At 31.4% G+C, this 64,488-nt stretch overlaps 4 protein-coding genes across 5 annotated transcripts; 2 read left to right on the top strand and 2 right to left on the bottom strand.

Moving 5' to 3' along the window:
* The first annotated feature begins 8,329 nt into the window (after positions 1–8,329).
* Positions 8,330–10,957, top strand: LOC112756357 (uncharacterized). Its single transcript, XM_025804918.2, has 5 exons — positions 8,330–8,545; positions 9,701–9,815; positions 10,071–10,160; positions 10,252–10,350; positions 10,494–10,957. Exons 1-5 carry the CDS (start codon positions 8,478–8,480, stop codon positions 10,593–10,595), a joined length of 474 nt encoding a protein of 157 aa, XP_025660703.1. The 5' UTR covers positions 8,330–8,477; the 3' UTR covers positions 10,596–10,957.
* A 23,216-nt stretch (positions 10,958–34,173) lies between these two features.
* LOC112758173 (autophagy-related protein 9) lies at positions 34,174–40,685 on the top strand. 2 transcript variants are annotated; one of them, XM_025806773.3, is made up of 12 exons: positions 34,204–34,647; positions 34,789–34,866; positions 35,507–35,563; positions 35,794–36,443; positions 36,535–36,855; positions 37,298–37,520; positions 38,111–38,290; positions 38,374–38,580; positions 38,696–38,773; positions 38,857–38,927; positions 39,066–39,176; positions 39,828–40,685. In XM_025806773.3, exons 4-12 carry the CDS (start codon positions 35,869–35,871, stop codon positions 40,552–40,554), a joined length of 2,493 nt encoding a protein of 830 aa, XP_025662558.1. In that variant the 5' UTR covers positions 34,204–34,647; positions 34,789–34,866; positions 35,507–35,563; positions 35,794–35,868; the 3' UTR covers positions 40,555–40,685. The 2 variants fall into 2 exon arrangements, with proteins under 2 accessions (XP_072075729.1, XP_025662558.1); XM_072219628.1 differs by lacking the exon at positions 34,789–34,866 and having other exon boundaries at positions 34,174–34,647.
* Positions 40,686–41,711: 1,026 nt separating this feature from the next.
* LOC112754125 (RING-H2 finger protein ATL16-like) lies at positions 41,712–43,126 on the bottom strand. The gene has a single exon (XM_025801713.3). The coding sequence runs from the start codon at positions 42,964–42,966 to the stop codon at positions 41,956–41,958; it is 1,011 nt and encodes a 336-aa protein (XP_025657498.1). The 5' UTR covers positions 42,967–43,126; the 3' UTR covers positions 41,712–41,955.
* A 3,402-nt stretch (positions 43,127–46,528) lies between these two features.
* Positions 46,529–46,906, bottom strand: LOC112758897 (ethylene-responsive transcription factor ERF098). Its single transcript, XM_025807684.3, has one exon. It carries the CDS (start codon positions 46,904–46,906, stop codon positions 46,529–46,531), a length of 378 nt encoding a protein of 125 aa, XP_025663469.1.
* Positions 46,907–64,488: the final 17,582 nt, after the last annotated feature.

Genomic DNA, 64,488 nt, shown 5'->3' with positions numbered 1-64,488 from the left:
TTAGCCGCTTTATATTTTTCCCAGTTATCTGCGTTGCGGCATAAAGACCACTCTTTAAAGCACTCCCTTTTTATCTTTATCTTTTCTTGTACACTGGCATTCTACCACCAGGACTCCTTGTCTCTTTGTCCTATTCCTTTAGATTCACCAAAGCTTTCTTTGGATGTTCTTCTAATAACTTCTGTCATTTCCCTCCACATCTCTTCCGCACTTCCATTTCCATCCCACTTTGCCTCTTCTCCTACCCGTCTTAGGAAGCTTCTTTGTTCCTCACCTTTCATCCGCCACCACCTCATCCTTGGGTTCTTCGTATAATATCATTTCCTCAACTTTTGCTCAACGCGGAAATCCATGACGAGCACCCTATGTTGTGTTGTCAAACTCTCTCCCGAGATAATTTTACAATTAATGCAAAATTTTCAGTCGACTCTCCTCAACGGGAAGAAGTCGATTTGAGATCTTGTCATGCCACTCTTATAGGTTATAAGATGTTCGTCTCTCTTTTTAAAACATGTATTTGCGATGAGAAGATCAAAGATTGAGGAAAAGTCCAAAATAGTTTTACCTTCGGCATTGATCACCCCGAAACCATGGCCTCTGTGAATACTCCCATATCCAGTCACTTCTCTACCAACATGGCCATTTAAATCTCCTCCTAAAAAAATCTTATCTCCCAAAGGAATATCTTGAACCAAACTCTCTAGATCCTCCCAAAACCTTATCTTGTGTTGTTCGTCCGAACCCACTTGCGGTGCATAGGCGCTAATCACATGGAAAGCACCTCCCTCCACCACAAGTTTGATAGAGATAATCCGATCTCCCACCCTCTTGACATCCACTATGTCTTTCTTCCACTACTTATCCACAATTATTCCAACCCCATTCCTATTCTTCACCTTTCCTGTATACCAAAGTTTGAAGCCAGAAGTATTCAACTCCCTAACCTTCGCACCAACCCATTTTGTTTCTTGTAGGCACATAATGTTAATCTTCCTCCTTGTCATGGTGTCCACCACTTCCATGGACTTTCCTGTTAGAGTGCCTATGTTCCATGTCCAAAATTTCAACCTTCTGTCGCTCCGACCTTTACCTTTTACTTTGTGAACTAGCTTATTTACCCTTAACCGTTCACGAAAACGCGAGAACTCTTGCTCATTTAACACTACATCCGGGCACCGATGCAGCGGCTCTTGCTCATTTGACACCGTACTCGAGCCATACAGCGCGTTACTTCCGGGCAACGACCTAGCTTTAGCGCAATAATGTCTTTGATTCATGTCATGGGGTTCGACTATATTTTTATGTTGGTTGTCGAAGACCTAACACAACCCTCCTCCTTTATCTGGGTTTGGGACCGGCTATGTACCGCAAGTGTAACATAGGCGGAGTTGAGTTATAATCTTGTTAATCAAACATAATTATTTTTTTAAGAAAAAAGTTTTCTTTCCTAAAATGAATTATTTTGCAATTCTACCCAAACATACTCTTAATTAGATTTCATAGAATTCAAATATTGAAAAGACACAAAGACCCTCTTAATCATATTTGATAGAATGCTGAATGCACAGGGCAATAGAGGGGACAACTCTCTAGATTGCAATTTCCATGTTCTTTGCTCTTCTGTTTAGTGACTTCATCATTGTTTCTTTAATATTTACAATAACTATTTTTACATGAAACTCGATGCATAGTGATCAGACTGTACATACACAAGACAATTTTGATAAGTACGGAAAGGATAATGTCTAATATAGGCTAATTATGCATTCCTTGTTAAAAGAAATTAGTATTATAATTTGAGTTTAGGGTTTAATTAAGATAGTCAATGGCTTTGGGTAGCTGGCAACAAAGAATGAAATTATAACAGTGTTAAGAGCGGTGTTGGTAGAAAAAATGAAAAAGATATGAAAAGGGAGATTATAAATATATATATAAAGGTAAACAAGTTAAGTAATTTAAAAAAAATGGCTAAAATTGATAATATTAATTGATTGGAAGTTGGTTTCTTAATTGACGAGATTGATTTAAAAAAAAAAGGAAAAGTATATAAACTAACTCCAAATCAGCCAAAAATAAAATAACTTAATTAATTATAAATATAGTAATTAGTTTTATTTATTTATGATTTAAAATATTGGTTATTAAATGTTTTACCACATTCAAATTAGGAGAAAATACATTCAATGTCATTGTAATGTAAATCATGAAAACTAATTCAATTAGCTTCCGTTTTTTCACCCTCCTTCCATCTCCAAATGTCTAAAACATGATAAATTAAAAAATAGATTTAAAACTATTCAATTTACAAAGAAAAGAAACATTCTAATGCCTTACATAAGCACCATCCATATAGAAGATTTAGATTTTGGCTGATTTTTTAACATTGTCGAAAAAATAATAATCTGTGTTTTACCAACGAAATACTAACTTCTCATGGTTTGAGTTATATTATTGTTTTCGATCTGTTGGCTCCACCAATAACTTATCATATATATACATGTCATTAGTAGTATAATTTATATTAACCCATTGAAAACAAAAAATTATAAATATTTTAAACGTGCAATGAATGTTTTAGTAACTAGGCTCCTTATTATTATGAGTCCTTATTAATTAATTACTATATGGTCCACACGAAGACGTATTTACCATACCATGATAAAGAAGCATCGAATGATGAGAGTTGATTAGAATAATAATGAATCAATAATCGCAAAACGATGAAATAAGGATCAGCCAGCAGAGAAAGTTATAATTAGCTATCTTTGTATCTAGAGAAATTAAATGACGTAAGTGAAGTGACTTAGACACTATAAATGAGTAATTAAAAATGTATTAGATTCTCATAAATACAATATAACAAAGTGTAATTCGTTCTCATCAATAGAGTTTAGTTTTTCTGTTTATAGAAATTTTGAACCATTTTCACATGATATCAAGAGTAAGATTTGATCCATGACTTCATTATTCCTTAATTATATTTCCAAAAATTTTTTTGGTACCTATTATATTCTTGACAAAATAAATAAAATTTTCTAACAAATATAAACAATGAGGTGTAATTCTTTCTCATCAATAGAATTTAATTTTCTCTCATCCACTTTCAATTCTCTCTATTCTATTTACAAAAATATCTTGAACCATCTTCACATAATATGCAAATAAATAAGAGAAATTACAAGAAAAGCATCAATATTATTGGAGTAATTCAAAGATATATAATCTAGATGACTACTACGTATACTACATATAGTTTTTCTTATTTATTTCTTTTTTTTTTTCTATTCTCTATTAATATCTCTCATTCAATAGGATTATGATGAGGAAAAATAACTGATAACATGAAGATTTTTATCCATGTACAGTAGTCATTATTTATTGTGACAAAATAAAATAGTAGCTAACTTGTATTGAATGGTGTAGTAATTATTTTTGGTTTATTTGTAAACAAAACCGCTACATGCACACACTTTTAATTTATTATTACATATGCTATGAAATTTTATTAGGAGGTATTTGATAGCATAATAAACACAAAATGAATAGAAATATAATTAGAAGAGAGAAATTATATTATATTTGTATTTATCAGGCACACTCATGTTGCACATCAATGCAACTATATATTAAGTATGAATAATGATATGATGTTGTAACCAACTTGACCAGTCAAACTTAAACCGGCACCATGGTTCAATTATATGGGGCCACTGCACGTGTAAGGATGATTGCCACTGCTGCCAGGTAAGTATATATATACTATCTAGCCTTTGAATAATCTTCCTCTTATTCTCTTATCCTACTAGCTCTATCTCGAAGAATAGCTATTAAATTCCACATATACATATGTATGAATTTTTTGTTCTTATATATATATAGTTTGATAATGATTGCGACATATACATCTGCGAAAGGGTTTTTTTTTTTTTTTTTAAGATAGTAAGTTATATTTTATTAATTATTGAAAAATAAAATATAAAGATGTTTAAAAATAATAAGACAGTATAATAAAAGGTAAGAATTTTTTAAAATAAATATTGATTATATGTAGCATATATAATTAATAAGCTTTCAGTACTATTGAAGACGATAAATAAATCAAGTGTAGTTTGAAGAGGGGGCAGTTGTTCGAAGCCGAGCCTTGATATAGGGACGATGGTTTAATCCACATTAATTAGTTCAACTAATGAGGTACATACAAGAATAATAATTAGAGAGAAAACGAAATTTCATCAAAAGATTGATTTTTAGGGAAGTCCGATATTTTTCTTTTTTGTTGATAAGAGGATTGGTAATCACAGGTGTACAAATTAAAAAAGTGTTAGGGGTGAGTAAATTTTATGATTTATAACTATTAATTAATTATTATTAATATTTTTAATAGTGTAAAATTTCATCTAATAATATAAAATTATTTATTTTTCTTTTATTAATTAAGTACTAACCAAATTTTAATAAAAATACTAGCCTTCTAAACTTTCTTTACAAATTAAAGACAACCTGGACGGCTTAAATTAAAGATATCATTAGTCCAAGGCTCAAGTTAACCTAACTTGGACAAATCGTTGACATATTATATTATTATGATTATGTATGCGATAAATGACGAGGGCTTGGTCCTACCAATTTGTCAAGTGCCTCTCTGGTACCAAAAGAGGGAAAAAAAAATTGTCACATAGTTTTGTACCAATATTATTGCACAAATAAATTTATAGTTAAATAAAAGGAATATGAATCCAACAGCTGTAATTTAATTATATTTATTTTTAAAATTTTGATCCAGTTTTACTTATTATTTATTTTTTATAAGCATTAATACAACTTCTTATGTAAAATTGATAGAAAGTATAAAAAATCAGAATTAAAGAATTCCCAAGATTCTGTTAAAACACCAGAGTTTGTTAGCAAAACAGACTAAATGCCAAATGAGGAATTCTGTTTTGACAGTTAGAATGAACACTCATTCCCCTAAAAGTCATTTGTTAATTATCTAGATTGATAGGCTAATTAATTATGCAAATGGGTAAGTCGTTATTATGTTAAGAGAAAAATTTAAAACAGTCCGTGATAATTACCTCGAAAGACAATGAAGTTTTTGATAAAAAAATTCAATCTGTTTTCTGACAATTACTTCGAAAGGATAACGAGACATCTGTGTCAAAAAAAAGTTAATATTATTTTTTTGACATAGGGGCTAATCAGTCCCAAAAAATATCAGGAGCCGGATTTGATATTTTTTTTCTTAAAGACCTCGTTGTCCTTTCGAAATAATTGTCAGAGATCGAGTAGGGTATTCACTCTTACGTTAATTGCTTTGGGAACTTGTAAATTGTAAGAGACAAACCCAAAATAGCCCCTGACAATTATCTCAAAAGACAACGACACCTTTGACAAAAAAAAAAAAAAACCTCAATTCGACCCTGACAATTACCTCGAAAGAATAACGAGTTCCCTGTGCCAAAAAAAATTAATGTTGTTTTTTTTATAGAGACTAATCAGCCCCAAAAAAATATCAGGGACCGATTTAAGTATTTTTTTTTTCGAAATCTCAGTGTCCTTTCGAGATAATTGTCAGAGATCAGATAGGATATTCACTCAAATTGTAATAATCTCTCTCAGCAGAGAGAAGACAAAATCTGTACACACGAGAAAACTCAAACTCAAGGGTCACGGGATCGCAATTATAGCTCTATTGACTATTAGTATTATGGCTACCATAACTAGCTCCATCTGTTTAGGACAAAATTGAAATATAAGCCCTTTGGATTTTGCTCACAATGCAAGTAAATAACTAAAAGTAATTATTATAATTATATCTCTCTAATTTCAACAATATTAAAACGTAAATATAACTCAAATAATTTAAAAAAGTAAATAAAAATATTTTCATTTCATCATTAATTATTAGTGTCATCATAACATAAAAGTATTATTACTAGATCTGCTCATAATATATATCAGATAGTTTATGTGTATATGGCTATGAGCAATTGTTAAAATTTCTAATGTTATTGAATTTTAAAACTCTCAATACTTTAAAGTCTACATAGAAAAAAAATATAATTTACTTCATTTTTATAATTCCAAATTTTTTAGTGAAAAAATCTTAATAATTTTATAGAGGATGAAAATTAAGAAAGTTGTATATGTACTGCATATAATCATATAATAATACTAACGGCTCTAAGATATTAATTTCACGTGAAGTCAATTTCACCTGAGTTTTTACATTCGGATAGTAAAAACTCAAGTGAAGTTGACTTGACGTAAAGTTAATACCTAAGAGCCATTAAATGATTTGACTGATTTGACTAAATTTTTATCTAACGGCTCTCAGATATCAACTTTGCCTGAGTTTTCACTTTCAGATAGTGAAAACTCAGGTGAAGTTGACTTGACGTGAAGTTGATACATGAGAACCGTTAAATAATTTGATTAATTTGATTAAATTTTTATCTAACAACTCTCAGATATTAATTTCACGTGAAGTCAAGTTCACCTGAATTTTGTTCGGATAGGCACTACACATTTTCTTTTTTGCTTCTTTATCGAAATTATGATTAGACGGAGACGGGTAATAATTGGCAAAGTAAATTACATGATGTAGATAGGCATGAGCAAAAACAAAAAGTGCACCATAATTAAAAGTAAGTAGCATGAGTATTACACGACAATTTACTTACTTTATGGTGGTTAACACATAATTCCTAATTTAAAAAAGATCTAATGACGTTAATTCTATCCCCTTTTTTTTTTGGTCAGATTATCCACTCTTAAAATGGAATTCTCTCTCCCCCACTCTATTTTTTTGAAGTGGATTGTTTTTTTTAATAAATTGAATAATTTTTAATTTTAGGTATTATATCATAAATTTATACACACTACTTACTTCTACACTCAACATTAAAATTTTTTTATTTATTATTTAATATTGTCAAAGTTCGAATCCAAATACTAACACATTAAAAAATATGTGCTATCTCAATTAGGCCTCAATTACATTGTGTGAGTTGTTTAATAACTAATACCTTAGCCTTTGGAAATTAGGATCATGATACAGGTATAAATATATGAATTAATGCACCTATACTATAAGTGTTTTTGGATCGTGTCTGATTTTTCAACCGGACCTAAGTTTTGTTTTTTTGTTTTTTGTCAGATACGGGTATAAATATAAGAATTAATGCACCTAAGTTTTGGATTTCCAGATTTTGGGCTTTATACCCTCTTCGATTCAAAAACAAAAGGGATCAAAATCCCCCAATTAAGACCCAAAAAAAAATGATGTGTTTTTCCTTTAGAAAAACGCAAACAAAAACTTCTTTCAACAGGAGGGATGATGCTCTCAGTAGGAAAGGAAACATAGAACTTTAGATCTGAACGTTTTGGATATTTTTTTTATTAGAAAATTTTAAAATAATTTTATAATAATTTTGGATGTTTGTTATTATTTTGTGTTAAATATTCTTTTAGATTTTAGATGTTTCTCATGATGATTTAAATTTATGTTCTCTACAAAAAAAATTACTAATTGACCACAGTTAGTTGCATTCCTTAGTTGGTTTAGCTGAGTAGAATTGGTAAAAATTTACACTGTATTTAGAACAAAAGAAAATTAAAGGAAAGAAAATAGAAAGAATAAAAATGAATGCAAAATTTAGTTTTTCTTTGATTGGATGTGAAAAAAAATTGGATGAAAAGAAAAAAAAATTGACGTGGGACTCATGTTTTAATTTTTCACTTCATCTATGCGAAGAAAACTGAAGAAAATTTGTAAGTAAGCATAATATTACAAATTTATGCTTTGTGTTATATTAATATATTATAATTTGTATGTAATATAAATAAGGATATTAATGTAATTTTATTTAGGTATGATTTTCTCTTTTCTTATTTTTCCTTCCATCCAAACAAAGAAAATTTTCTTTCTACTTTTTTTTCTTTCATTTTCTTTTCATCCAAACAACACAACAAAAATTAACTTTTTTTTTCTATTTTTTTTCTCTCAATTTTTTTCCACCTTTTTTTTTTCTATCTATTTTCCATTTTACATTCAAACAAAGTCTTAGAAACCAATTCCATTGAGGCATTGACACTTAAAATTTAAGGGATTATTTATAGTGTTGATTTCTTCTTGAAAAAAAATAAAAAAGTGTCAGGGCATCGAAATTTTCAGCTAGCCGTCGATTATGTGGTAAAAAACATGAATGCAGCCCACTGGGCCAGTGGGCCAGGTCTCTCGATTCATCAATGAAGCCCATCGCCGCCTAAACGCTGAATGACTGCATCACGTGACAATTTTACCCCTCTTTAGTGAGCTAAGAAGACTAAAATACCCTTCTTCACCCTTTTGTTTTCAATTCTCGCTTCTCTCTCTCTCTTTCTCGCTCTGAGCCTCTGACCGGGAAAAGAAAAAGAAATCACTGCAGTTTCTTCTTCACACTCCGAGAACCCTATATTCTCTCTCTGCATTTCAAATGGCCTTCGCCTCTTTTCTTGGCAGAGTACTCTTCGCCTCCGTCTTCATACTCTCTGCTTATCAACAGTTAGTACTTCTCTTCCTCTCTTTCTTTGATTTGCATGTTTCTCATATTTTCTTTCCCATCAGTTTTCGCTCATTTTTAGGTGATTGCTGCAATTTTTCGGATTCTGGTTATTTATTATTTCTTTTCGTACTGATTTGGCTGTTGTCATACTTGCTCTTCATGGATCTGTTGTATCCGAGGTTTGAACTACTTGTTGAGCTAAACGATTGCCAGATCTGATTTTTCTGCCGTTTTGAGGCCTCAAATAGTTCCTTTCTTTCTAAAAAAATGTGGATTTTAAATAACTTAGGATCGAGCAATTTATCGGTTTTTCGAGTTAAGGCGTTTGCTGTGTCCGGATTTGTATGGATGCATTCGTTTCCTACAATTGTAGTAGCTGGATCTTCTATCTTTGGCTGGTTAAGTAATTGCAAAATTTTAATGAATGAACTTTGAGATTTTACAGTGTTTTAAATGTGTGGCATTAAATCATTAACATGAAGGCTCCTGTCAATCTAATCCATTTTTTTAGTATTCTTACTGGATTATTGTTTGCACGTGTAGTGTATTAATTGACAAGTAAGCTTGTTAAATGTTTAGTAGTTTGTGATATTAAAGGATGTAATCAATTTGCTGCTGCTGGTGTTCTTCTGGTTATTTATGTGTTATTGTAATTTGTAAAGCTGGGGAATTCAGGTGAAAAATGATGAACTTATTTTGTTTATGGAGCTTAACTTTTAATATGAAATTCATTCCCGAATAATCACCCCCTGAATTTTCAGTGATGGCGTAAAATTTTAATATAATTCTCAGCCCTTACTTGTTTATGTAGAGTTCAATAGTATGGTTATTTTTGGGATTGATGTGTAGTAGATTGGAGGAGACAAATAAATGAATTTCCGATTTCAGTTTCTAGAGGTCTCATTGTAGCCTTCTGATTGACGTGGAAGTTGGAACCATGGGACTGAGTTTTGTACTTTTCCGAGTTCACCTTACAAAGTTTGGCAGCGTACATTAGATAGCTTTATCACATTCTAGTTTTCACTTTACACATTAAATCAGAAACTGGAAGCTAAAATTAAAGGTTTCTTTCCCTTGGGCATTTTAAATCCGGGAGCAATCATTTTTTTTTGGCATTATTTGTTTACAATTTACTCTGTACCAAACTCATACAGATTTAATGAATATGGAGTTGATGGGGGACCTGCAGCAAAAGCACTCAGACCAAAGATTGATACCTTTATATATCGGGTGCAGTCTCAAGTTGGTATTCAACTTCCAGAAATTGATGTTAGTCTCTCTCTCTCTCTCCATTTGTCTTGTGAAAATTGAAATGTTGGAGGCAGGGGCAGGTTGTGCAGAAGTTGTGAAACATTAGAGTGGAAACTAATTGAATTTTCTCTCATTATTGTGATTATTATTTATTTAGCTTATCCTTTTTCCAAAATTTACCTGCATCTGTTCAAGTGCTCCTTTCTGCACTCATCAATACATTATGTTTTGTTCTGTTAAAACGTTTATTTATATAATTGATTTCTTGGACAGGTGAAATTTGTGGTTGCTGGGGCTATTGCTCTCAAGGGCCTTGGAGGGCTTCTCTTCATATTTGGTAGCTCTTTTGGAGCTTTCCTTCTGGTCTGTAATTTGACTTTTCTCCATGAAATTTGAAACTGGCTTTTATCTTATGTTCTTAGTTTTATAATCCAGGGCTCTTTTCTTTTTGCAGCTCCTGCACCAGTTGATTGCTACTCCTATTCAGTATGATTTCTACAATTATGAAAGCGAGGACAAAGAATTCACTCAACTTTTTGTCAAATTCACTCAGGTCAGAGCACTGGATTTGTGTGCATGTGATTAAAAAAAAAAATCAATTTGTTTTCATGTTGGAATGCCGAAGTTCAAGATGTAGCTGTAATATTGCTTTATTTATTGTTGCACTTGTTGATAAAATATAATTACTCCTTGCAGAATATGGCTCTCTCCGGTGCTTTGTTGTTTTTTATTGGGATGAAAAACTCTATGCCTAGAAGGCAACCCAAGAAGAAGGTTCCCAAAACAAAAACCTATTAGTGGCCTCTATTCGAAGATTTGGTTTGCAGGAGTACTCGACTAGGGTTACTCCCTAGTTCCTCATTATACCCATTCTTCGAATTTCCCATGATTTTGCTTGATGGTTGTATGATGTAGAACAACTCTTCCCGGGTTTTAGTATTTAAGCCTGTAACTTTTTAATGTATTATTTTTTTTTTCTTTTTTCATTCGTTGAGATTAGGAACTATACTTCAATTGCTAAACTTGCCTACCAAGAGGGAAAGAGAATTGAATCAGAGAAGCATGCCATTGTCCTTCGGTATTGCAACCTTGATTTATACTCCTCAAAGTCTGGGATTTAAAGTTGCCATTGAATGAAACTAGATTTCTTCACGACGCCACATGGATTTGTATTCGCCGTTTTGACTTGTTTGATTCTGTCGAGGCAGTCTAGCGTACTAAAGAGAGTAATCAAATACGGTGATTTGTTTACTTGATTTTGATTGCAGTATATTCATGATGAGTAATTCTAAGATATCTTTTGCTATTTTAATTTTTGGTAAATGCTTAAATTGGTCTTTACATTACTTTTTGTCTTCACACACCCTTAGACCATCTCCAGTAGGGAACTCATCCCAATTCCTGTTTATGTCCCACCTGTCATAAAAAGTAATTCCACATCAGCTTTTGCGTCATAAACAGTAAATAGGAACTCAAAGCATCTCTCTCTTCTCCATTAGGAGGAACTAACTTTAGTCCTTGTTGTGGTTCCACTTAATTAATTAATTAAAATACTTAAAATTAATATAATTAATTTTTTTTAATAATGTAATTTAAATATTTAAATTTAAAAATAATTCACTATTAAAAGAAATTAATATTAAATAAATTTATATATAACAACAATAAACAAAATATAATTCGAGATTACACAAATTTGTAAAATTACTTAATACAAAAAAAAAACATAATTAAATTCTATAGTTGACGACAAGCATTGTGAAATTGCCATATGTGTTCAATCAAGTCCTCTTTCAATTGTCTATACTGCCTCCTATTTTGAAGTATTATAATTACTTATATTAATTTAATTACTTATATTAATTATGATTTAAATAATTAATATAAATTATTAATCAAATAGAGTTATAATTAATTATTATAATTATTAATAAATTAAATATAATTTAATTATTTGATATAATTTTTTAGATAACTAAATTAAATACTTAAATCACATTTAATTTATAATAATTATAATATTTAATTATATACATAAGGTTAAATAAGTTAGTATCTAATAAGATTAATACCAACCTTTTATTCACAACATATTCTATAACATTATTAGTTGTTATATTATTACGATATTATTTAATTTTTTTTTAAATTAAGTGCCACATGTTAAAATTTTATTGCTTACCATGAAAACAAAGCAAAGCCCTGCTCAGAGGGACTTACTTGCTTTAAAATACGTGCGGGGACTCGTATTTATATTACTCCAATGGCAGGGCTTCAACTTTTGTCAGAACGGGTCCTTCATTGGATTGCCGTTGGAGATGCTCTTAGACCCTTACCAATGAGATTGATAAGTTCTATCGCAAACATCGTTCTGTTGACTCCCCATTAGTTCGGGTCTAAATGGCGTAAAAAGGTAAATGAGTTGGGGACTTAATTTCAGTTAAAAAAAAATTGAGGAGATTATTTTAATTTGAATAATGCTACACATCTAAGTTTTCTTGTTAATTTAATTAAGTTCAACCAAGTTGATTTAACATAACAAATATCAGACTAATATTATTCTAAGTCTTGTTATTTAATTTAGTTAAACTTGGTTCATAAAAAGACTTAGATATGGAGCATTATTCTTTGATTCTCACATGTAAATTTCATGTCTACTATTTTCTTGTCGTGTCTATTGCATTGCTATCATATCGACTATACTTTATGGTACATCATGTTGGGCAGCTAAAAGGGAGCATGAACATAAGTTAAGTACGACAGAAATGAAAATGTTGAGATGGACGAGTGGTCATACGCGTTTGGATAGAATAAGGAATAAAGATATAAGAGAGAGAGAGTTGGAGTAACACCTATTGTAGAACAGATGGTTGAATCGCGTCTCGTGATTTGGACATGTGAAAAGAAGACCGATAGAGCATCCAGTCAGGAGGGTGGATGAGATGGAAGATGGAGAAATGGTGAAAGGCAGAGGAAGACCTAAAAAGACCATCCATGATGTGGTCAAATGAGATCTATATGTAAACGGTCTATTTGGGACATAATACATGATAGAATTCAATGACATCGTTTGATCCATATAATCGACCCCACTTAGTGGGACAAAACTTTGTTGTTGTTGTTATTTTAATTTATTTGCAAGTTATCTAGTTATTTTTTTTCTATTTATATTGGAAACTTTTATATCAAAAACAAAAATGCTATGAGTATAATAAAAATCAGTCATTCTATATTTGTATAAAAATTCATATGTTATTTAATTTATTTTCGATATATATTTATATTTCAATATCTATACATAATACAAAAATAATTTGGGGCTGATTTTTTATTTACATGTAATATAGTTTATCAAAATAATAGCGATAAAAATGACTAATGTACATGAACCTAAGACAGTCCTTAACTCACTCAACCAACATCCCTATTTGGGTTGGGTCTTTTGTGTACCACTTAGCCCAATAAAAGAGCTTTTACTCTTCTTGGTAGATAGGGATGAAAATGGATCGAGTCAAATCTTGGTTTAGGCTTAAAAAAGCCTAACCTATATTATATATATATGACCCAAGTCTAGGTCTGTTATTTCTCATAGAATTTTTTTTTAAAATTTGAGTCTAATGTATTTAAAAGTTCGACAAGCTATTTAAAAAGCTCATCATCTTTCTCCTCCACAGTCCTTACCATCATCATCTTCTTCTTCTTCTTTTATTTGATTTTTTTTCTCAGCCTTTTTCTTCTTCCACCTCTTTCATTATCAACACTATCATCATCATCTTTTTTTTTGTTCAATATTACACAATTAATTTAATAATATCAAAAGTGATACAAGAATTTTTAGTGAATGACACAAGAAATTTGTTTAAAAACTTTTATAATTATTTTTATCGAACAGATTGATTATTTAATCATTTTAAATTAAATTTTTAATATACATGTTAAATAAATAAGTCCTTAACCAATTTTATTATTGAACAATTAGGTTTCAAAAAATATCACAATATAATTTATTTTCCTTTAAAATGATTGAATGATCAATTTGTCCGACGAAAAAAAAAAATTCAAAAACTCAGAGAAAAAAAAATTATTCGATACTAAAGTATCTGATCTATAATTATTTGAGGATGAATTTGGATGTTTATTTTAGTACATAGATTATTGAATATTAATGTAAAAACAAAAATTTCCTGGTTTGAAGGGCATCTAAGAGTTTCTTAGATTTAACAACTTATTATTCAAGATGTGGCTCTTCATTCTTCCTATAATCACAAGGGAGAAAATACCACATGCATCAATTAGTGGCAACAATAATGAAAGACTGCGTGTCAAAGTCAAACATTTTACATAGCATGGTATCATGGACGACATAACTAACCAAAGTTCAGAACCCTAGAACAGTAGTAGTGTGTATATATATATATATAGAGAGAGAGAGAGTTATTTCATCAACATCTAGAAGTGAGTATTTGATCCATGAGATACAAAACAAATTCTAATAAGAGTTTAAAGTTGAAAAAAGAGTAATATTAAAATGTAAAATTTCATTGGGATATTTTTTATACGGAAAAGTACGAGGAACCAATGAAATATTTGTATAATGTAGGTTTAGGGAATATTAGAGATATAATTATTATATGAAAAAGTACGAGGAGCCAATGGAATATTTGTACAATATGTACAATAGAGGTTTAGGAAATATTAGAGATATAATCATTAGTGTTACATTTTCCCATCAGTTGAAGCTTTTGGAATGAGTGGTATCATGACATGAAATTTGGATTATCTAAAGTTTGAATTTCACTTTAGAAAGTAAAGTCTAAAGTATGATCTTCTACCTTTGAATAGTTTCTCTTTTATATTTATTATGGGTCCCACCTATGAAATCAATGGTGAGAGATCACACTTTATTCTCTAAAGTGAAATTCAAACTTTAGAGGATCCAAATCCCATGACATGGTATTAAAGCTCTAGATCCAAAAGGTCAAGAGTTCGATCATTGGTGAATCCAAAAATCAGTTTAAACTTTTGGGAAGATATTTATTATCCCTAGTACTCGGATGATTATTCTAGATAGTATGAGAACTCTTATTATATATAACCAATAGGTAATAGAGATACAAAATGAGAAAGTCTAGGGGACCAGCAATTTTTGTGTTTTGTAGTCAGCACTTAACCATAAAAAAAAGTGAGTGATCTCCTACCATTGAATGTAATCTCACACCATTAAAAACACTATTGATATTGATGGTTACAAAATACAAAAGTTGCTGACCCTCTAGCACTCCTCGTACAAAATTTATTTTATCCTAAAAATAGAAATCCAAACTATAACATAAAAGTGGTAAAAGCCGGTGTTGTTATGTCAACACAAATTACCTTTGAATAATTGAGATTTTTTGTTATTGGTTTGAACTAACACCAACCATTTGGCCACTTATTTTGGGGATCCAACCTCAACATGGGAATCCTCCACAAGCTGAATCTCCTCTTAGTATTCCAACCCAACGTAACAGTCCTCTCTTTCTTCCACTGAAACAGCAGAGGCAGCTTCTTGAATAGGAGCCTTACTCGGCCCCTCTTACACGACCTCTTGCTTGGCTCATAATCTGATGCACTTATCTGAGACGAGTAAGAGTAGGGGTAGTTGCTGCTATGGAGGTAGTGGCTTTGTTCCTCCTCCTCCTCATGGTAATAATAATCATCAGGGTAGGTGAAGATGCCATCAACAGTGCGGGTGTTGTTCAGTCTGGTGTACTTTTGTTCAAGTGATTCCTTTGGCACGTTCCTTGCTAGCAATGGAGACGCACCACCCCAATTGTTGTTTATGCCCAACGAAGAAGGGTGTTGTGGTGTTCTGAATTCTACTATCATCAATTCTTCACTCTCTATCTTCCCCATAATAATTAATTATTCACTTACTTGTTACTATATCCTTCTTATTCTTATATCTTCTCATCATCATGGGTCCTTTTCAGATTTGTGAATTCCTATATATGCCCGCCACATTCATATACATGACAAAAATGAGAATTTTTCTCTTTTTTTTTTTCCTACAATATCTGAATTCTATTTAAAGATCTTTAGCGCTAGTCGATAAGTTGTAAGGAGTGGATTCTTTCCGGTGAGAAAAAATTAGATGGTATCGAGTGTTCAATCTAATCATTTATTGTTCTTTCTTATTTATTTCTGGTCCCACTCATAAAAATTAAAGGTAAGAGATCACACTGTATTCTATCAATTGTTAAAAAAACTGGAGAAGATCCTTTATATATACAGGAAGTAAAATTTAAATTCCTAACTCTTATTCAAGCATACGATTTAAATGATTTGGACACTCGACCAATAATCCAAATTAGTTAGATGAGAATTTCTCTGCAACTCATTTGTTTCGTATGCATTCTTATTATATTGAAACAAAAGATAGTTTCATTAATTAGTGTCCATAAAAAGCTTAAAATTCAATAATTACCACTCTACAACTATGATCCACAGGCATTGATACAAACACAAACATGAGAACGTATAAATTAATTTTAAATTTTCGTTAAAATACAAAAAACACAAAGTATATATAAAAAAATTAAGGATAAGTAATTTTAATTTATATTGACTAGTACTTTTAGCTAATAATCTAATATCTTTTAGTCTAGTGACTAAGAGTAAAAATAGACCGAACCAAGTCGAGCTTAGCTTTGATTTTAATGAATTTGACCCATGCTGTAAATAGATAGCTCAAATCTAGGCATGTTACTTTTAATAAAACGAGTCGAGTCGAGCCACAAACCTCCCATCAGCTAGCCTAGTCTAGCCCATTTCCACCTCTGCAGCAACCTAACACCGTACTTTTAGTTATTAATATTTTTAAATCGACTGTTAGTCAAAAATAATAAATTATACTGATTCTATAATATTATTCTATCTAAAATTAAATATAAATTTTTTTTTAATAAAATATGATAATATATAAATATTATCTTTATATTAAAATACAAAATAACTTTTTTATGTCCTTTTAAATTAAATAGAGCATTTTAAATAAATTTTTGTATTAATAATTAGTCCAACTAAAGAAACCAATTATATTTATCATTTAGTATCAATTAATTTTTTTTAATTGTTTTTAATATCCATTAATATTCAAATGAGTATATAAAATTAAACCACATACATAACCGAAGAACATTTAATATACTGCTAAAAAGAACGTCCAAAAGAGCGAAATAATATATCCAAAAACCGGAAATGCTTTTGAAAATCATAAGAGAAATGGGTAATATGTGTTTGAAAATGAAGAGAGATCTTGATAAGTATAATGAAGAAAAAGGTAGGTAGAGAAAGTCTTTCTTTAAAACTAAAATAAAGTTAATTGAAGCTGATTATAAAAAAATGGACTTTTTGTATTTTTTTTTAATAATGTGATGCATACTGTTAAAATTAGACATGCTTATACGTAACATATTTTAATGTGTAAGCATATTTAAAGAAATATTTTTTATATTTTTATTATAACATAGTTAGATATAAAAAATAAACGTATCAGATAAGTATAGTATTCAAAATATATTCATCATATAGACATACAATTCAAGAAAATATCTGTATTTTATATAACTCTAAAAAAACTTAGCATATATTTAAAAATCTATACAAATTCAAAAAAAAAATTACATAAAAAAACATGTATGTTTTTATTTATCAATTTAATTTCTTTAGATAATTGAGTGGTTTGATGACAATATGACATTTAATTTGGTATGAAAATGATTTATACAATAATTTGATTTTGATGCATTGAGATTGTTCAAATATAAAATATTTTACATATGTATTTAATTAAATATTATATAAATAACTTATTCGAAAAAACAAATATAATTAAATAATAAAAAAGTTTTACACAATTAATATTTTAAAATCAAACTTTTTATACTTCCTAATTATTTTTCGTACCTGTTACACTAATAATTATTAAAAAATATAAATTTAATTAAATGATTGTGAAAACCATTTTATACTCAAAAGTTTAAAACCTTAAGTAAATTAAACTCATTTTTAATGTAGCTTTTCTTGTATATTAGTTTAATATTAATTGTTTAAAAGTGCAATACCTTGAGTTACACGGCTGTTACGTTCGAGGAGATACTAACGAATAATCAATACAATTCAACGATGAAGCCAACAAAAAAAATTACCAACTCAATAAATTTAAAAAATAAATTTAATTATTTATAAATTTAATGACACAATCTCTAAATTTTATTAATTGTTAACCATCTACTGTTAACCTCTAAATTTCAAATTTTAAATTTTAAATTTTCATAAATTTTAATTAATTTTATTTCATTTTATTTTTAGATTTTTTACTAAAATTTTAAAATTTTCATATAATACTTTTAGTTTTGGAGATATTTTTTAATGTTTAATTATTGATTGATATGCTGATTTAAAAATTGTCTGGTCAGTGAGACTTTTTGTAATCCGTAATGTTAAAGTATACGTCACAAGATTTGCAACTATACGTCACAAGATTTGTTCTTTCTGAAACTAAACGTTATATAACTTCTTGGTTGCACAACACCACCAACAGGTGCATAGTATCTAGCCTTGTTTGACCAATTTGGAAAGGTTCATTGGAACATTGGAATATTCAAATTATGAATTACTTGGAGAATACTTATTAATAAGGAGGGATATGATAATAATGAGAGTTAAAGCCAATTTTGAGTTTAATATGACTACTGATTTATCATTTATGTACTCAAATGCAAGATTTCACTTGTGTTCAATTATTTCTTTACATATATTGTTGTTGGTGGAAACTCAGGTGCAGTCGACTTCATGTGAAGTTGATATATGAGAGTTGTTAGATAAAAATTCAGTCAAATCAATCAAATCATCTAACAGCTCTAAGTATCAACTTCATGTGAAGTCGACTTCACTTGAGTTTTCACCATTGTTGTTAAATACTTATTTCTAGTATTTCAGTCTTAGATTTTGCTACTAATAAGTAATAACAAACATTCTTTTCACTACAAAATTATTTGAAAAATTAAATTATTGACTGCTCTAATTTTCTAAAGTATAAGAACATCTTCAATAATACTAATTCTAATTTTAATTTTATTTTGTGTCTTACAAAATGACACATAAATATTTATGAGATTATATATCATAAATAATTATTTAAAATTATAAGTAAAATTTGTCTTTCTAATATTTAATATTAATTCAATTAAATTTTATATTATTTGTAATTATTTTCTCAACATATTTATTTTTTAAAAGTATAAAAAATAATATTCTAAAAATATTTTAATGAAGAAATGCTTTTTGAACACCCAATTTATAATTATTTCTTAATACCAGATATGGATCATTTTGATAGTAAAAGAAAAAAAAAAAAACTTTGAAGCTGGTAACATATTGAATATTTAAAGATTCATAAATATTAGTTTTACACTAAAATTATTTATCAAAATCAGACATTATGTATTTGTACATAAATATATATTTGTACATTATGTCTTTTGTACATAAAGAAGTATTTTAGAAAAAAATATTTTTTTTTGTACAAGAGAAACTCATCAACCATTTTTGACGTTCCTCTTTCCTATAGTGTACTCCTAATTTTGTTCTTCTAATTATATATCTGTGGAAACATCTCTAACCATTCCAATTTTATTAAAAAAGTTTTATATATATACTACATACACTCCATTTTAATGTTTTTGAATAATATGTCTAAGAGAAATATTAGAAGACTATCAAAATTTATTATTTTTTATTATTATTTAATCATTAATATTTTAAAGTATAAAATAAAGTATGTTATTGAATTATCAAACTTACACTAAAAAATTTGAATTAATGCCAATGAGTAATAACCAAAATTTTTTTTGAAGACTTTCAAGCATTTCTCTTATGTCAAATTCATATATACTTGAGAAATTAATAAACATGTATATAAATAAATGAATATATATGTAGCCAAAGTGGTCGGGTTGGCATGGCATTTGGCATTCCCTTATCCGATCCTCTTTATAATGAAGGTATATTTTGTTCTAATTAATTGCCAGCCACACCACTTTTTTTTTTTCTTACTTCTATTTTGAGAAATGAAAAGTTATATTATTCCATTTGGACATATAATCAAAGAAGATTAAGATCAGAGGTGGCAAAGCTAATTAAGAACTTAAAAACTTTTGAAATAGAAAAGGACTTGCATCCAGGGATGGATCCAGAAAATTTAGTGTGGAGGGGTCGAATTTTAGATAATTTTTTTTATTTCATAAAAATAATTAACATATAGTTATTAGAGTTGGTTTTTCAAAAAATTTATCTATATATATATATATAATTTTAAATTTTTTTTACAATTTTATTTTTAATATGATAGTTACATAAAAAAAATATAACAATATCAATAGTACATTATAAAATTATAAAGTACCAATAATTTATAGCATGTTTAGTTAAAAATAATCACATATCTTATTAATCAAAATTAATTCTTTCAAAAATTTTTAAAAATTTGAAAATAAATGATAAATTATTAATTATTTGAAAGACACAATACCTTTATAGAATACAAGATATAAGATATTTTTATAAAAGTTTTTTTTTCAACAACGTAAATTTAGAAAAAAAATAAGTATTTTTTATAAGAAAAGAATATCTAAAGTACATAATGTGATTACCAAAATATAACTACGCAAATAATTATTAATATAATAATATAAATTTTAAATATGTTAATATAAAATAAACAAATGATTTTTTTATATAAATATAGAAAATATTATATAAAAATTAATTTGAAAGTTACAAAGACTTGAGGGTATGATATTAAATTAGTTAAGTGAAAAATATTAGTGAATTAAATAATTAAGACATAAATCTATTACATAATAAAAAATAATACATATAAAAATACTAAATTATATAATATTTTTTATTTTTTTAAATACATATCTCATATATAAATATAGTTTCTAAAATTTTGGGGGGGGGGGGCCGAGGCCACTACTCGCCCCCTCTAAGTCCGTCCCTGCTTGCATCAATGGCGACAAAAGGCGACTAATTCAATAGTTGTTTGATGGAAACGTCCAATTATATATATATTATTGAGAGAACGAAGAGAAAAACATCGGATTCCAATAAACTTAGTGGAACAAAGAAAGTTCTTGTCTTCTTTAGATAGTCCATATTTATTGGCAAGCAGAACCCTGGAAAAAGTACTTCTAATCAGCGTATATTCATATTTAATAATACATAATATAAAAGTATATTTTGGTGTTTGTTAACTTTCATTCCATCATGTTTTTTCCCGCATCACATCACGTTCTTATGCAAAAAATGGTAAAACGAACAAGATTTGATACGCTGAAAAAGGTGTCGGCACTAGAAAATCAATCAAAGTATTTCTAAACTTAAAAATCAAACAAAATATGGGTCAAAGTGACGCAGGAGCAAGTAGAGTTAGTAGGTTAATTATATTAGTTAAATATAGAAAAAAAATCCAAAATAGCACAATTACCTCAAAAGACAACGAAACTCTTGACAAAAAAAAAAATTCAATTCGGTCCCTAATAATTATTTCGAAAGGACAACGAGGCCCCTGTGCCAAAAAAAAAGTCAATGTTGTTTTTTTAGCACAGGGGCTAATCAGTCTCAAAAAAAATATCAGGGATCGGATTGATTGTTTTTTTTCTTTGGGGCCTCGTTGTTCTTTCGAAATAATTGTCAGGGTCGGGTGGGGTATTCACTCTTAAATATAATAAGGGAATATAAGTCTCATATTATTTAGAACAGTGAACTTTGTGTTATGTATTAGTCCCACATCGTCCAAGTTATGAAGGTTTTTCCTTCTCTTACTAGTATAAATAACTCATGTACCTTTTATTTATAAAATAAAGTTAAAGTTTATTTGAATATGAAATAAATTGTGTGATTATTTTTCTCTAGACTCTTTGAGAGTAAGAGGTGTATTATTGGTTTAGCCAACCAAAATAGGTTTATGGCTATTTTCACCATAATGGGATTGCTAACTTTGTTAAGATTGGTGAATCTAAACTATGCCACCAATTGGAACAAACATGTTAAAATATCGTGCAATATCAATGATGTTGTCATCGTCACAGTGCAAGAATAATAAGTATAACTGTATAAGTTAAGAAACTTGGGTTGATATATATAGCAAATTCAAGCTTCACGTTTGCATGGTTCTTATTACTCAGCTTGCAGTTACATTTCTATATGTTAGTTTTAGTAGGAGCTTCATTCAATAGTGGCATGAATACGGGAGCCATGCTGATATGGATATAATTAATATTACAACAAGAAGAGTTCAGTGTTTATGACAGTGTTATGTGGAGCCATGTGCAATTGAGCATCTAAGGAAGTTTTGATGATTGGAGAGGGACTAAACCAGTGGCGAAACTTGAAACAAAATTTTGGGAGGCCAAATAGAAAATAATTGTTAAGATACTTTTGATATGGACCCCATTAGAAATAAGTTTGTCTAATCTCATCTTTCTGATTTGGGTGATATTGCCAAATTTAAAGCCGTTTTTCAGGGTCTCGTTCCAAATAATTAAGGTCAAACTCATCGGATGCAACTCTTTAAACTTTTGAAGGTTCTATCTCGCTTTTTTCGTGATTCATTAAAGTAGAAGAACTATCTACATGTGTTGATATTGTAAAAGTTATATGTTCTCCTTCTTGAATATTAGTCTTCTTCTTAAAAAATACATCATTTCTTTGATTTTTCACGATTATTTTATATAAAAATTTGAATATATATCCTATAAAATATGTAGAAAGAAGTTAGAAGCATAAATATTAAAATTTATAATATTTATTAATTTTTTTATTAATTTATACAAATACAATAATATCAATACTTATTGAATATTCTATTTTTTTATCATATAAAAAATAAATTAAATAAACAGTCAAATATAAAATAATATTAAATTATATAAATAAAAAATACCTAATTTTTATATTTGAACTCGAAGGTAGAGGGAGTGTTGCTTATTGAATAGAGAGTTGTGAAATACAAATATACTCGGTTCAGTCCAAATCCAACATGTTTTAAATGTTTAAAACTAAAAATTATTGTGCAATAAAAGCAAGAGATGAAGATTAAACTTTGGTATTTTAAGTCATAATAAAGTATTTGAGCCAATTGAACTATTTTTTATTTTTTGAAGAAGTACTACTAATTTTTTTTAACAAAAGTTTGTAATTAAATCTCTATACTTCTTTTCTTTTTAATTGGGTCCCTAGATGTTTTTTTTTTAATTTAGTCCCTATTAACGTTAAACGTAAAAAAAAACGTTAGTGAATTGTGAAATTATTTGTATACCCTTGTTTTTCACCTATAAGCACTTCATATTTCTGATTTTTCTGGGATTGCTCTTCTTCCCCTTTTTTCAGGTTTCTTCTTCCACAAACCTATGGATCAAAGTCAAAAAACCTCTTTTATTCTCTTTTCGAAAAGTTGTGTTTCAAGAAGTTCCAACCCGAAGAAAAGAAGACACTGTGTTTCTGTGAGGAGGCAGTAACTGTGCATCCTTCGTCAGCCGTTTCTGACCATGGTAGGAGGTATGTTGCTTGTGAGAAAATTCTAAAATGCAACTTTTTTTAATGGATTGATGATTTTGAGTGGATTGGTAATGATGACGGTTCGAAGAATGGGTGGCCAAAGAAAAAGGAAATGGGGGTTCATTGTTTTTGTAGTGACACTCTAATTCTTTGAACATTTGGAACAATAAAAAATCCTAATAGAATATTTATTTCTTACCCTAACAGAAGATGCAAATTTTTCGAGTAAATTGATGAAAGTGGTGCAACAAGAAGCATATTTGCTGCTGTTAGAGTTGTTGGAACACAAAATTATAGTAAGTTGGAGGCTGAAATGAGAAAATTAGATGCACAAGAAAGAAAGATAGAGAGGCTAATCATGGAGATAGAGAGACTGATTATTGAAGTCAGACAAATGGATGCTTGTGTGGGTAGATTATGTGATGAGTTTAATATTGTCCAAAAACAAGTTGAAAGATTGGAAGACAATATGAAAAATCAATGCAAAATACAATATATATTGTTTATGTTTTTGATAGTCTTAGTAATTGCAATGTAATTTATAAGGGTTTAAAGTTATGTGAGTTCTACCAAACCCCCTCTAAATCAACATATAAATTACCCTCTATGATGTGGCACATTTTAATTAGATGTTTAGTTTTAATTTGAGTTAATTTAACTCAATAAGAGTTAACATCTTAACTAAAGTAGCATCATTTTGTAATTAAATATTTTTTTAAGATGGATAATTATATAATTTTTGTAAATATTAAAAAATAAATTTATATGTTTTTTACCAATTCAGTATTAATTTGATTCGTTCCATCCTTTCATTGAAGAACACCTCCCTTGGTGAGTGAAGAACATTTCCTCCCTTTCAGTGTTCCTTCCTACTCAAATTCATTCCTGCTAAGCTTCGCCTTCCCTTAGTTATTTTAGAAAATTTATACATGTATTTGACTGGAACGCAATTTATGCACTTTCAATGGTAGATTTTCGGTTAAACAAGTTTTGTGGGACAGAACTAGATATTTGGTCTCTATACGATACAAAGACTCGCATCCTTTTAGAGGACTTCCCTGCTTAGATATATTGTGAGATCGAAAGGCTATGATTCACTGATTGTTTTTTCTTTTCTCTTTGTTTTTTCCTTTTGTAAGACAGGTCTGTTATCCTCTCATCTTGTGCCATTCTCCCTATATTAACAATACATTTCTTTCTTAGACATCAAATATTCACTCATTGAAAGTAGAGCAGGTCCTAGAGTTGGTCCTGCTGCTTCCACTGCATCAACTAATGTCTTCCGTGAATTAGGGTTCTCTAAAAGCATGATTTGGGAAAGAAGTAAAGATTCAGTTTTTAATATTTTAGTAAATTATACAATTACCTATTTTGGGCTTATAATTTAATTTTAAAATAGTTTAACCATAGTTAACATAACAACCAATTAAAGAACGACATGTCACAAAGGGTAATTTACATATTATTATAAAAAGAGTACAGTAAAATTTACCTTAAAGTTAACTGTATTGTGAAATTCTAATGTAAGAAATTCTACAACTTTAATTCAATTACTGTTAATTATGTTTACTTTGATTATATTTTAAATTAATATATTTTGTGTGATGTTTATGTTGATTATATTTTGCATTAATATATTTTGTGTGTGTGTGATGCATATTGCATCATGAGTTATTTTGGTTGTTTATTTCATATAAAAAGTTACTAAGGATTGTTTAATTATGAAGTATTTTGTGCTTTACTTGAAGATTACTTTGATTGGCTTGAATTTGTGAATTTTTGTAAGAACTGATGAAAAAAAAAATAACAAAAGCATCAAATAAGAATCAATTAGTCAATACTTCTAAAGTAATAAAGGATCAAAAAAGAGGATTGTTAAGCATTGGTTTGAAGACAAACAAGTGAATGATGCAAGTTTTGAAGACTTGATTTCAAGCGTTATGAATGGAGCCTCCAATGCCATTCCATATGCAGCCTTGAACCCTCTATTTCGGTGCCTCAAAGGAGCCTCCAACTCTTCTTTGTGACAAGCCTCTAATACTCCTTTGTGACAAGTCAAAGCGAAGTTCAAAGAGAAGTTATAACTTAACTTTTTTATACTGTAATAAGAATAACTTGAATTATAAAGTTTTAAATGAGATGATTCTAGTGTCATTAGAAAATAGATTTTTAGATTTTTCCAACCATATATAACACTCTATAATAAACATTAAATCTTAGAGTGAAAAGCATCATTTTTTGTCATGAAAAACATGCCCAGCATGTCCGTACAGTAACGCCAGTTGACCTCTTCACCTTTAAAGGAGCATAACATGATCTATAGAGATTTAATTGATGAATTTGATGTGTTTTTAGTGACTTTAAAAAGTAGACATCCGAAATTTTCTAATAATATATAATATTCTATAGTAAACATTCTCCTGGGAGCTCAACTTTTATCACAATAGTGTTAGTAACCCCCAAAATTAAAGCGCTAGTAATGCCAGCAGCCTTTCATCATCGTGGAGCATCAGATTCTTACAATATGAAGCTTAGTAACGCCACAAATGCAAAGCGTTAGTGCAAGGGGCGCCAGCAACACTCGGAACTTGAAACAAAATTTTGGGGGAGAGATAGAAAATAATTGTCAAAATATTTTTGATATGGACCCCATTTAAAATAAGTTCGTCTAATATCTTCTTTTTGATTTGGGTGATATTGCCAAATTTAAAGCCGTTTTTCAAGATTTCGTTCCAAAAAGTTAAGGTTAAAGTTATCAGATGTAACTTTTTGAACTTTTGAAAGTTATATCTCACTTTTTTCGTGATTCATTAAAATAGAAGAACTATCTACAGGTGTTAATATTGTAAAAGTTATATGTTCTCCTTCTTAAATATTAGCCTTCCTCTTAAAAAATGTATCAATTTTTTGATTTTTCATTATTATTTTATATAAAAATTTGAATATATATCCTGTAAAATATGTAAAGAAGAAGTTAGACGGACAAATATTAAAATTTATAATATTTATTGAATTTTTTTATCAATTTATACAAATACAATAATATTAAGGTGTTTGCTACGGTACGATAATAAATTCATACGTACCGATACGTTTAAAATATGGACAAGTAGTAACAAGTCACGTGGAATTTATTTTCCACGTCAGCATTTAATTTTTTCTTTTTTAAATATATCTTATATCACTACTTTTACTCATATACCCCTTTAATTAAATAAAAATAAAAATATATTTTTTATTTAATTTTATAAAAAGTCTTAAACATCTTTACTTTATTTGATTAGACAAAAATATCCTTTTAAATCAATCAAATTTTAGAATTCAATTAATCTTAATTTTATAATTTTAATATTTAAACAACAAAACAAAAACATATTAAAAAAAAACAAAAATCAATCGTTCTTCGTCTTCTCCAATTTCCCTAATCATTCATCCCTCTCTGAAGCAAAGAAAAACATATCAAAAAAATTAAAAATTAATCTGTTCTTCATCTTCTCCTAATATCATTCGTGCTCCCTTCCCCTCTGAAGCACACCAAAACGGTAAAACCCTAACAATAATTGACTGCATTGATCTCGATAACTAACCACCCACGAAATTTAGAGAACCTAAAGCAATTGTTAGGTAAGGCAAAATCACGTTCGCATTCCAATAATAATTTGAATTGTAATTTCCTCTTCGTTTTCGTGATAATAGAAGATGAAGAAAACGCCTTGTTCCTCTTATCAAAAGAACCACCTGATTGGGTCCTTCCCAAGTCCAAGGGCACCAAACTACAGAGAGAAAGGCGCAGTGATAAGTTTCCAAAAGGGATGGAGTTCAGAGAAAGTAGCAAAAGCTTCAAGCAGCAGCATAAGAAGACACACAATGTCAGGTCTCACACCCTTCTTCAGCGCCGGCGGAAGAACAATGCCTTCCAAATGGGACGAAGCTGAGAGATGGAACCTAAAGGAATTGTTAGGGTTTTGATACTCGAATTTATTTATTTGAACAATAATTAAATGGAATGATGAATAAGAGTTAGTGGGATTTGAAATTTCCGACATATGGAAGCATGTCAGGAGTTAAACGAAGGAGACGAATGCTTCTCTCCATTTCAAGTTCGGTGATGCGTCGAACAGTTGCCCTGTAGATTTCTTTAGGTTCTTTAAATTTCGTGGGTGGGCTAACTACCGAGATCAATGCAGTCAATTATTGTTAGGATTTTGTCGTTTTGGTGTGCTTCAGAGGGGAGGGGGACACGAATGATATTAGGAGAAGATGGATAACAGATTGATTTTTTATTTTTTTGATATGTTTTTCTTTGCTTCAGAAGCGGATGAATGATTAGGGGAATTGGAGAAGACGAAAAACGATTGATTTTTTTTTTTTTAATATGTTTTTGTTTTGTTGTTTAAATTAGTTGAAACTATAAAATTAGGATTAATTGAATTCTAAAATTTGATTGATTTAAAAGGGTATTTTTGTCTAATCAAATAAAGTAAGGATGTTTAAGACTTTTTATAAAATTAAATAAAAAATATATTTTTATTTTTATTTAATTAAAGGAGTATATTAGTAAAAGTGGTGATATAATATATATTTAAAAAAGAAAAATTAAATACTGACGTGGAAAATAAATTCCACGTGACTTGTTACTATTTGTCCATATTTTAAACGTATCGGTACCTATGAATTTATCATCGTACCATAGCAAACACCTAATATTAATACTTATTGAATATTCTATTATTTTTTATCATATAAAAAATTAAATTAAATAAATAGTAAAATATAAAATAATATTAAATTAAATAAATAAAAAATATCTAATTTTTTATATTTGAACTTAAAAATAGAGAGAGTGTTGTTTATTGAACTTATTAGATACTTTAAGTCATAGTAAAGTATTTAAATCAATTGAACTATTTTTTATCTTTTGAAAAAGTAATACTAACTTTTTATAAAAAGTTTGGGGGTCATGACCCCCTTTGTCTAAACTAAGTTTCGCCACTGACAACACTTTCATCACCCTGGAAGCATACATGCGTGGCGTTAGTAACGCCTCAAAGCCACGGCGTTACCTTCACTAACGCCTTCAATGGGCCAGGAAGCTTCATAGCATAACTTTTGTGCCACAATTCCCATGCAAAGCGTGGCCCAATGTAGCTTAAGCAACGCTTCCTTGAAAACATGTTTTTAAGTTTCATTTTGATTCATAAATCAAGTGCATTGCATGCTAGATTGAGTGCTTAATCTAATGACACACCAATTGCTCCTCAAGCCCACTTCAGGAAGCCCGCATCCATCACAATAATTGACAAGGCTCATGAATTAATTGAAGCAAGAAGGATCTCTGGTTAATTTTTGAATTTACATTTACATGTAATTTGAATTTCATTTTGCATTTAGAATAGGCTATAAATATAGGATGAAAAAGTCTCATAAAGAGGACTTGGGACCTCTCCTTCCGACTTCTTATTCTACTACTTTCTAATTCGTTTTTCACTTCTTTCATATTTTGTAAGTCATGAGTGGCTAATTCTTTTTTTATTGGAAAAATTAGCTCTATTGAAATTAGCTCTATTGAATTTAATGAATCAATTGTGATTTACTCTTCATCTTCAATTCATCTTTCATTTGCTTCTTTAGAAAGAATCTTCGTTCTTCACTTCAAGGATTCAAATATTTTGAAAAAAAATTTGAATCTAACTTGAATCCTACGAGAACTTAGAAAAGGGATCATAGGAATTTAGCTTGAAGATCTTTTTCTCAATTATTGTGAATTTGGGATTGGGATTGGTACGTGACATTTAATCAACCCATATCTTGATCCATGAAATTGTGTAGCTCTAAATCAGAGACCAATCTTCATCTCTTCTCATGGACAATTAGATCAAGGAATTGGCAATTGATCAAGTTAAGAGATATTGAATTACCAAGGAATTGGAATTCAATCGCTTATGATTTGCCAAGAGATCAATGATTGTATGATTGAAGATTGAAATGAACACCAATTGATTCAGAGAATTCAATATCTCTGTACCCCAATGATCTTCTCCTTATTCTCTTATTCCTTTTCTTTATTAATTGCTTTCAATTAATGTTCATTTACTTTTCTTCCTTTACATTCTTACAATTTACTCTTCTTGTAATTTACTTTTTCAGTATTTACATTCTAGCAATTTAAATTCTCAACAATTTACATTTATGTTCTTTATTTTCAAGTCATTTATTGCTTTCATTTACTTATTGCTCAAGTCATTTACATTTCATGTTTCTATTATCAATTGTTTATCATGAATTTGTGAATTGTTTGACTAGAATACTAAATCAATCATTGCTTGCTCAATTCCTTAATATTCGTGGAAACGATAACCCACTCACCGTGGTATTACTTGATGCGATCCGGTGCACTTGTCAATAGTTATGCAGATCATAAAATTCCGTATCAGTGTATAACAATAAAACACAGTTGATGAAAATTTTAGAGTCAATATTTAAAGTCACACTATATGTCCACAAATTGCAGAAAATAAGTGGCCATATAACATGCCACATACCTAGAAGTTCATTAAATAAGTGTTCCTTTATACCATATGTCCACAATATATCACAAAATAAATAGTCATATATTATACCACATACCTAATCCAAAATAAAGGTTCAAGAAGTATAACAATTAAAAGTGGTCCAAACTTATAACAAAATATCAAAATAGTGGTCCTACCCACATAATAAATATTGGCCACAGAGACACAACATTAACAATAAATCCTACACAATTCATCACAACATATACTATTTAATAGCAATTCTAATAACTCTAACTCTAGATGTAATGATGCATCCGTCTTCCGTTAGGTCTATTTGTATATTTGGTTGTCCTGTTGGCTTCCTCACTCCTAACTTGAGCCGCCCACTCTTTCTCACACCAAACACCTTTGTCTTTGATAAAGCTTGAAAAGATGCTTTAGGTGGTTGTTGAGAATCTGCAGCCGCGACAAGTAGGAGAGGCTGGGAGGTTGGAGCCTGAGAATCTAAAGTAGCAACTTGGAAGGTGGTTGAGTAGAGGCAGTAGCATGCATGATAGGTAGCGATTGTGAAGATGCAGCAACAAGTAGTTCAAAAAAAAGTATTGTTGTCTTTACTCCTCTTTTGCATAGAGCAAGAATTTAATTTTTATTAATTAAAACTTTCTTTTTTTATTAGTTTTTATTTTTTAATTAATAAAAGTATTTGTTGGTCAAATATTTCTTGACCAAATAGATCGATTAAATGGTTAAAGAATAATTAAATGGTCGAGTTGAAAAGAAGGAAGTCGACGTCGAAAGTGTTGACTTGTACAGAGTTCTTATAGGTTGAGGCTAATGGGTCAAAGTATCAAGATCGAAGATCAGTTATGCAGAAGTGACAGTTACTCGAGCCTGCATTTGATGAGAACAATTATTTTACATATGTTTAAAGATGACATCTAGAAATACAGGATTGGTCGAACTATTCTATAAATAGACAAGGCTTGGAAAGAACAAAGATTGGAATTCAGTTTCAGAAAACACTCTCGCATACTCACATCCTGAGTGACTTTATGAGTCTGCCAAGAGCTTTCTTTTTTATAGGATTCTTTCCATGTCTTTACTTTTTTTTTTTATATTTCTTTGTAACTTTTTCGTTTCCTAAAAATTTTTGCATTGTATATGAAATTCAAAGTCCTTCGACTATATTAAAGACATTTTATTGTTTTCCTAATTTTAAAGTTAGTTACCTTGTTTTCTGTGTTTTTCCATTTCAAGTACTTTAATTTTACTTTTCATTTCAAGTTCTTTCTTTATTTGTCCAAAAGACGAGTCTTTGGTGCACAATAAAAAATTGTTACTCACAAAAGAAGAGTCAGTTTTGCTTTCAGATAATAATATTGAACCAACCAAAAATTGCGAAAAATCTGCATAAAAGTATTTAAAAATTTTTATTTATTTCAGTCTCCATATTTATCTTAAAATCAAACAGAATACTAAATCATAATTTAATTCTATATACTTTACACCAAATACAATATAATTTTTTTTAGAAAAAGGACAAATTAGTTTCTGAACTTTTAATTTGTGGACAAATTCGTCCCTGAAAATTGAAAAATAAAAATTCGCCCCTCACCATTCAAAACGCATGACAGATGGGTCCTCTCGTGCAAAGTGCTCCCTCAAACGTAATAGAGACAGCTTATGTGGCGCTTATTTGGCGTGTTATGTGCCTATGTGTCGATACGGTATTGTTGAGGAAGCTTTGGGTGTCCGTTGTGAAGAAGGTTTGGGACAAATAGGTCCCTATCGCTTAAAATGCAACCATTTTAGAACATTGAGTGTAGTTCCTGTGTTTAAATGTAATTCTGAAGAAGGCCATATGAATTCCACACAATTACTTAATGCCATAGCACACATATCTGTGATCTTTTTCCTCCAAAAAATACAATGATTGATCTTTTCTGTGTTGTCGTTTTCATGTAAAGTAGCACCACTGAAGCTTCGTTGGTGTAGTTGAGGGTGTCATATATACTGGTAAGTACCTTTATTTCGAAAACTTATTGTATTGTGCTTTCTAACATTATTTGTTATGCATGTCGTGAGGGGATTTTTGGGTAATGTAATTAGTAAGGGACATGGAAGATGGGTTATGTAGGGTTTAGGGTTTAGATAAGTGCTGATTTAATAATATTTAGGGCTAATCCTGGTAGATAAGTTTGGTTCGGTATTAACTATTTGGATCTTTTGTGATGAACAATATTACAAATGGATGATGTTTTTGTTGTTCTTGTTTTTCATCATAGGGGCTACTTTTCAAGGGTTCCTGTTGGTAGTTGGTTTATCTACATGATAAAGTTAAGAGGTTTCCCACCAATGGACTTGAATTTTGTAAATTTTGGTGATTTAATAACATTGTTCAAAGGACTGGGATATCAAGCATACAAGGAGGCATACTAGTATGATCCAAAGAGTAAGGATATAGAGTCAGGGCTGCATGTACTGAAGGGAGATGCAGGAATCAACTAGATACAGCAAGGTAAGATGAACAAAGACACTAATGAGTTTTATATTTTTTTCGATTATCCTATTGATGATCCTGAGCTTGCAGAGGGTGCTGGTAAGAAAAATGCTAAGGTAGAGGAAGATGTCGTTCGAATTGAAGTAGAGAAATTGGATCACTCGTCGTCTGATCATGATAGTTATGAGAGTGCGGAGGATAAGTTGTATGCACCTCCACCTCCCGGTTATGAAAGTAACAGTGAGAGTGGTGAAGATGGTGTCAGTAGGACTGTGGCCGTCAAAGAAAAGAGAAAACAAGTACCTGATTCCTCTAAGACAACAACTCAACCCAAGAAATAACCAAAAAAACAAGCAAGACGTGTGTTTCAGAATACAAAATCTAATGTAAAAAAGAATGGGCCTGCTCAAGGCCTGCACAAGCACTATTTAGATCTACAGCCCGGTCTTTATCACGGCCAACTCCTAAGCCGTTTAGACCTAAGCAATCCATAAGAAGAAAACACGTGACAAAAAAAACCCTCTCTATTTGGACCACCTACCCAGCCTGAACAGCATCCACCCTCTCCACATCAACCAACTACGTCAGGGGCCTCTCCACAAACTTTGACATCAGCAGGCAAAGCAACTCGGTGGTCGTTCAAGTTCATCCCTACTCCATGACTCAACAAGCCTAGCAGTTAACACTATCAGTGTAGAAATTTAGCAAACAACTCTTTTTGGAAACAATGTGATTGTATAACTCGCATACTTCAGTTGTGCTTTATTTTGGCAAACTACATATTTATACTTCTTTTATGACATTGACATCTCTTTCAAGAGATTAATATATACTTCGACTTATTTAATCATATGTATGAAGGTTATGCCATTAACTTACTTAGTTCAATAGCTTCATACACATTTTTCATCACTTTGCTGGATATAACATCGTTTTAATACATTACTTTTGTCTGAAAAAGATACAACTACTCATGGTAACTAATCCCAAACCTTATTACAACACTTTTTTTGACTTACTAATAAACTTTTCAACGAATATTGGCAATAATGGAAGCCAAAATTACACACTAAATACTACAACAACAAACCAATACACATTAATATTTTTCTTGCTTTCTATATGCAACAACTTCTTCTTCAAATCAGTTAGTCTCTGTTCTACTATTTTCTTTCCAAGATACACTTTCAGATCATCAACCTCATTTTTAGTCATGAGTTTGTCTTTGCCTCCTATTGTTACAACATGGTCATCCAGCCATAAGAAGAACTTGCAATAACTGGAATTGTTCAACTGCATGATCCTCAGAACAAAAATCTTATGAAGAAAATCCGTATAATTAAAATCAATAAAACAAAATCACCAACTTACCTTAAAGAATGGGCATCCAAAGAACAATCTGTTAGAGTTCATCGCCGTCCTCGATTTGTACAATATAGCATACACTCCACATTTACACATTGGAGCAATCTCGTCTTTCTCCTCTTCAATTTCCACGCATTTAATGGTGGATAGCAGTGAAATTCGTCGTGTGCTGGATGAAGCTCCTTCACTGACCATAAAACACTGCACAATACCACTCTTAAGCTCTCAGAAACTACAATGACAATGACGATTAGGTTAAATTAAGGGTGTTTATGGATCAGATCGGATTTTGTGTAGGGTTTAGGGTTCAATTTAAAGACTTAGGGCACATAAGCAAAATCAACCCTTTTTCAGCCAAGAATAAATTTGTTCCTAAATATCCTTCAAGCTTTATACATTTACTGATTTACACCATATCGGTGAAGTTCCCCCTAACACCAAAATCTATCCATCATGCATTTTAAATAGTGAGGAACGAATTTGTATTTTCCAATGTTTGAAAAATAAATTTATTTACGAATGAAAAATCCAAGAACTAATTTTTCTTTTCCCAAACTTTTTTTAGTCTGTCTTCCTATTTCAATCTCTCCTCCAAACGTAGCCGTCTAGTTGATTAAGTATACTTTTTCTACTACAAGTCTACAGCTACTTTCTCTTAATTTCATCTTCCTCTACGCAACCCTTGTGTTGTTAATCTTAGCCTCGTTCTTGTTCCTACTTTTTTGCTTTCTTCTCCGAACTTTTCTCATTCTCTACTAAAGACTTCATCTTTCACTTTTTCTCCATCAAATTCCATTGACTTAACTCGCTTCCCACGTTACTGCTTCCTCATCAACCCACTTCCCATCTTCTCTGCTCAATTCAGGTAACGTTTCTTTCCATCTTTTTTGTTCTTATTTATTTATTCATTTGTGGTGTTTTGGTTTCATCAAATTTGCTTATTGTTGCCAAGATTGGTATTTTACTTACAAGTAAATAAATTCAGTGTGTTACTACTGTGTCTCAGTTTCAGAATTCTGTTCAGTTGAATATTGATGTAGTATGTTGCTACCCCTGCTAAAGTTGTTGGTGCCCCAGCTTCAAGGTCATTGCTTTTACACAGATGTTTTATAATTGAGAGGTGCTGTTTAGTGCAAAATAATTTACATGGACCCTTAATGAATAAGGATGGTGAAAGTAATTGCACATTTAGTAGGCAAAAAAGTCGAAAATCGAGAGATTATGGTGAACGAGAATAAAGCATCCCATTTGCTGAAGTTTTTGTGCGAGATTGTATTTTATGTATAATTGTGATTGGCAATTTGACATGATTTGTTAATTTAGTCTCACATTGTGATTAAAGTTATGAGTATATTTGGATGTGATGTTAGAAGGGACAGAAAAAAATATTGAAATTTTCTTTGTTTTGGCAGACTATAATGAAATGCCGTGGAGCTAAGAGTTAGGAATTTAGGATACCAATAATTGATGCCAATGAAATCAGTTGTAAACAGTGAATTATTATCCTTCAAAAAGTGTATTGTACTTGAAAGTTGAATTGACATGAAATTATTGAAAAAGAATTACATAGAAGAGAAAGAATGGCCCAATGTGTTACCAACGTTCTGCACAATTGATATTGATTCTTAGTATAACTTTAGGAGGTTTTCTTCTATCGACTTAATTTTGTTATGTGCTTGGAATATCTGCTATGCTGACATGTTAGAATGATACTTTACATGCAGTGTTTCCATCAATTTTTTTGGAATTTCAGTGTTGATGCTCAGATAGATCATGATCAGGTATGTAGTCCATTCTCTGTTAATAAGCTCTTTCTATTTGTGTGTTGCCAACTTTAAGCACATCCCATTAACATAATTGTCTTGGCAGTATCAAGCTACTGATTCATGATTTTTTATTTTTATTTTTTTTTGCTTGTTCTGCAAATAGGAACCTGTTTCAACCATTTAATGTATTGTTATATCTCTGTTTTCCTTTGAATATTCTAATTTGGATCCTGTTGTGTTTGTAGAGTCTTGTTGTAATCATTTTGTCTTTCGGGTATGGACTGCATGGATGTTCATGCCTACTGTTAAGTGTGTGAACAATGTTTAGAAGGCCAAGGGGTCCCGATGTTTTTAGTATATTCAAATGCAAAGATCAAGGGGAATCATCTCTGGCAACAGATTTACTTCAAAATATTCCACTAGAGGTTGAATTGTCTGATTATAGAAGGGTCCCAAGTCCTGACAGTGAGAGCCCTTCCGGACTTCTTCATGGTGAGAGCCTAAATGCAGAACCTATTGCTGATTTAGATCTCTTCTTCGAAAGGCTTTACAGCTACTACTGTGAGAAAGGGATTTGGTGCATCATTATAAAATGGATTGGTGAACTTCTTAGCCTGGGTTTCACCATATGTTTTTCGGGATTTTTTCTACTATATGTTGATTGGAATGGGCTCCGCAATGCAAAGTGTGGGATGGATGCGGTTGAGTCTGGAATTAAGCCCTGTGATCTTGCTAAAGAAGCTCTTCATGAACACCCATTAACCCCAATGACTCTTACGAAAGCTATTATAGTTGGATACTTAGGAATATTTTCCATGTATTGGATATTTTGCTTCTTGAGATTCTTTGCCCAGCTAAAGGATACTTTGGAAATCCGAGAGTTTTATTACAATAGGTAAATATGAATGATAAGAAATTAAATGCGTTGAATCAAATGGTTAATTCTCCATTGCTTATGTGCTTTTTCCACTATTGTTCTCGTGCAGTCTCCATGTTACAGACAATGAAATACAAACAATGTCCTGGGCTACTATTATTGAAAAAGTTGTTAGGGTACAAAGTTCTAAACATCTTTGTGTTGTAAAGAATCTGTCTGCCCATGACATGGTAATGAGATTGATGCGGAAGGAGAACTACTTAATTGGGATGCTAAACAAGGGTGTGCTTGCCTTCCCCATTTCTCAATGGGTTCCAGGTGCTGGTCCTACAGTGGCATATAGTCCTAATGGAACCCATTATCGTCTAACACTAACTAAGACCCTTGAGTGGACTTTGAATTGGTGCATCTTGCAAAGCATGTTTGATCGGTATGTTAGAGATTATACAATTACCTTTTATCCAAAAAATGAGTCTGTTGTTGTTTGATCATATAACTTTGTGGATAATTTGGTGAATTTTCATTATCTTTGGTTTATCCACTATTTTTCTCTTTAGACCATTTTGGGTAAATGATTTGTTGGTTGAATGATGCAATGACAATTTAGATGCAGGATGGCACTTATTAGAATGTTACAATTGATATCATGTTTAAGTATTTTGTTACTCTTCAGGGACACATTTCATGTTATTCTACCTGTTATACTTGAACTTCATAGTGAAAGTCGGGATTTATTGTTGTATTTTTGCTTTGTTTCCTGATGAATGCACTTAGATGTACATATGTGATGATTAATTGGTATTTGTTAGAATGTTCATATGCTGAACCTTTTTCATTGATATGTTATTGTTTGAATGCAAATTTCGTTGCAGGAACTTTTGTGTGAAAAGGGATTTTGTGTCAAATCCAAATGCATTACAGAAAAGGCTTATGGTAGTTGGCTTTGCAATGCTTTTACTTTCTCCATTTCTTATCATATTCATGTTGGTATATCTCTTTCTGAGGCATGCTGAACAACTTTATAACCATCCAAGCACGGCATCATCTCGGAGATGGTCAAATTTGTCAAGGTGGATATTTAGGGAATTCAATGAGGTATCACTATTATTTTTCTTGATTTCCCTTCTATCATGACTCTTTTCCATGTGAAAGATCAGTTCTTCTGAAAGCTAAAGTTTATGGTGGAGGTCATGAATGTCTATATATGTATGTCGTGTATTCCCTGTGTTCAAATAGCAGTTAATGAATTACCACTTGTCAACTTAATCACATTAGTTAAACTGGAAATGATGTTAGCTGGCATGTCCTTCCACTTTTTTTTATAATAAAATAAAATAAAAAGAATAGGTTTTGAATTTATTTGAGTTCAACGAATTCCACGTTATTTAACATAACTATTAAACTTTTTTTTATATAAGCTATTTGAAGAGAACATATATATCATTAGATAGTTATTAACTTAGTAAGTAACTTGTATGCGATATTTTGAAAGTTTTTGGAGATTAAGTTTTATGTTCTATATGTGCTTTCTCTCTCGTAGTTTTATTTTAATCTAAAGGTATTAATTGCTTGAAAGTGGTGTTAACTATTTATAGCTTTAAAGTAATTTACCTAGTTATAATAGTTAACATAATCATATGTTATTTTACTTTTATAGTAAATCTCATCAATAACTTGTGTCTCAGGTGGAGCATCTCTTCAAACATCGAATTTATAGCGGTGTCTTGCATGCGTCTGAATATATCAAGCAATTTCCTTCACCTATCATATCTATCATTGCAAAATTCATCTCTTTTGTATCGGGTGGCTTTGCTGCAATTCTGATCATCATAGCTTTTCTTGAGGAGTCTCTGCTCGAGGGCCATGTATGATATCTGTTTAGTTTTGACAATGTTATTTAGCATGTCATGACAGTCATTAGTTTATTTTTAACAAAAACTCATTACAGATATTTGGCCGGAATCTGTTTTGGTATGCCGCTGTTTTTGGAACTATAACTGCCATCAGCCGGGCTGCAATTACAACTGAGCTGTTGGTCTTAGACCCTGAGGGAACCATGTCTATGGTGGTTCAGTATACACATTATATGCCAAAAAGATGGCGTGGCAAAGAAAATACTGAAATGGTTCGCATCGAGTTTGAAACCTTATTCCAGGTACTATACCGGATATGTTTGTTTAATGCATTCTCATTAAGCTATACCCAACGTTTACTTGTTAGCTTACTCTTGAATATTACTTCTGGTCCTCCTATATTTTTATGTGGTGCAGTACACTGGAATGATGCTACTTGAGGAGATGGCCTCGATTTTCCTCACACCATATTTACTTCTGTTTGTTGTTCCAAAGGTCATTGCTGTACTTGGATATAATGTTATTTATACTCCGTATGGTATAATGTATTAACTCTTTCATTTTTCTCTCTTTTGCAGCGGGTTGATGATATATTGCAGTTCATTTCTGATTTTACCGTAAATGTTGAAGGTGTTGGTCATGTTTGCAGGTTGGTGAGCAAATTTTTGGTTTTCATCATTTTCAATTTGCATTCCTCTTCTCCTGTGTATTCATTTACGAAATTTTTTATTTTGGTCCTCAGTTTTAATGTCTTAATTAATGGGTTGTACCCGAGATGTTGTCACAGTTTTAGCACCTTTGATTTTCAAGAGCATGGAAACAGCCGTTATGGTTCCCCACACAATGCGCCACGTAATCGAAGGAGCTCACAGGGGAAGATGGAGAAATCATTGTTGAGGTATGGTCTTAGAGGAGCTTGTTTTAGTCACAGTATTAATAATTGATTACATTGCTACTTCATCAAATATTGTTTCAACATATATCAGATAAGTAGTTAATTGTCTGAAATCCTTTGCTCCAAGAAAGAATAGTCAGTTACCTATTAATCTATTTTTGGCTTAAAAAATTATTTCTTTTACTGTTGTGATTATGTTGAAACCATGCATATTTTCTAAGCTATAATAACAAGGATATTGTTGGGGAAATCAGAGATATTTTGACCAGCAAACTATTAGATAACACCATTTTCTTTTCTTTTTGGATGAGTTTGTTTGGTTTGCATTTTCATTTTCAGATTTTACAATTTTGTGAATAAAGAAAGAAAATAGTTAAAACAATAAAATCCTATTATCTGTTTTCACTTACTTTTTTTTCTCGCACAAAATTCTAAAAATAGAAAATACTGAAGAAAAAAAAATACAAACTGAAGAGGCATAAACCAGTAATTATCAGCTCGAATACTTTCAATCTCCATGTTATTTTTCTCTCGTTCTATGAATGGCTCTTTCATATAAATGGTAATCATGTAATTAATCAAAGGAAAATAATGATAATTTTGAACTTTGCCACTAGGACTTTTAGATTTGTTTAACTTGTGTTGTCATTACAGTTTTCAGAGTAGTTACCCTTCATGGGACCCGAATGTTCTAGGGAAGCAGTTTTTGCGAAATGTTAGAAGCTTCAGAGAGCAGAGGTTATCAGGATACAGAAGCGGACATGCATTTTCCTGTCCACAATGGAGGGGTCGTCCGAATGTGGGAGGCGATGGAGAAAGAAACCAGTTCATATCCTGGGAAGTGCCAAACAGTATTCTTGAAACTGCCAACCAAAAGAATCATCCCTACCTGATTGACTGGTACTATACATCTCAACCTTGTGATGCGGCTCTCGAAGATGTTCCATCAGAACCTTTCGGAGTAACTGAGCCTGCATACGAAGAATACTCACATGAGTGTTGTGAGGATCGCGCTGCGTCGACTCCAATCTTCAGGGAAAGCCTTATTAAGGATGAAAATTCAAATGAACTGTTCCCAAATGCCCAGAGTCATTGGTGGGATAAATGTCGGCTGCAAGGTGGACAAGTTCAAACAAGCTTTTTTGAGCCTCCGGATTTCAATCACCGAACAGAATATAGTCATTGTGAAGAGTTTTCTAACCGAGGAGCAGAGGATCAAGATCAAGAACATTGCTTGTACTGGCAAAACCACCATTGGTTATCTAGAGAAGCTTGCTCAGATGACTTAGAGGCAGGAGAATTTAATCTTCATTTTGATAATGTTTATAGCAGACCTCCAGAATCACCCACTGTAAATTCCAGATCTTCTAGCTTTGAGTGATGAATTTTGCCCCACATTTATTTCTTAGGGGAGTTTCTTGCTTGAATTCCCAAGGCATGATTGTCCCATCTAATTTTACTTGTATTGACATTTGATTCTTTGCTGTATATAAATCCATTTGTGTTTACTGAGCCTTGGCTTAATGTTGGAAGGTCATTAAGGATGGTTGCAAGGGGTCTGGAAATGCCTTCTACTTCCAGGTGTAAGAACCATTAAAAAAATTAGAGAGAAAAAGGAAATGTTTTATGTTGTCCGGTCTCTAAATTTGTCAACTCATATCATTTTCATGGTTATTTGTTCTATTAAAACAAAAAGTGACAACTAGAATGAGAGGTGGTCTGTTTTACCATCTTTAAAAACCAGTTAAAAATTGTGCAGGGTAAAATTAGTTATACAAGTAAATTTATGTTGCTTCTTATAACAGAATAAGCTAATGTCTGAGGAAGGAGTGTGACAACTGAAAAAAGATCTACTTTAGAATATGATATATTTTCTGATATGGTGGAAACTCAGGTGCAGTCGACTTTATGTGAAGTAGATATCTGAGAGCCTTTAGATGATTTGACTAAATTTTCATCTAACAGTTCTTAGATATCAACTTCATATGAAGTCGACTTCACCTAAGTTTTCACCTTCTGATATGTCCTTTCTGATATATTTTCATACCACATACAAGTGGTCCAGTAAAAGTGATGTCTAAGCATGAGAAACTGAGGAACAGGAACACCAAATTGGTATAGAAAAAAGCAAAACAATACTTATTGCTCTGTTTGCACTTTGCATTGTACTTGCTCAGTGTCCTCCATGTGACTGATGAACTAAAAAAACAAATAAAAATAAAAACGAACTTTGGGGTGATAATTTCCCAAGAGGGTGTGGTTTTCTCATGCTGCTGCTACTTATGGCTCCTCATTGTATGGGTCCTACAACCCATCTTATGATTTAGGCTTCTCCAAGTGCAACACAGCTCTCTGCATTCTCTAGGACCCATAAGACACTCAAGGAAAGGACAATATCATGAACATAATGGATGCTGCAACTAATCATTTCCTTTCGTTTGTGATCTAAGCAATGACACTAAAAGCAATGTTACTTTTTTTCAACTATAATCGTATTGTGGCACTCACTTTATCACTAACTATCATTTCAAGAAATTATTTTTAAAAAAATACTGATAATGTATGATTTTTATATACATTTCTCTTACAAATGCTTGTGTTGCAGAATTAGAACTTAGATAAGCAGAGAAAGACATGACCTTAATTCTAAAACTCTGCAAATACTTAACATGTGCCCATGTCCATTTTTGTCACTATTAAGGACTGGAAATTCAGAAAACAGAAAGATAAAATGGTAAAGATTTTTTTTTTTTTTTTTGGAAAAAGGAAATGTTATGTTACATTAAACCTCATTTTCCAGAGGAATGATTGCACTTTTGGATCCACGGCAATAACGGAATGGAAAGAATGATCTTCTGGTTCTGCTATTACAATCTTCACTGGCACTAGCATGATTCTGATTATGCCTATTTTGATGAATAATGGCTTGAACATCTAAGTAAACTTGTCTATCATTTGCAGAATCCATTGAAAAGGATCTTCTAATAGGCTGAAGAGAAGAGAATTGATCATCTTTCTTTCCAACATCAATGCACTCATCTCCCATTATTGAAACATGGTGGCACTTCCATGGTTTCTTCCTTGCAAAGCTAGAGTAACTCCTACTGTGTGCTATGCTTTCCCCTGAGTCATTATTCATCACTTGTTGCTGCATCTGTGGCAGTGTTGTAATTCCTTCATGTTCTGCTCCAACTTCAATGACCACAAAATCTTCATCACTTGCCATGTTAGAGAGCAAGTGAGAGTCCTGAGGGGAAGAACTGGGGGCTATGATACGGTCAGTTGGAAGCTGCGTGTTGCCGGAGATACTTGTTCTGCAGAGAGGGCAATTTGCATTGGTTTGAAGCCAAATATGAATGCAATCCAAGTGAAATGCATGGTTGCAATTTGGAAGAACTTTGAGCATTTCCCTTTCTTGAAACTCTGTCAAACAAACCACACAGGCAGAGATGCTTTGAAAATCTTTTGTGAATTGAAATGCTGGGATTTCTTGGATGGAAGATTCATCTAAGCCAAGGTTGAGGATCCTTGGAGAGAATGCTATGAAGGGATCTTCATCGTGTGGATGCGGATGCATCCGCAGGAAGGAGATCCATCTTAGAGGGTTAACATGGTGGCAATTTGAGCAGCATTTTGTAACAAAAGATAAGTAGGTAATGAGTATGAAAAGTGTGGGCGGTATGAGAGGCAGGACAATAACAAATATGAGTAGAGAAGAATCTGATGAAGGTTGATGTTGATATTCTTCAAAGTGAGTGTGGTTGTGGTTCAATGCCATATGAGATATGAGCATACAGAGGCACCAGATCTTTCTTATCTTGGACAGAATGCAAAGGAGTCGTTATTAGTTATAAAATTGTAAGGAACGTGCACATGTGTTTGACTTTATGATTAAGCTACCTATACTACTACAAAGCACGGTGTTTGATTGAGTATTAGATAAGAGAAAAGCTTGAGGGTTAGTAATTTGATTTAGTATTAGATTTATAAAATATAGTATTTAGATTTATAATAGGAGGAGATTTAAATGGTTATGTTGGGAAAAAAGTGACTGTGTATGAGAGTATTCACGGAGGCCATGGTTTCGGGGTGATCAATGTCGAGGGTAAAACTATTTTGGATTTTTCCTCAACCATTGGTCTTCTCATTGCAAATACATGTTTTAAAAAGAGAGATGATCATCTTATAACTTATAAGAGTGGCATGACAAGCTCTCAAATCGACTTCTTTTTGTTGAGGAGAGTCAACCGAAAATTTTGCGTTAATTGTAAAATTATCCCAGGAGAGAGTTTAACAACACAACATAGGGTGCTCGTCATGGATTTTTGCGTTGAGCAAAAGTTGAGGAAAAGACATCATACGAAGAACCCAAGGACGAGGTGGTGGCGGATGAAAGGTGAGGAACAAAGAAACTTCCTAAGACGGGTAGGAGAAGAGGTAAAGTGGGATGGGAATGGAAGCGCAGAAGAGATGTGGAGGGAGATGACAGAAGTTATTAGAAGAACAGCAAAAGAAAGTTTTGGTGAATCTAAAGGAATAGGACCAAAAGATAAGGAGTCCTGGTGGTGGAATGCGAGTGTACAAGAAAAGATAAAGATAAAAAGGAAGTGCTTTAAAGAGTGGTCTTTATGCCGCAACGCAGATAACTAGGAAAAATATAAGGCGGCTAAGAAAGAGATAAACGTGGCTGTAAGTGAAGAAAGAACAAGAGCATATGAGGGTCTCTACTAATCTTTGGACATGAAAGAAGGAGAAAAAGGTATATATAGAATCGCAAAGAGCCGTAAAAGAAGAACGAGAGATTTGGATCATGTTAAGTGCATAAAGGATAAGGATGAAGAGGTGTTGGCTCAAGAGGAGAAGATTAATGAAAGGTGGAAGAACTACTTCTACGAGTTATTTAACCGAGCCTTGGTCGGTTATGCACAAGGGAAGAAGATCAAAACTTTGACTACTATCAAAGGATTCGAGACTTGGAGGTAAAAGATGCTCTAAAGCAGATAAAAAATGGCAGGACAGTAGGACCTGATAATATCCCGATTGAGGTTTGGAAGGGCCTTGTAAAAAAAGGCATCAACTGGTTAACCAAGCTTTTTAATGAGATTTTAAGATCAAAGAAGATGCCTGATGAGTGGAGAAAGAGCACCTTGGTACCTATTTACAAGAATAAGGGAGATATACAAAGTTGCGAAAACTATAGAGGGATCAAGCTCATGAGTCATACCATGAAGTTTTGGGAAAGGGTGATAGAACGGAGGTTGAGAAAAGAGACACAAGTAACAGAGAACCAATTTGGATTTATGCCAGACAGATCTACCACTAAAGCGATATACCTATTAAGAAGGATGATGGAGAGGTATCGTAGTAATAAAAGTGATCTACATATGGTGTTTATTGATTTGAAAAAAACGTATGATAGGGTGTCAAGGGAGGTCTTATGGAAGGTTTTAGAAAAGAGGAGAGTAAAGATTGCATATATTCGTGCAATTAAAGACATGTATGATGGGACCACAACTAGTGTGAAGACTCAAGGTGGTGTGACAGAGGAATTTTCTATTGGTATAGAATTACACCAGGGATCATCTTTAAATCCATACATTTTCACATTAGTTTTGGAAGTACTCACAAAGCACATCCAAAAACCTGTGCCATGGTGCATGTTTTTTGCCGATGATATCGTCCTTATGGAAGAATCAAGAGAAGACCTAAATAAGAAGTTAGACTTATGAAGAGAAGCTCTAGAAGTGTATGGTCTGCGCATAAGCCATAGCAAGACGGAATATATAGAATGTAAGTTCAGTCTGAGAATGGAAAACTCTAATATAAAGATGAAGATTGGAGAAAACATTCTACGAGAAGTTAAAAGTTTTAAGTATTTTGGGTGCATCATACAGGATAATAGAGAGATTGAACAGGATGTAAATCATATGATCCAAGCAGGTTGGTCAAATGGCGAAGTGCATCTGGTTTTATATGTGACAAAAAAAGTGTCTTTAAAACTTAAAGGTAAATTCTATCGCACCGCTATAAGATCGGCTATGTTTTATGGTACGGAGTGTTGGGCGGCCAAAGGGGAGCACGAATATAAGTTGAGTGTGGCAGAGATGAAGATGTTGAGATGGATAAGTGGTCATACGCGATTGTATAAAATATGGAACGAAGATATAAGGGAAAGAGTTGGAGTAGCACCAATTGTGAAAAAGTTGGTTGAATCGCGTCTCATGTGGTTTGGACATGTAAGAAGATCGATACAACACCCAGTCAGGAGGGTGGATGAGATGGAAGATGGATAAAGGGCGAAAGGTAGAGGAAGACCTAAGAAGGTCATCCATGAGGTGGTCAAACGAAATCTACATCTAAACGGTCTCTTGGTAAACATGATACATGACAGAGCACAATGACATTGTTTGATTCATGTAGTTGATCCCATCTAGTGGGACAAGACTTTGTTGTTGTTGTTGTTTGTAGTATTTAGATTTATAATATAGAATTCAAAAATAAAGGTTTACAATTTAGAATATATAATTTAAAATAAACAAATAATTTTTAAAAGGTTGACCGATATTAGCTAAAAAAAATTGATTACCTACAAGGAGGAAGCAAAGCAAACAGGGAACAGGGTAAAGAGGAGTACGGAGGAGGCCATGGGGGAAGTTTGCGGCAGAGATAAGAGATTCCGGTAACCATGGAGCGAGGATATGGCTTGGAACGAACTTTCAACACTGCCAAGGAGGCCGCAAGAGCCTATGACTCTGCTGCTTTTGGTACGAGAGGTGCTTCCACCATCTCAGTTTTCCAAATCAGTATCCATTAACCAGCAATAATGCTAATGCTAAGTCCTCTATTAATAAATCTTCAACTACTAGTCTTGTTAAACAAGTTTTTGAGTTTGAGTGTTTAGATGACAAATTGCTATAGGAACTCTTAGAATGTGATTAACAATTTTGTCTCAACACAATGTATCCATAGTCTTTATAATAGTTTGTTTGTTTTAAAAATAACGTCAGTTAAAAATCAATTTGAATGTCTGGGTAAGGTTGGTTTCTAGGCTTACGTTCTGTATGGAAATAGAAATAAGCTTAATTTATTGATTTATTTGATAATTTTATTGCTTGGCATATCCAAAACCCGGTAAAAAAGTATAATAATCAGAATTCAGAGCACCTAAGAAAGAAACAACACAGAAGACCGGAAAACATAAATATAATAATTTTCAAAATGAACACCTTCGACATTGATCAATCCAAGAACAAATAGAATGGTAGATCCCTATATGATAGAAATAAAAGAATAATTTATCTAAACAAATGAAATGAAAATAGAGATCTATTATCTCTTATTACAGAATGCAGCTTCTAGCTAGGTAGGGATGTGCGTGTAGTAGCATCTTGCCCCTGAAGGAGTTCTTCCAACAACTTATTGTCAAAGTATTCCAACTCAAAAGAAGTGGTAGTAGTGTAGTGATCAAGTTGATGCATATGTTCTTGCTGTTGTTGTGATCTTCTAGAAGAACCGGAAGAAGAAGCAGCGACATAGTCATTTGGGAAATTGAGAATGGCTCTATGACCACGAAAATGGAAAGCAGCAGCATCATAGGCTCTAGCAGCTTGTTCAGCAGTGTCAAAGGTACCAAGCCAAATACGAGTCCCTTTCCTGGTTGGGTCTCTAATCTCAGCAGCGAATTTGCCCCATGGCCTCCTACGAATCCCTCTGTAGTGTCTCTCTCCCTCCATTGATGGTTGATTCAGTAATAGTTTGAATGATAATAATCTTTATATGTGAATAAAACTAGTAAAGTCTCATACTTTATCGTCTAAAGTGAAATTTTAAATTTTAGAGGATCTAAATTTGTATAATATTCGGATCGCAGGCGTGCAAGTTTGACTGGTGAAGAGGGATCGGAGAAGGTCGTAACTGACGGTTTGACTTTCAACTTCTTGTATCTTCTTGTTGACCTAACCTCCATCATAAATCACAATCTTGGAATGCAACAAACCAATTTTTTTTTTTTTTACTAAAGATAGAAGACTCGAACCCACAATTTTTTAATTGAGTATGAGAAGACTATGTCATTTGAACTATTATTCATTGGCATGCAACAAACCAATTTATTACAGTTAAAAATGGAATTCGTATTTTTTTTATATAAATCTTTTATATATTCTTTTACGGGAGAGTAGATCTTCTTCAGTGAGAAAAAAATTGGATGATATCCAGTGTTCAATCTAATCATTCATTGCTCTCTATCTCTTATTTATTTCTGATCTCACTCATAAAACCAAAGGTGAGAGATCACACTGTATTCTATCAATTGTTAAAAAAATTGGAGAGGATCTTTTTCCCTTTTATGGTATTAAAAATAAATTTGTTATCTTCTCTTACTTTTTATTAATTATTTTTACTATCAAAAATAAAAAATATACAAAAAAAAATACACAAAAGTAATATATATAAGATTTTTCTATTATTAATTTTTCTCATTCGTAATATCCCTCCAATTTACAATTTTTAATAATTTTTTCTTTTATATGTTTACGATAATATTTTTTTAATTTTTTTCTAAATAATGTAATTTAAAAAAATTTCATTTCACATGAACTTTTCCTTGGCAAGGTCCAACCAACTTTTTTGTTTTTTTCAATCTCATTCTCTTAATCCTGAGTTTATTCTTTTTGTTTTTAGTTATGTTAAGTATACACTAAAATTAGTCACTAAAATAAATTATTATTATAACATTTAAATTTGTAATATAAATGTATATTAAAAATAAATTAAAACACATATATTTATATACAAATATATTAGTAACTAATTTTAATAACCAATTTTAATAAACAAATAATATTTTTACTCTGTTTTAATAAACAAATTACATTCAAATTTACAATTAATTATTAACTTAATAATAGCAATTAGTTTGCTAATTATGCTGAAAATATATATCGTTTACGAAAACCGTTTGGATAGTTGAGGATTAGTTAAGAATTTTCGAATTATAAAAAAGTATTCTATTTTTAGATAAATAATCAAAAATTGAAAATGACATTTACTTATAAATTAATGAGGCATGCATAGATATGTATATGTGTATACACAAAACAAAATTAAATTAACAATTATGAATTAAATCACACAAATATTTATTTTGAATAAAAAGCAATGTACTTATTCCTCAAGTATTTATTAAAAAGACGAATGATTAACAAAAACACAACAATATTTTTTCCTTCTAAATATCGATTAAAGAAACCCAAACATAATTAATGTCAACAAATAGCCAAATTACCTAAAAAGTATTTGGAAATTAAATTATTAATTATCATCCGTTAAACTTTCACTTTTTTCTAAATATTTATCCTCCGGTCTCTTTTATTGAGAATTTGTGAAAAAATATTATCCCAATCTAAAGATATTTTATTGTATGTGATTAGAATTTTACTAGGGAGTCAATAGAGTATTTGTATAATGTGTATAATGGGCTATTTATTTGACCCAATATGAGTTAAAAAATGAACATCTAAAATATCCGAATAAGGGATAATAAACATTTGATATCCTACTAAATCGAATATCTCTAAATATCCATTAACTCCATTGATTCTTTATACTTTCTCGTGTGATTCACGTGAAAAGCGATTTGGGCTATCCACATCAAGAAAAGAATACACAATAGAGTAACAGAAAAAAAAAAAAAAAGAAAGAAACTTAAACTCAGAATCATAGATTTGTGTTTTTCAGAGTGGCATCAAGTAAAGGGTGTAAGGAAGAGCATCACGGATTCACGGTGAAAAATATCGGCTGCTTGGTGAATGGTGGAAATTGGTAGTTGTTACGAACCACACATGGCAATTGACTTCAAATTGCTTTATTCTTTTGTGAAAGACTAGGCTAACTACAACATTTAAAGCAGATTGTTTGTTATAATACAATGGTACATGTTTAACACTGGTATCTTAGGTAGTGTTTAGTGGAGAGACGGAGACAAAAAGACTAAGATTGAAAGATAGAGATTGAAATAAATTTTAGTATTTTGTTTAGTGCAAAGTGAGAGACAGAAATTGAAACAAGAATGAAACTCTAATTTAATTTGCACAAAGGGTAAAATTGGAATTAATTAATTGAAATAAGAGTATTTTAGGTATAAAATGTTATTAAAATTTTAGTTTCTATCTCTAAAAATTTTAGTTCCTTGTATCCCCACTTTTTGGAGGTACTGAAATACTAAAATTTTGATGACAGAGACAGAAATTTTAGTATCAGTCTCTAAACCAACAAATATAATACTGAGTTTCAGTCTCTAAGTCTCTGTCTCAATACCTCAAAACAAACGCTATCTTAAAGCTTTGGAGAGTAAAACCCAATCCATTGAGCTTCAATGTGACTGCAATCAATGCTCGATATTCTGCAGCCTGGAAACAAACTACGATATTTTGCTTCTTATTGATTGTGTACCTATTATTTTGATAGAAAAATTTTACTGGATTAGATCTCATGGATTTTTGTTTTCTTTTGGGGGTTTTCCCACTATAAAAATTATGGTGTTTGATTATTTCATTTTTGCCATTATATTTGCTGTTTGGAGTATTTTTGGAGTTGCTTATTTAATTGCACAGGTTGTGAAAAAAAAATTTGGTGCTTCCACTATTAGACAGATTTTTATCTGAACCTCAATTTTTCAAACAAAGTGGTATCAAAATTTTGGTTGTTTATTTCTGTACTGATTGAATGGAGAAAAATACTCATGGACTAAATATGGTCAAATTGAATTCTAAAAATTACTCAATTTGGAAGACCCTCATGGAAGATATGTTGTATAGCAAGGACTTGTAGGATCCTGTGGAGGGGGATAGATCCAAAGGTACTAAATTCAATGCTGAATGAAAGAAGTTGAATCGGAAGGTAGTTGCTTTGATTAGGCAATGACTCAATCTTAGCATGTATCCATATATTGACACCAAAACGAATATCAAGAAGATGTAGAAGAAATTGAAGGAGTTATATGAGAGAAAGAGTGTGCACAACAAAGCATTCTTAATTAGAAAACTTGTTAATATGAAGTATATTGAAGGTAAATCAATGTCGGAACACTTGAGTATTTTTTAAGAGATGGTGAACTAACTGATAAATAATAAAATCACTTTAAATGATAAGTTATAAGTCTTATTATTATTGAGTTCTTTGTCTGATAGTTGAGAAGTTTTGATTGTGATATTGAATAATTCAGCTCTAAAAAGAAAGTTGACATTAGCAATGGTTAAAGAGAACATGTTAAATGAAGAAGCCAAAAAAAGAGAGTGAAGTTTGATTAATGCCTCCTCCTAGTCAGAAGTACGTGTTTCAGAGTCACGAGATAGTTGCAATGTGTTGACACTCAACTTCATTTTCTGAAATGTAGAGTAAAATAGAACATTAGCGCTGCTTCCTAGGTCCAACAAGCTAAGACTTTGCGAACTATTAGGTCTCCCAGTTGAATAGAGATGACGACTAGGTCGTCTATGTTGAGTTCGGTTGAATTGAAATTGGACGGTTGGAACGTCATTTCAGGAAAGTTGGGCAAAGTTTGATGATTGTTGATGGTGCTCTCTATAGCAAGCATAGCTCGGTCAGTGCGTTTGTGAGCAGAGCTTGATGCTCCACCACCAGCGAAGTCCACAGATATGCAATTAATCACACCTCGGGATTGATTGGGCTGAGCTGTGTGTGTTTTGTCCTTATCCCGAGAAGATATTGACCTGCAGAAGATAAGTCAGATTGATGTGCATTGTGCTTTTGGATGTGGCAGCTGATATATTTGTCCAGATGTCCTTGTCGAGCTAAGCGCTCGAGCAAGTCTTTGGCTACAACACACTCATCAGTAGCGTGTCCGTGTTTCTGATGAAAAGCACAGTACTTTGTCTTGTCCACATTCTTCGTATCTTGGTAGGTTCCAGCCTTCCGAGGAGGTTTGATTAGTTTCGAATTCAGTATTTATTTAATGATTTTCTCCCTTTTCGTGTTAAACTGGTATAAGAATCGTAACGCGGTGTCAACCAGAAAGGTTTCTTATTGTCCCGAACTTTATCGTCATCCTTATTGGTTTGATTCTTATCGGATTTTCGAGTTTGATGCAGCTCTTCAATCTCCATTTGACCCTTGGATTTCTCTTGAAACTCGGCCAAGGTTTTGGGTTTGGCCATTGTGATGGCCTCTTGGAACTTTTCAGGGCAAAGTCCACTCTTTATAGCATGCTGGTGTACCTCAGGGTGAAGGTTTGGGATGCTCATCGCTACTTTGGTGAAGCGGGTGACATACTTCCTTAAAATTTCATGCTATCCTTGCTTGATAGAGTTCAGATAGTTGGAATCATGTAGATAGATGGAAGATACAGTGAACTGATCTTCAAATTGCTTAGTGAACTCCTAAAAGCGCGAAATTGAACGTGTAGGCAAAGATAAAAATCAACAAGTGCTAGACTATCTAAAAAGGTAGAAAAAGAACGATATAAAATAGGATCAGAAGCACCATTCACTATCATCATAGATTGAAATTTCTTAGCGTGCTTTTTCGGATCTCCCATGCCATCGTAGGGAGTCAAAGTGATTTGTAATGCAAAGTTCCTAGGCAGTTTGAAATTCATGACGTTGGCCGTGAATGGTCCAACAACGTTGTCCAATCCATCATCATCATCGTTTTGTTGGTCTCTCTCTAGTTATTGAGTTTCAGAGATTTGTGTTGAATTAGAATTTTTTTCACCTCTGGTTGCTCATTGTGATAATCATTATTTTCAATTTGAGCATTAGTTAACTCGACTATTTGGTTTGTCATTCGTTGGTTATCTTCCGCCATATGCTGATTAACTTGTTGTAGCTCTGTTACCATCCGAAGAAGTTCAGATGGTGTCGGAGGAGGCTGGTCAGCCATGAACAGGTATAGGAGTCTTAGAACCTAAAGAAAGAAGGGTTTTTTGTTTCTATGCCCCGCGGTGGGCGCTAATTGTTCTTCTGGAGGTCGGCCGCTGTATAGCTCGTCCGCCGATGAGTATCTGTGAGCTTTTCTGTCGGGATGAGTTATACGTTACTAATGAGAGAACAAGGGGATACCTGCAAGAGGCACTCCGATGCTCAAGTCAATAAGTGATAACAATCTTCTTACTCTTTCCTTTAAATCTAAAATGAAGAGTAACGGTTATGTCTTCGAATAATGATGCTTTAAATGGAGAATAATAGTATATCTGAACGTTTTAGTACTTGTTTGAATGATTGTTATTGACAATCGATCTATAATACTCATAATTAAATTATAACGTATAACCAATTTATAACGGTTATGTCAAATAGTATTAACTTGGTAATTAATAAAAAAATTATTTTAATTTACGGTTAAAAACTAATGAATTATTTGGATTAATTTATAAATTAAAAGATCATTTTTATTATGGAATTAAATCTAATATACCATTTTGATTCTTATTTCCCGAATAAAAGTCGTTATTGGTAAAACACACACCTAGTGGTTCACTACTTCAATTCCGTATTTAATTTAAGTTAGTTGTTTTTATGGACTAGTCATGGTACTATTTAGTTTTAAATCGCCGAAAGAATACACACATATAGGTTTGGAGCAGTGAAGGTGGAGCGAGCACTCGCTCGAAGGTTGGTGGACAAATCTTTATAAAATCTTGCAATTGAATTTGAATCGCCCATAATGAAAGCGATCAATCATACTCTTTTACACTTTCAAAGGTTCATTTCAATCTTCTTTGTGCCTTCTCAAATAAAATATATCTATATGCTCATGCAGAATGTTAAAGAGTAGAGTTGTGCATGGTTCGGTCTGGTTTCGAATATTTTAGGAACTAATTTGGTGTGATTTTAATAGATTTAGAGTCGAGTAAGAATTTTAAAAATAGATTTGGTCACTATTTTGGGTCGGGTCCGGATCATAGCTCGAATCACTCAAACTCGATCCGGTGGCCCGGTCATTATAAACAATTAATATTGTGTTATTAATAATCGATGATATTTTTATGTGAAATTTAAGTATTATAAACCTTAATATTTTGTGTTATTAGTTTTATAAGACTATAAGTTAATGTTTTATGTTTAAAATGCATAAGACTTTAGACGAATGCATAATATTGTGCTATTTGTATTTATTTAAATATTTGGTATTATTAGACAATATTAGTATTGATTATGGTTATGCTTTAATTTTAGAGAAGAGTTGGTTCTTGTTATATTTTTCTAAGTAAATTTTATCATGTCAAATAATGGTTGGAGTCTTGAAAATTTAGATATTTTCATATGCTAGCTTATAAGAAGGTATCAAGGTAATCTAATGTTAACGGCCCAGTTTTTACCAGATTTTTACCCGATATAATCATGACCCGAAAATATATAGGTTTCATCAGGTTTAGAATCGGATTTAAATCTAACAAATAGGTCCGATATATATTTTAGACTAGATCTGGATCATATCAAATCCGGTTTCACCCAACTCATGAATACCCCTATTAGCCACGGTAATAATAATAATAATAATAATAATAATAATAATAATAATAATAATAATAAATTAGCTTAAAATCGAATTAAATCAATTGATTATTTAATTTGTTGGATAGCTTATGATTATTATATGTGTGCATATTTTTATCTCATTAATATATCCAGTCATCCAGTGCGTGATTTATGCGGATAAAACTAATATTATGAATAAATGGTTTCAAGTCAAACCATGTTATATGCAACATAATTTATTACAAATAATGTTAAAAAAATAATAATATAAAATTATATTATTTAATTTATATTTATAATTTTATATATAATATTTATAATTATATATTTATTATATTTTAAATTATTTATTTATTTTAATAATAATTAATGAATATAAAATAAAAAATTTGAATTATTTTAGGTTAATTTTTATTCTTTCTCAAATATTTTTGTTTATTATTATATGATGATGCGGTTTCATGATTTCGTCTCTCTAACTGTGTTCTTTTTTTCAAAATAAGTTGGATCGTATGGCGATGATTCATGATTCACATTATCTGGTTTAGATGTCAGGCTAACTTTTTAAATTCTCTGGGATGTGATGAGGGTGCTTCTTTTTGTTGTTTATGAGCAGAGTTTAATAGGGAGTCATTTTTTTAATTTAAAACAAAATTACTGCGCTTTATGTGGAGATATCTTAGGACCCTCTAAGTCCCTAATTCCTAAACAGTATGTTCATACTGTTTTCTTAGAACCAACTCTTCGCTCGCTGAATATTTGTTTCATCTGTGTTAGAAAGAGTAAAAGTTTATATATATTTAAGTTGTATAAAATAATATAATATAAAAAATATTTATCGGTATTAACAGAATTGAAATAATAAAGACGTAATATTCTATAATAAATATTTAGATATATTAAATAATACTAATTGATCTAGTCACCAAAAAAAATAATACTAATTGATCTAATTGATCTTTATTATACTCTAACATTCTCTTAAATTCAAGTAACAACTTGAATTTGAAACTTATTTAAAACAACGAAATAAAAAAAAATGCATAAACTGATAGAACGGGTGCAGACGGAACTATTGGAGAAAAACGCAGATAAAACTACCGGAAGGAAGTACAAACGGACTGCCAGAAAGAAAGAACCGCCAAAAGAAAATGCAACGGAACTGCCACAAGAAAACGCAGACAGAATTGCCGGAAGAAAATGTAGACGCAACTGTCGGAAGAATGGTCAACTGTCGAAAAACTGCTTAAAAGATAACGAACTACCGGAAAATTGTTGAAAAGTAACAAAATGCAAAGAGATGGCAAACTATCGAAAGGTGACGAAAAACATATGGTTTCTCCCGTTTCTCCATGAGAATAAGTAAGTAGGGAAATGAGTTAATCGGTGAGATAAGAGAATATCAGAGCATTGACAAAAAAGAAGAAAAAATGACATGAAAAAAAAAAGTATAAAAAATACCGTCAGAAGAAAATCAACCTATTCTCTTCAAAGATGATACTATGACTTTAATACCATGTTAGAAAGGATAAGAGAGAAGAGTAGAGAAATGATTTATGTGTATTCTAGCCGTGTAAAATGATAAAATATAGAAGAATATTTAACTATTTATAAGTATTAAGAGAATCGTAATAATAAAGACTTAATATTTTATAATAAATATTTAAATATATTAAATAATACTAATTAATCTAATTAATCCTAATTATGCTCTAATAATTTGTATACAAATTTTGTTTATATTATATTTGTAATTTTGTATGTAGCTCCAAATTAAAGAAGCCTTTTTAACTATAATTAATAATTATACTCGTGATTTGAGCTATACACTTTGTGCTTATGTTTCACACCACGATTACCCTTGTAGAATGGGACTCCTTGTGAGAGCATACTAATAAAATATTTTTAGAGTATCATTAATATTTATACGGACTTCAATTTAATTTTTAAAATTTTAATTATTTTTATTTAATTTTTAAATTTGACAAACTAATTCATATTAGCCTTTCAATAATTTTGATATATAAATATTAATGATGTGTTAATATAGATAAAATACTACACCAAAATTTATAAAATAATGCTGTTTTAGTTTTGACATTTAAATTGTCAAAAATAATGTTGTCAAATCACTTGCTTTTGACAAATTTTTAATATTATTAAAGATATTTTTATTGTTAACAAAAATAAATTATTTATATGTTAGAGTCAAAATATTTCAAAGACGTTTTGGTCGTTGACCCAATATAAAATAAACCTACGCAAATTTGGATAATACAATGTAATATACTAATTGTTTACATATGCTTTGTTTATTTGTATTTATTTACCTATTTCTTACGTACATATATAATTAAGATGACACCTAGACCAAAAACCAGGAAAATCTCGAATTAATTTCGGAGAAGTTATAATAATAATAAATTTTAATTTTGGAGAAGTTATATGTATACAAATTTCTATCTAACAAAAGTATTTAAATTTTAAATTTTTGTTAATTTTTAAATAAAATTTTTGAATTATTTTTTTTTTATTTTCAACTCCACTTCTCTCTTTTTTTTATAAATACTTTGATGATATTACTTCTAATTTAAATTTGGAATTTTCAGAATATGATATTATCAAAACGTAAATTTTACACTTAGTTTTATAAATTAAATGATAATCTAATTGATATAATATTTTAATTATTTCTCAAATTACATATTATATAAATATAATTAATTTTTATATATTGTATAATTATTTGTTATTTTTAATTCTAAAAAATTCAAGTTTTAATTTTTATACTATCTTAAAAGATTATATTTTATAATAATTTTTTTAATATTAAAATTTTTAATAATGATTCTTTAGATACTAATAAGTCAAAAGATAATTTTTAATAAATTTTTAGAAATCGTTTATTGTTCTGTTTTAAGTTTATAAATTTCTAAAAATGTAGATTTTTTAAATATGAATTAAAACACAAAAATTTCATTTTTATTTTTATTCGGTTTGATTTTTTGATATTTTATTTGAATCTAAATAAAATTTTTTATTAATATTTATATTTTAAAGTTAATAAATTAACTTAAAAATTAAAAAATATCAATAATTTGTATAAGTAAAAATTGAATCACGGTTATTCGATTTAGTAAATCGAATCAAATTGATTCGATTTTATGTAAATAACGTAAATATAATCAATTTAATTCTATTTATATAAATATGTTTAAGACATATATAGTGTATAATCAAAGCTAATTTAAGACGCTTGCATTAATTTTAAACTCCATTATTTTTTTGGATAAATTACTCAAGTATTAAATTATCATTAGGCAGGTGAGTTTGGATAAAATTATTTTTATTAACTCTTTTTTTATATATTTTTTTCACTTATTCTCACTTTATTTAATAATAAAATTACTGGTGAATTAAAAAAAAAACTCTTTTTTATTGTCGTTTTTCTATTGTTATATTTTTTATTTATTTTTTTCCTCCTCTAAATAGTTATTGTAATATTTTTTATTTTTTATTTTTTGTTTAATATTTTTTTTAAGAGGATGAAAAAAATTATAAAAAAAGTGAAATAAAAAGGAGAAGACAAAAAAAAAGAAAATAATGACGAAGAAAGAAAAAAATTTTAAATTGTGCATAATTTATTAGAAAAATAGCACTAAAATTTTTTAACTATAAAACAAGAAGTTTCTTAATTCTAAAACCAATATTTTTTTAATTGTGAAATAAATTCTTGTTAAGACTTAAGAGGGTGAAACAAAAATGAGGAGAATGTGAAATAAGAAGAAGAAGAAGGGGAAGAGGAAAGAGAGTTTTGAATTGTGTAGAATTTATCAAAAAAATAGAATCAAATTTTGTTAATCGTGACAAAGAAAATTTTTTAATTTTGACACATAAAATTTTTAATTGTGACATAAGAATTTTTTAACCCTATCATTTCCAACTAAATGATATATTTTTTTATTATTGAACTAGTTGAGTGTTATTGAACTCGTATATAAAAATTTTAGTCATTTTTGTGTCATTTGGAACAAATTAATGTATTTTTGCCTTTTTGGTTCCAAATAAAACATATTTGAATGTCATATTTTGTTAGTTGAGTGAGTTTAGATTTTAGACTTGTAGTTCTTTAAAGTTTTTTTTATGCCATTTACCAAAAATTTATGTTCATTTTTAATTAAAAAAATGTGTTTTTGTTATCACTGAATTGATTGTGTAGTATTGAACTAATATATAAGATATTTAACCATTCAATATGTCTTTTATATTAATTTGATGTGTCTTTTAAATCTAAAATACATCTAAATATATTTTATTAGTTGAGTGAATTAATTTTTTATTTGTGGCCTTTTAAAGATTTTTTGTCTCCCTCATTAAAACTTTCGGTGTCATTCATAATTTTTTTTGTGTTATTTATAATTAAATGATATGTTTTATTATTATTAAAATAATTGTGAGATATTTAAAAAAATTATAATAATGAAAGAAAAAGAAAAAAAATCAAGAAGAGAAAAAGGAGAAGAAAGAGAAAGTGATGATAGTAACAATTACAAATGATAACAAAGGAAAAAAAATATAAAAAAAAATATGTAAAAAAATGTACAATAATTTAATTAAACTTAATTAAAAATTATTTAACTGTCTAATTTTTCTATTCCAATTTATATTGTTAATTCTTTTGAAAAGTTGATTTAAATTGTTGCTTAATATTTAAGATTATAATAGCTTTCAAATTAGATATTTTTATCATGTAATTCATCTATTAGCGAAAAATTCATCTGTCTCCTGTATACTTAGTATTTTTTTCTTTTCATTTTTAATTAATATTTTTAATTATTAATTTAATTTTTAATTTAATAATTTAATAATATATTTTTAATTTATTTTTTAAATATTATTAATTAATTATAATAAATTGATTAAATTCTGTTAGTAATCTAATATTTTTTGTAACATATATATTTTGATAGTTACTTTTTTCCCTCATGTCTATTTGGGGAATTTATTTTCGGTTTTTGACGATGATCTGTGCATAAAGTTTATTTACTAATAAATTTTGAATTTAAAATATTATTAAAAACATTGTTAATATTTGCAAAATAGAATAACAGTATATATTAATAAAAAATGTTAGAAAATTTATATTTTTTATTAATATTAATTAATATTTTAAATTAATATTTATTTTTATATTTTTAAAATTTAAAATTAAAATATTCTGTTAATTAAATATTAATAAAGAATAATAAATTTTATTGATTAGCTGATATTAATAAACACTTAGTAATAGACTAGTAGTACATCAAGTAGAAAGTATTCTTGGATTTTATTTTTTTATTTTTTTACCAAATAGTTTTTTTTAATATAGATATAGTTTATTATTATAGTGCAGTAAAATCTGAGAAATTCTTCACATACAAGCGTTTTTTTATACAAGTCTTTACTCTTTACAAGTGCACTTCTTATTCTTCTTGCGCACGTTCTTCTTCTTCTTCCTCTTCTTCTTCTTTTCTTTCGTTTCTTGCCTTCTCTTTCTCCTCCTTCAACCATTACTGCACGTTTTCACTGCACCTTCTTCTTCTTCTTGCTACACGTTTTTCTTCCTCTTCCTCCTCCTCTTCTTCTTTTCTTTCGTTTCTTACTTTCTCTTTCTCCTTCTTCAACTGTTACTGCACGTTTTCACTGCACCTTCTTCTTCTTCTTGCTGCACGTTCTTCTTCCTCTTCTTCTTCTTCTTTTCTTTCGTTTCTTGTCTTCTCTTTCTCCTTCTTCATTTACGTGCTTTTTTTTCTGTTTTCTTTCTTCATTATTCTCGATTTCCATTGTTTTTTGACATCAAACTCTGAAATCGTTTTTGAAGAAGAAGAAGTAGCAGAAGATGAGGATGAGAAAGAGAAAGAGTTATGAATTATGCATAAGGTGTACTTCAACGAATTTTGAGTGTATTTCTTAAATCCTTTGGGTGTAGTTTTTGTAATCCTTTGGGTGTATTTCTGTAATCCTTTGAGTGTATTTCTATAATCGTTTGGGTGAATTTCTGTAACCGTTTGGGTGTATTTCTGTAATCGTTTGAGTGTATTTTTGAAGTTCCATTATCTTCAAATTTGACAAGAAACTCGTTTTTATGGAGGAAGAAGAAGAATAGTCGTTTGTAATGCATGATGAGTTGCGCACTTTAGAAACAGAAAGTTGTTGAATAACGTGCGTTTATTTACTCTTGAATGTGGGAGTGTAATGCGTGTTTTCTCGTAAAATCTAGAACACTTGTCACTTCATCAAGGAACGATTGAGTCCGAAAACGTAACAAATGGACGCTGATCCATGAAAGGAATTAGATCAGGTCAAATGTTTAACGTATTAAAATAGCCACTAATTATATTGATCCCTAATCGATTCACATGTTATTTAGTGATACGAATTTGACTTAGTTGATATAAAAAATAATAAAAAGAAATAATAAGAAAAGAAATCGGCTGGCACAGCAAATACCAGGGGGTCCAAGTTTTGGTCCCATAGCCATGTGCTGGATAAATTCTGTAGCGATTATTATGAACTCCATCATTTATTTTTATTTAAATAAATTAAATAAATATTTTATTTACAGAAATAAATAATTATAAAAATTATTACGGAAATATGTCATCAATCTTATTTCGTTTACACTGTAAACGAAATAAAATTAGTGCACGTGACACGTGTATATCTCGTTTACACTGTAAACGAGATACGTGCAAACTTATCTCGTTTACCAATACGTGTTAATTTAATGCGTTTACAGTATAAATGAGATACAGTAAGACAAATTTTCAACTGCTATAAAAGGATGTACAACCCTTGGCATTCTCCACATACATTTCATATATTCTTCTCCTCCTTTTTCTTGCAAAAAGTAGGCAAAAATGTCCAATAGTAACGATATGTGGTTGTCTGTGTGTACCTCAATTGTCATATGAGAAGCAGCGACAATAGGGTGATATTTTGAGTGTGAGAATCTGTTACTATTACGCACTCAACGCGTAAGTTCGTTGTCTGAGTTGAAGAGTATGATATTGAGCAACCTTGGTGGCACAGGGAGAAGAGAGATCGGAAGGGTGGGGTATAGGTTGTTAGCACCGTTGGGTAATGGAGTTTTTCGGTTTCGACTGTTTCGGCTCCAGGGCGACGAGCATGTGCGACTCATGTTTGACATCCATGGAAGAATCATGACGGAACAAGTGATGGAGCTTTCTGCCAAGGTTGGTGATGTTGGTGGTGGTGGTTCTATACGCTCGACATTTGTACAGGATGATCCACCTCTCGCACCACTACCAATTCATGTTGCCAGTCCAGTGGAAGACATGGAGATGGGTGAGGAAGACTCCGACGAAGAGTATGTTGTGGATAGCAACGATAGTGATTCCTCTGAATATGATGAGGAGGAGGAGGAGTTTGTACCGGAGACGCCAACTAAGACAGCGGTGCGCTATGTTTTGCCTCCTCCCACCCGATTCCGGCGCTATCAGATGTACCAAGTCACTATCATACATTGGAGTTGGACGTCATGCATGAGAAATCTCTATTTTTCAACGCCGGAGAAGAGGATTACAACCTAGATGGTGGGGAGAGTTTCGGGTCGGCCACAGATTCAAATGCCGAGATGCAGTAATGAAGGGTGTGAAGAACTACAGTATTCACAGAAGTGCTAAGTACCGAGTGGTCGAATTGGACCGATTAAAGTATCATGTGCATTGCCGTCAAACCGCAAATGGATGTCCATGAAGTCTTCGTGTTGTCCTCCGACAGAACTTCGGATACTGGTGAGTTCAAGTTTAGTTGAGGCGTACTTACTCATTTATGATTGCTATATATTGAGTAGTTTCCAACCATGAATGTTTTATTTCGTTAGGGAGGTCTGGAGGGTTGGTGGAGCGCATACTTGTTTAGCACTCACCATGTTCCAAGACCATCGACAGTTGGACAGCAGCCTAACCCATCCAACAGCATCCTTGTCCTGCAAGGTGCAGTCCGGCAAAGCTATCACTTCAAACCCTCCTAAGAAACATCTGCATGGCGAAGCAAAAGGCAATTGTGCAGATATACGGGGACTAGGAGGAGTCATACAACAAGGTGCCGAAGCTACTGCAGGCACAACAGATAGAGTTGTTGTCCCAAAACTATTTGTGAGCTCAAGGTCGTACCTTACTATGATGGGCACCTTCTGGTCTGCGACTATAGCATGTTCGACAAAGTGTTTTGGGCTTTCCCATCCTGTGTTGAGGCTTTCAAGCATTGCAAGCCATTTGTTTCTGTCGATGGCACGTATTTGTATGGCAAATACGGTGGTGTGTTGCTGATTGCAGTGGCACAAGACGGCAACAACAATATCCTTCCTATTGCTTTTGCAATTGTGGAGTCCGAGAGTATGGAGTCATGGTCGTTCTTCCTGAATAATCTGAGACGACATGTCACCCCACAAGAAGGCCTATTGATTATTTCTGATAGATCACAGGCGATCAAGGCTGCACGAAGGGCCAATGATAGTGGTTGGCAACCTCCTAGAGCGTTCCACGCGTATTGTATTAGACACATGGCTGTAAATTTCATGTCTCGTTTCAGGTCCGCCGAGGGCAAGCGATACCTTATAAATGCCGCTTATAGTCCAAGCAAGGTTGGGTACGAGTGATACATGGATGCCTTGAGAGGTTTGTCGCGAGAGATGGCGGACTGGGTTGGTCGTTTCAACAAAGAGATATGGCTGCAACACTGTGACAGCAGTTGCGGGTTTGGTCATATGACAACAAATCTGTCGGAGTGCATTGGTGCACGAATTGTGAATCACACTTTTCACAACGCGTACCACTAACCAGCAAGTGCACTGGGTCGTCCAAGTAATACCTTACGTGAGTAAGGGTCGAATCCCACGGAGATTGTTGGTTTGAAGCAATCTATGGTTATTTTGTAAATCTTAGTCAGGAAGTCAATTATGTTTATCAGTTGAATTGTGAATAACCAGTAGAGCATAAATTAAAAGTTACTTGTTGTGCAGTAATGGAGAATATGTTGGAGTTTTGGAGATGCTTTGTCCTCTGAATCTCTGCTTTCCTCTGTCTTCTGATTCACGCACGCACGTCCTCCTATGGCAAGCTGTGTGTTGGTGGATCACCGTTGTCAATGGCTACCTTCCATCCTTCCAGTGAAAACTACGCTCACGCGCTCTGTCACAGCACGGCTAATCACCGGTTGGTTCTCGATCTGGTTGGAATAGGATTTACTATCCTTTTGCGTCTGTCACTAACGCCCAGCCTTCAGGAGTTTGAAGCTCGTCACAGTCATTCAATCCTTGAATCCTACTCGGAATACCACAGACAAGGTTTAGACTTTCCGGATTCTCATGAATGCCGCCATCAGTTCTAGCTTATACCACGGAGATTCTGATTAAGGAATCTAAGAGACACTCATTCAATCGGATATAGAACGGAGGTGGTTGTCAGGCACACGTTCATGGGTTGAGGAAGGTGATGAATGTCACAGATCATCACCTTCATCACAGTTAAGCGCGAATGAACATCTTAGATAGGAACAAGCGTAATTGAATGGAAAACAGAAATACTTGCATTAATTCATCGAGACACAGCAGAGCTCCTCACCCCCAACAATGGGGTTTAGAGACTCATGCCGTCAGAGAATACAAAGTTTAGATCTGAAATGTCATGAGATACAAAATAAGTCTCTAAAAGTTGTTTAAATACTAAACCAGTAGCCTAGGGTTACAAAATATGAGTGGACTATGATGGATGATGCAGAGATCCACTTCTGGGGCCCACTTGGTGTGTGCTGGTGCTGAGACTTTAAGCAATTCACGTGCATAGGCCATTTGTGGAGTTGAACGCCAGTTTTTGTGCCAGTTTGGGCGTTCAACTCCAGTTTTTTATCCTTTTCTGGCGCTGGACGCCAGATTTGGGCAGAAGGCTGGCGTTGAACGCCAGTTTACGTCGTCAATTCTTGTGCAAAGTATGGACTATTATATATTGCTGGAAAGTCCTGGATGTCTACTTTCCAACGCAATTGGAAGCACGCCATTTCGAGTTCTGTAGCTCCAGAAAATCCACTTTGAGTGCAGGGAGGTCAGAATCCAACAGCATCAGCAGTCCTTTTTCAGCCTGAATCAGATTTTTGCTCAGCTCCTTCAATTTCAGCCAGAAAAATACCTGAAATTACAGAAAAACACACAACTCATAGTAAAGTCCAGAAACATGAATTTTTCCTAAAAACTACTGGAAATAAACTAAAAACTAACTAAAACATACTCAAAACTATATGAAATTATCCCCAAAAAGCGTATAAAATATCCGCTCATCACAACACCAAACTTAAACTGTTGCTTGTCCTCAAGCAACTAGAAAAATAAAATAGAAGACTAATAGGTTGAGAAGCAATAATATCTCAGAGTTTTTGATTGAAGCTCAGATCCTAATTAGATGAGCGGGACTAGTAGCTTTTTGCTTCTGAACAGTTTTGGCATCTCACTTTATTCATTGAAGCTCAGAGTGATTGGCATCTATAGGAACTCAGAATTCAGATAGTGTTATTGATTCTCTTAGTTCAGTGTGATGATTCTTGAACACAGCTTCTTTATGAGTCTTGGCCGTGGCCCTAAGCACTTTGTTTTCCAGTATTACTACCGGATACATAAATGCCACAGACACATAACTGGGTGAACCTTTTCAGATTGTGACTCAGCTTTGCTAAAGTCCCCAATTAGAGGTGTCCAGAGTTCTTAAGCACACTCTTCTTTTTGCTTTGGACCTTGACTTTAACCGCTCAGTCTCAAGTTTTCA

Source organism: Arachis hypogaea, chromosome 16, assembly GCF_003086295.3.
Source record: "Arachis hypogaea cultivar Tifrunner chromosome 16, arahy.Tifrunner.gnm2.J5K5, whole genome shotgun sequence".
Classification (NCBI taxonomy): Eukaryota; Viridiplantae; Streptophyta; class Magnoliopsida; order Fabales; family Fabaceae; genus Arachis; species Arachis hypogaea.
Note: the sequence above shows the minus strand (reverse complement) of the source record. Positions and strands in the feature narration are given on the sequence as shown.

Excerpts from the sequence above, each read along its gene's own strand:
- LOC112756357 (XM_025804918.2), top strand. The coding sequence starts at position 8,478 with ATGGCCTTCGCCTCTTTTCTTGGCAGAGTACTCTTCGCCTCCGTCTTC. Across the intron at positions 8,546-9,700 it reads ATACTCTCTGCTTATCAACA|ATTTAATGAATATGGAGTTG; the intron begins GTTAGTACTTCT and ends AAACTCATACAG. Across the intron at positions 10,351-10,493 it reads TTTTTGTCAAATTCACTCAG|AATATGGCTCTCTCCGGTGC; the intron begins GTCAGAGCACTG and ends TACTCCTTGCAG.
- LOC112758173 (XM_072219628.1), top strand. The coding sequence starts at position 35,869 with ATGTTTAGAAGGCCAAGGGGTCCCGATGTTTTTAGTATATTCAAATGC. Across the intron at positions 36,856-37,297 it reads TTGCAAAGCATGTTTGATCG|GAACTTTTGTGTGAAAAGGG; the intron begins GTATGTTAGAGA and ends ATTTCGTTGCAG. Across the intron at positions 38,928-39,065 it reads GGTGTTGGTCATGTTTGCAG|TTTTAGCACCTTTGATTTTC; the intron begins GTTGGTGAGCAA and ends ATGTTGTCACAG.
- LOC112754125 (XM_025801713.3), bottom strand. The coding sequence starts at position 42,966 with ATGCTCATATCTCATATGGCATTGAACCACAACCACACTCACTTTGAA.
- LOC112758897 (XM_025807684.3), bottom strand. The coding sequence starts at position 46,906 with ATGGAGGGAGAGAGACACTACAGAGGGATTCGTAGGAGGCCATGGGGC.